Genomic DNA, 56,258 nt, shown 5'->3' with positions numbered 1-56,258 from the left:
TAAACTGTCTCCTTTATACTTGGTATGGATTGCCAGTTGTAAGCCACGGGTGGGAAAACTTTCCTGTTGTTTCTATCAATGGTCTAGGGATTCTTCTCGAGTTCTCCTTTGTAGTCATATACTTTTGGTTCGCTTCAGCTAGAGGAAAGGCAAGTTTTGCATGTATACTTGATATGCTAACGTTACCACAAAAACATGAGAAAAATAATTCTAATTCCTATGCACTGAATGTATGCATGAACAGAACACACTGTTTAATTCATTCATCATGCATTCTCTTTTTTTCTTGGAAAGCTGCAGAGATTTCCATGTTGCTTAAAATACTGCACACACGCATGCATATATTTAAGTGAGGAGAATATTGAAGTATGAATACCATCTGGTTACTGCAGATGAAGGTAGCCGTGACAGTGACACCTGTTATATTAGTCTCCTGCACCACCTTGATCGTCTCATCTTTTGCTTTCCATGATCACCGTCACCGAAAGCTGTTTGTTGGGAGTGTGGGTCTAGTGGCCTCTGTAGCAATGTATGGTTCACCACTGGTGGTTGTGGTGAGTCATTGCTTCTCATAATTTATTAATTTTCAAGAAAATGTTCTCTAGAGAAACCTGACGGCAACAGAAGACATGGAGATTTTTTTTCGTTTCACATCCATGCAAGATGTCACATATATTCATGCCACTTCATTTTAAGTTCATATTTTCTGTTAAATTTTTGTTCTTGGGCACAAGAATCTACTGTCACTCTCAGTATCCCTGAATCTTGTTATTGCAGAAGCAAGTCATACTTACAAAGAGCGTGGAATTCATGCCGTTCTACCTATCTTTTTTCTCTTTCCTTGCTAGTTCACTTTGGATGGCTTATGGACTACTGGGCCATGATCTATTTCTTGCGGTCTGTATCATCATTGAGCTTTAGTTCTATTTTAAAAATATATATCCTGTTAAAATATCAGACACTTAGATTTTCTGACCTGCATTTCTAAACTTCGGCAGGCCCCGAATCTGGTTGGTTGTCCTTTAGGCATTCTTCAGCTCATTCTCTACTGCAAGTACAGGAAACGAGGAATTATGGAAGAACCAAACAAATGGGATTTGGAAAATAATGATGAGAAATCCAAACATTTGCAGCTTGCAACTAATGAAAGTACGTAATGATGTAAAAGATTGAAGAAATCAATTTAGATCATATTAGGTCCCATTCTACTGTTGTCACAAACGATGGGTGTCCAAAAATCTTAATCCAAAACCGTTGATGCATCAATGCATGTATCTATAGTTCATGCTTGTTAAAGTCAAGAAATAACAGTGTTTGTAGGCTCAATTCACTGCACTATGTATTGTGAAAAGGATATAATATTATATAGAGAATCAAGTCAAATAGTTTGTATACTATACAAATATATTATCTAGCGATTGCACTATAGATACACTCTGTCTCTAGATCTTCGGTCTTATCCTCGACTTGCTTGGGTTTATCTTTTACACGCCCCCTCAAGCTAAACTGTGGATCCACCACACAGGCAAGCTCTGCCATTTGAGTTAGGCAAATTGCCTAAGGTTCATGGAAGGTCCAAAAATAAAATAATTTAAATATAATTTTTTAAAAAGAAAAGAAATACCTGATTAAAAAAAAATTAATTCACTCAATGAGAGAATATTAAAAGTATTAAATAGATATTATGTTCTTATTAGATTTAAAAGTATCCCACATAATAATTATTTCAAGCACTCTCATTTTAAGACTACACTTCTCTTTTGTTATTAGTAATTTAATATATAATGTAAAAATTATAAATAGTAAAATCTAATTTTTGAGTGTTCATAAAATTTTTTGTATAATCCACCTTTTCCCAAATGTATAGGTTTTTTATAGAACTTTATTAACAATAATGATTATAATTACTTTTATAGCTTGTTTGGATACTAAAAATATCACAAAATATATGTAAATAGTAGTTAAATAGTTTAAGTTAAGATATTTTATTGGGTTTTATGAAATGAGAGAAAAGAAAAATTGAATTTGAAAATAGTTGAAAATACCTTAGGAGAGTTATGTTCCCTAACGGGCCTTAAGAGTCTAAAGCATATATTGTAAAACTAGATTTGATCAAATTCTTTCTAAATCAAAAATTTTCTAATAAAGTTAGTTATCAATTGAAAATATGGTATAAAATCTTAATCAGTAATTTTACTTTGCAAAATTATAGGTGTAATTTATAAATAAAAATGTAATATAAAAATAAAAATAAATTTATTTAATTTAATTTTTTATTTTTATTTTTAAAAGCCTCATTCAAAATTTGAGCCTTAGGTCTCGAAACATATTAAGCCGGTCCTGCCACCACATGAAGCTTCTCCTGCAAAGAAATAAATCGAGTTGAGAGTCGAGTGGTTTTATAAGTATGTCAGTGAGCTGATCCTTACTTGATAGAAAACGGACAGTTAGACTTCCTTGTGATACTCATTCCCTTACAAAATGAAAATCCAATTTCACATGCTTTGTGCGAGTATGGAAGACTGGATTAGTTGTGAAATAAGTAGCCCTACATTATCACACCAAAGAACTGGGTGGTGAAGTAGAAATATGCCAAGATCCTTCAGTAGTGATTGTATCCAAATTAACTATGTTGTGGCATCAGCGCTGGCTCAATACTCTATCATTGTATTCAATTGGGCAATAGTGGATTGCTTTTTCAAACTTCATGAGATGAGACTATTACCGTAAAATATATCATAGCCACTTGTTGATCGTCTATCCTTAGAAGAGATAGCCCAAACGGTGTTTGAGTATGCAACCAAAGTACAAGATGGACTTACTTTTAGTAGCAAGCCGAGAGTAATGGAGGACTTCAGATACCTTAAAATTCGTTTTATGGTAGTCCAGTGGTGCTTGGTTGGATGATGCATGAATTGATATACCTTGTTGACAGCAAAGCTTATATCTGGTCTTGTTAAGGTACTATAAATCTCCCATTGTGCTGCGATACAGGTGCTCATCTTCAACTTGATCCTCATCATGTAGAGAAAGATAGTAAGCAGTTGACATGGGTGAAGAAACAAGCTTGGTGTCGAGCATGTTTGTTAACTTGAGAAGGTTGAGGACGCTGTTGTGTAAGAAAAAGACTAGATGGAAGGAAGCTAGCTTCAATACCCAAAAAAATAGTGTAATTGGCCCATGTCTTTAATTGCAAAGTCCAAGCTAAGAGATGTAATCAGAGAGGTAAGAACATGATTATTAGAGTTGGTGATCACTATGTCAACAACATATACAAGGAAATAAATTGTGGCCAAGGTATCCTTGTATACACATAAAGATGTGTCAGCTTTGGACAAACCAACCAGTAAATAAGAAATTACTTTTTAGTCTTCAAGAGATTTGCCAATGGCAGCAAGGGTAACTGAAATGTTTTGACCTTTTGATAATAATCTAAGATCAATAAATCACCTTTCTTTAATGTAAAGAGTTGAAACCGAATGCGGGTAATTCATGCATGAGACACCGAAGAAAACATGTCAAGGGCTATTCAAACAGCTCGAGAAAAATTGAGGCCAACTACCTAGGTTAGAACCCCTTCAGAAAGAAAGGAAACTAGGAGACTAAGAAGAACCTGATCTTGGTGATACCACTGAGTAAACACTGGATAAGGAGCACCATCAATAAACTGAAAGGGAGGTAATACACTCCCATCGACATAGCCGAAAAGTTGTTGTCATGTAAATATGGACAAAGTTGGGTCTTCCAAAGTAAGTAATTATCTTTGGTGAGTTTAACGTTGCATTTGGGTAATGAGGTGATCTCAAATATTTTGTAAATAGTAGTGAAAAAGTAATAATAAAATATTAAATAGTGGTGAATAATTTGTAAAAAGTAATAAAAAGTATGTGAAAAGTAATGATAAAATAATGAATAGTAGTAGAGTATTATCAGAATACTCTAGTACTAAAACTAGCCCTAATGCTACGTTTGGGTAGTGAGATGATCTCAAATGATTTGTGAATAATAATGAAAAATGAGTGAAAAAGTAATAATAAAATATTGAATAGTAATAAAAAGTTGTGAAAAGTAATAATAAAATATTAAATAGTAATGGAGCATCTCGCTACCCAAACCCCCCGACCGCCCGACCGGGGGCGGGGCCAGGGGGGCAGTAAGAAGAAGAAGACAAAATAAGGAATGATTGAGAGGCCGTAGGATCAAACGTGGGCCACTAGGCTCTTGGTACATGATAAAGTCAAGAAATAACAGTGTTTGTAGGCTCAATTCACTTCGCTACGTATTGTGCAGAGGATATATTATTATTTAGAGAATCCAGTTACAAAGTTTGTATACCATACAAATACATGATCTTAGGTTTATCTTTTACAATGCTTACGTACCAGAAGTACATTTGCATATGTATATTGTCTTTTAGGCAATATTTTGTGCCATTCCAAGAGGTTTGTTTGTGACAGTAAAGGCAGCTAAAGCTATAAAAAGGAATCTTTGTTGAAATGCAAATCTTAAGAGAATGAAGCAGGCTAATTGAGCAATGCCATTTCGAATTTCGTGTAATGGCTTGAAATCCCATGATGATGAGCTGCCCAAAACAGCATCTCATCACAAGGGAAAAAATGAGAGGAAGAAAAAGAAACAGCATCTTGCACTGATGTCAATCATTCCACCCTCTTAAGAAAAGTAAAATTTTCAATTAAGTGCAAGATATAAACTAATGAAATTACATAAATTCTTGAAATTTAGCTATGCATGCAACAAAGAGACTATTAATTTATTCCTTCTTTTGAAAAAATGTTACTCATTTGAAAATAAGGCACTAGTAAAATTCATGCCCATTTTATGTCTAAATACACTTCTCGTTACCAACTCATTTATATTCATGGTCATCTTTGCTTTAGTACTGCATAGTTCGTTATCCTTGATAAGAGGCATCACTACCTCTAGTAACTCCTGAAAAAAGAAAACGATATGGCAACTTAAGAGTTGATGCGTGCTCCTGCATACGCATCGACTCGGTAACCTAAGCTCAACTCCAATTTATTGCCTAGCAGCATCACTATCTATATAAAGACCATCCTTTGTCAACAAAGTGAGCATCACTTTAATGATCCATCAGGATAGTTATATGAGCTCTTTAAAGATAACTTCCTTTTGGAATTTCACTATTCATAGATGGAAGGGAGAAGAGTGGCAAGGAGCCATTTTCCCCTGTTTGAGGGAGGGGGTAGATTTAAAAGAGTCAACAGATAAAAACACACTTATCTTCATTTTCAATATTTCAAAGAATGTATGCCAAATAGCAGTGCCAATTGGATAAACAAACTTCGAAGAAAGGGTTGCACTGTATTCTAGGGGGACAAACGGATTTTTGCTTGCCAAAAGTACAACCAACAGCTAGTTTTTCATCATCATTAGCATCATTATTAGGTACGAGAAGAATAAAAAGAAATGCTTTTTGGCTTCACATAGAATAAATTATGAAAAAGAATATATCCTTCTAACCCATTCAGCATCAACCAATGTCAATTAGTTGTAATAATCCAATATGCCTGATGATTGATTCACAGCCATTCAATTGAAATTACAAACATATCAAAGAGGGTCAATTTGAAATATTCTGGTTGTCACCATGTTGTATGGGTCAGCGTTCAAGAGCCTATTACATGAGCTGAACCCATTCATGAACAGTTGAAAGCATCAATTCTAACACAATCATAAACGGTTGACCAAGGGAAAAAGAACATGGTCACATTTGCAAACTCAAACCAGGACCCTTTTAAACAAATTAAAGCTTATGCCTACCCAAGTCATAAATGTGGAGATTTGCTACTGGGGCTTAATACTAAAAGCCCAATAGCCTGAGCAAATTATCGCAGATGTGCATCTACCAAGATTATAGAACCAAAGAGATAATAAACATATACAAATGGAGGAAAATATACCTTAGCCTAATAGTTTCAGATAAATAATTTCTCAAAATTCCAATTGATTTGTTAGCAATCCAAAATTTATAATCAAGTCATGAGCCAAAAGGGATGGAGAAAAACAGAATAGATGCCAGACAGAATAACAGAAGCGGATATTGGCTTAGGATACAAACTGAACATCCTCTCAGCCACTCTCCCACTCACATTCATGTCTATCCAGAGCCCACAGGCACTAAGAAAAGCTCCCCAGAGTCTAGACAACCCCATCTGCTTCAATAGGCATCTCTTATACAAACTCCTCAGCTTATAATAGATGGCCTGAATGACAAAGAAGATCTACCATACATGTGTAGTGCTCTAAATTTGGGGTTATAATATTTTTGCACTAAGCAAAAAATTCTCATCCCTTAATCGACTAGACCAGTTCAACCACATACACAATCCCCACAAAGGTATCTCCATTACTAACAACTCTTTGCTTTAACGCATCCTCCAAGATCAATAAGACTGCTATGGAACTAATTCCATTATGTGCATCGGGGTGTTGAAAGCCATCCAAGTGGCCTGCTGCACATGCATCGTTTGGTACTTTGGTTTATTAGGCACCGTTTGGTGCTTTTGTTTTATTAGGCACACACAAAATCTACGTAATTGATGCAGCAAATTACTGCACCGAAAGTGGGTTGCTCTCCTATAAATAGGAGAGCTTAATTGTGCAAAGGGTGTAGGGGGAGAAAGAAAAACAGAGAGAAAGAGGGATGTGGGAGAGAGATAGAAATTTATAGAGTTTTTGTAAATCTCGTACAAATTCTATAAAAGAGGCTCCAGTGGACGTAGACAATTTGCTGAACCACTTAAATATCATCTTGTGTGAATTTTTGGACAGGCTGAAGTGCGCAACAATTAGTATTAGAGCTCTGGTTCGAGCTGTCTAAAAATTCAAGTTGGTCAAAATTAATTTTTGACAACTCCAGGGTGTTCCTCGCGTCGAGATGAATCCGTTGCCGCAAACGGAATTGAAAACAGAGGTCAGAAGAGCCCACACGCGCCATGAGAAGATCGACGCGTGCATCTACTGCAACTCATGCGCCCTTACGTGCATCCGAAGTTGAAGACGACTGAACCTCACGCGCCCAGAAGGAGGAAGGCGCGTGTAATACACACTCTCACGCGCCTTGAAGGTTCTCTACGCGTGTCCTTCATGCGCCAGACACGCACCCACGCACCCAACAGCAGTAGCGCGTGTAACACACGCGCCACAGACGCCACTGCCGCGCGTGCATCTCACGAGCTAGACGAACAGGATAGTTTGTTTTTTCAGATTCTTGTCAGGCTTGATTTAAGCCATTTGGAGTCCGATTTCAACAATCAAATGGTGCTTTCCAACTATTTGGATCATTCTAGACTCATCCGTATGGTTAGAATTTTGAAATTTTGTGTCTAAATTTCTAAATTCAAATGGAAAGATTTGGAAGAGATAGGAGCTCTGAAAATGCCAGTAGCTCTAGGCGTCGGTCCATAGTGTCAAATGCCAAGTTTGAAGTTGAGAAATTCAATGGAACAAGCAAATTCGGTATGTGGCAGTGTGAAGTCATGGACGTTTTAATTCAATAAGAGTTGGATATTGCGTTGGAAGGAAAGCCAGATGATATGACTGATCAGGATTGGAAGAAACTTAATACTTAAGCTTGTAGTTCAATCCGATTATGCCTTACCAAAGAACAGAAGTATTTTGTCATGAGAGAGACAAATGCTAGGGTACTTTGGCAGAAATTGGAGGATAAGTTCATGAAAAAGATCATTGAGAGCCGTTTGCACTTGAAGAAGAAGCTCTTCAGATTCCAATTTTGTGAAGATATTTCAATGTCTGAACATCTGAATAATTATAACCAAATTCTTGTTGATTTGTTAAAATTGGATGTTAAAATTGAAGATGAAGATAAAACTTTACTTTTGTTAAATTCCTTACCTAATACATATGAGTATTTAATTACTACTCTATTATATGGGAAGGAAAAAATTAGTTTTGAAGATATATCTAATTCTTTAATTAGCAATGAGTACCGTAACAAAGATAAGCAGGTACAACAAGATACATCAAGTGAAACTCTAACAGCAAGATGGAGACCACAGTCAAGGTATCCCAGAAAGAAGAACGGTTTTCAATCGAAAACCCGGGCCACATCACGTGGTTCATCAGTCTGCAGAAAGCTCGCCAAAGACGAGTATTCATTTTGTCGCAACAAAGGACACTGGAAGAAGGATTGTCCCAAGTTGAAGGGACAACAGCAGAATCAACCCACCACAGCCAATATCGTGGACAAAAATGATGATTCAGATTTTTCCTTGATAAGTTCATCATTCATTTGTCATTTCGATGAATGGATTATGAATTCTGGATGTACCTATCACATGTGTTCCAATCGGGACTGGTTTACTAACTTCACAAAGATTGAGGGTGGAGCAGTACTTATGGGAAATGACAGTGCCTTTAAGACTCAGGGAATAGGTAGCATTCGATTAAAGCTACATGATGGCAGCGTCAAGACTCTGACAGAAGTTTGGTACGTTCCGGACTTGCGGAAGAATCTCATCTCACTGGGATCTCTGTATTCAAAGAGATTCAGAATCACTATTGAAGACGAAACTCTCAAAGTACTAATAGGAGTTCAGGTGGCAATATGGCTTGAAGCGAGGAAACTTGTACTTCTTCCAAGGAAGTACTATTGATGGAAGAGCTTCCACATGCAGCGAGAAGCTAGATGAGACTGATGCCGACACTACCAGTCTTTGACATATGCGTATGAGATACGCTGGAGAAAAAGTTTTGCAAACACTGGTGAAGCAAGGCTTACTCAAAGGTGCCAAGATTGGTAAACTGTCTTTCTGTGAGCACTGTGTATTGGAGAAGCAGAGCCGGATCAAGTTTGGAACTGTTGTACACAATACACAGGGAATATTTGACTATGTACACTTCAATGTTTGGGGACCTACCCAAAATACATCTTTGGGAGGTAAGTATTGGTTTGTAACTATTGTTGATGATTATTCTCGTCGTGTGTGGGTGTATACGATGAAGAATAAAGATGAAATGCTGAAAATCTTTCTTGATTGGAAGAAAATGGTTGAGACTCAGATCGGCAGGAAGATTAAGCTCAGATATGATAATGGATGTGAGTACACTTCAGACCACTTCATAGAAGTATGCCGGAGAGAGGGAATTGTCAGACACTTCACGGTACGAGGTACACCGTAGCAGAACAGTATGGCAGAACGAATGAATCGTACTTTATTAGAGAAAGTGCGATGTATGTTGTTGAATGCTAGATTCAGTAAGAAATTTTGGGCTGAAGCTGTGACATATGTCTGCCACCTCATCAACCGACTACTCGCAGCTGCCAATGATGGAAAGACACCCACTGAAATATGGAGAGGTACACATGCTATTGATTATGACTCTTTACACGTTTTCGGATGTCCTACTTACTATCATGCTAAAGAAAGTAAGCTTGATCCTAGAGCCAAGAAAGTAAAATTCTTGGGCTTTAGTACCGGTGTAAAAGGGTATAGATTCTGGTGCATAGAGTCCAAAAAGGTGATCATCAGTAGAGATATAACATTCAACGAATCTAAGATGCTTAAGTCACATAAGCATAAAGATTCCAGTGAAGGCAGCAGTGATGGCGAAACATCACATGATTCGCAGAGTGTGAAGTTTATTATTTCAAAGAAGTTGGGAAAGCATGGACAAGATGAGGTTGATAATCCAGTCACAGTACCTCTATGTCAACCCGAATCAATAGCAACCAACAGACCGAGACGAGAGAAACGTGTACCGACACGTTTTGCAGACTATGTGACATATGCATTACTAGCTGAAGGAGGTGAGATCCCAACCACTTACAGAGAAACCATATAGTCCAGTGAACAAGTTGAATGGACAAAGGCGATGAATGAAGAGATGCAGTCTCTTCACCAGAACCAGACTTGGGAGCTTGTGCCGCTTCCAAAAGGAGAGAAGACAATTGGCTGTAAGTGGATCTTCAATCAGAAAGATGATCAAGCTGCTAAAAATGGAGTGCGATACAAAGTTAGGTTGGTAGCCAAGGGCTACGCTCAGACAGAGGGAATTGACTATAGTGAAGTATTCTCTCCTGTTGTGAAGCATTCATCCATTCAGATATTGCTAGCTTTGATTGTACAATATGATCTTGAGTTAGCACAACTTGATGTAAAGACAGTTTTCTTACATGGTGATCTGGAAGAGGAGATTTATTTGTCTCAACCAGAAGGGTTCAAAGAAGCTGGCAAAGAAAATTGGGTATGCAGTCTGAAGAAGTCTCTCTATGGTTTGAAGCAGTCGCCTCGGCAATGGTATAAGCGGTTTGATCGCTTTATGATGGATCTGAAATACACTCGTTGCCAATATGATCACTGTGTGTATTTCAAAAAACTTACAAATGGATCTTTCATTTATTTGCTTTTATATGTAGATGATACGTTAATTGCATGTAAAAGCAAGGGGGAGATAGATCGAATAAAAATTCAGTTAAGTCATGAGTTTGAAATGAAAGATCTAGGAGAAGCACGAAAAATACTGGGGATGGAGATCAGCAGAGATAGGGTGAAAGGTACAGTTCACCTTACTCAGAAGCAGTATCTGAAGAGAATACTGCAACGCTTCAACATCGACTCGAAGACGAAACCAGTGAGTACTCCTATGGCCCCATATTTCAAACTCAGTGCATTGCAGTCTCCTAAAACTGATGAAGAGCGGGACTACATGAGAAATGTCTCATATGCAAGTGTTGTTGGAAGCTTAATGTATGCCATGGTGTGTACACGACCTGATATCTTCCAGGCCGTTAGCTTAGTTAGTCGCTATATGTATAATCCTGGAAAGACTCATTGGCATGCGGGTAAGTGGATTCTACGGTATATTTTAGGGACCGTAGATGTTGGTTTGAAGTTCGAGAAGAGTGAAGATAGTCTAGTAACTGGATATGTTGACTCAGACTATGCAGGTGATCTTGACAAACGCCGATCAACAACTGGATATATGTTCACTATGGCTGGAGGACCAGTTAGTTGGCGATCAACTTTGCAGTCAACAATTGCACTATCATCCACTGAGATTGAATACATGGCTGTAACAGAAGCCGTGAAAGAAGCCATTTGGTTACAGGGATTGGTAACAGATTTGGGCCTTAAGCAACAAGAGGTTACCGTTTACTATGACAGTCAAAGTGCAATTCATTTAGCCAAGAATCAAGTGTATCACTCTCGAACAAAACACATAGATATCCGATTTCACTTTGTACGTGAAATATTAGAAGAATGTGACATTAAATTTCAGAAGATTGGCACTGAAGATAATCCAGCAGATATGTTGACGAAAGTTGTCACAGGAATCAAGTTCCAACACTGTTTAGACTTGATCAGTATTGTACACTGCTGAGCACCCTCGGGTGCATTGGAGCGTATTCGATAGCAGAAGTCTCTCATGTCAAAGAAAGATGCGCATTCATTTGAAAAATGAATCAATTTGCAAGTAGCCTAATATGGCACACTTGGGTGGAGGGGGTGATTGTTGAAAGCCACCCAAGTGCCCTGCTGCACATGCACCGTTTGGTGCTTTGGTTTATTAGGCACCGTTTGGTGCTTTTGTTTTATTAGGCACACACAAAACTCACGTAATTGATACAGTAAATTGCTGCACCGAAAGTGGGTTGCTCTCCTATAAATAGGAGAGCTTAATTGTGCAGAGGGTGTAGGGGGAGAAAGAAAAATAGAGAGAAAGAGGGACGTGAGAGAGATATAGAAATTTATAGAGTTTTTATAAATCTCGTACAAATTCTATAAAAGAGGCTCCAGTAGATATAAGTAATTTACTGAACCACTTAAATATCATTTTATGTGAATTTTTAGACAGTCGAAAGCACAACACAAGGATACTACTAATTAAATGATTTTTTGGGCACCAGGGCATGCTCCCACATTTGAAATGGGCAAGCAGTATTTTGCTGTAGTTGAAGAGATCCAAGAAATCATGACTGGCATTAATTAAGAGCAGAGAATGTCAATCTAGTACGTTAAATTGATAATATGTGCGTTGTCACAATCAATTCAATCTAGTTATGTCATAGTTGAAGCTGGAGCATTAATTTGTTAGCATATGATCAATACAAATGAATTAGATCTGAGCAGTTTATATCCAGCCAAAAAATCATTAACACATGTCGATCATGTTAGAAAAATAATCACTTGCCCAAAACAAAAGCTAGCACTAATTTTTCTTTCTGTTCCTGAAATGAAAACTACCAAAAAACTGCTCGAGATCGTGTTTTCAATGGACCTTAAAGAGATCGGTACACGTTTTCACTAATATTCGTTATGGGCACACAGTTGTGATCACAGCTAGCTGCATATATATACAGTAATCGACTCTCGGTGAGATTGAAAATAAATAAATTAATATGCCCTTTATAAAGAAAATAAACAGTCTTTTTTTTCAATGCCATGCTATCTACTTTTTTATTGTTTTAAATTTACAATTAATCCTATTTGAGTAAATAGAAAATTCCAAATCAATTAGAGCTTAATTCATGCAGTTTCTTTAAGTTCAGTCTTGGACGGCCACGCGTCCTAGTTCTGCGTTCAAACTCTGCGTAGACAAACTCCATGCATGAGGCCACGTATCCTAACCTAACCACTATTCTCACTCACTCTCTCTCTCTCCATCTGAAAATTCAGATCATCAATGCGATGTGCTCCTCTGACTGTCAAAGCCAAGAACAAGGAAGATCAACGAGAAAAACTTTATATAGATTGACAGTGCAAGTCTAGATTGAAATTCTGCCTCAAAATCTTTGTTCTTTTTCTTCTTATCCAAAAACTACATATATATATATATAATATATATACACACATATACACATGGTGAAGCTAGCATCTGCAAGAGAAAGCCGAATGTACGGGCCCCGGCTGGCCCGAAACCGGACGGAGTATATAAACGCGGGGCTATACCTGTTTGCCACCATTGTCCTTCTTGGCGGGTTTGCTGCCCAGTTCTCTAGCGAGCCCCAGTCTGGTCTTGTCCTTTTGCTCATAGCTTTAGCGTTTATGATAATGGTTAATGTGCATGATCTTTTGGCGCATCTTGCTGGGTTCGATTACCGCTTGCAATTGATGGGGTTCGATCTCCAGCTTGCGTTCGTGGAGTTTGTGGTCCCAGTGGTTCAGGCGCTAGGATCTGTTCTCTTCTTCTTGGGGATTCTTTTTCTTTTTATCCAGGTACGTACACATGCGTGGTGTTTAATGCATAAATTGAATTTTTTTCCTTGGCTATGGTGAGATTATGAAGTTGAAAATGAAACCATCCATGTATATGTTGATTTTCACATACATGATTTGATCTTCATTTGTTATTGTAATCCTGGCTTAAGTATATGGATTTGTAACTTTGAAAGGTCGACTAGGAATGGGCTTCGATTTTCTCTAGCTTTGGCTATCTAGACGAATGTCGTCCATATAGGAGCGGTTGGTTAATATATATATATATATATATATATTTGAACTTTTTGTACCCACAAATTGCAGGAAGAGAGAGGATATGGCCACCTGAAGTTGGAAAAGCATGGTCTGATCGAACATGCTCATTGCTGGCCCTGTCTTATGGGTGCTTGGATCGATCCACAACTCATGTCAAATCTATGAGAGAGCTGGTGGGCATGTCCAAATGTTGCAGCACACTGTCCAAATTCCATTTTTGATGGGGAGTGTGCTATTCTTGGTGGGTGCAATTCTCAACTGCCGTGAGCAAGCTGGATTAGCCCATCATGGACTAGATCTACTAGTAAGTTGCGCGCCCCTAATCCAATCTTTTGTTTTTTGCCAAGTACTAAGTATATACGTATGTGAATTGCTTCAATCCAAACTGTCCACGGCCCATTAAATTGAGTTTTGCTACTTACAAACATGCAGGTGTACTACCGCTTGTTGTTCAACTAACCATTACAGTAATAGATCAAAAGTTAAAACACCAATAACTTGTCATCATCATTGTGATCAGACCATTTAAATAGAGTGTTGGGTGTGTGAAAAACAGACTTGGTTAGATTTTTCCTTTAAATCTTGTCCCCATAATCACACGACCAGTACATTAGTTTTACCAGTGCAGAGAAACTTTTCAAATGGTTCAAAGTATACGTCTCTCTATGTTTGCAGGGTAGGACTTGGATCTGGCTAGGCATATTTGGCAGCCTTCTGTTCTTTCTTGGGGGCTTAGCAAATGTAGTTAAGGTGTTCAAGATGCAGCAGATTGATGGAGTAAGGCTGGAGAAACTGCGGGGAGGGGCACAAGAACGGCTGATGCAAGTAAGGGAAGGTCAGGTCCCCCTCATACTAGAAGAGCAGCGAAGAAGGCGAGAACCCGAGGAAATAAAAGTGGCATCCGGGCCGACAACTTCATCTAAGGATGTCCTCGTTAGCCGTAGTTAAGATCACGTTGTCTTCTGTAACAACCAGCAGCTTATATAGCTCCTTGGTTCTTAATTTTGATTCATCTTACCTTTGCAGATTTCCTTGACTTGATCAGCCTTAATGTTAAGTAGTATTGACGTTAGAATACTTTCATTTTCTTTTAGTACCAATTAACGAAATAAACTGGATGTTTTGTTTGTTTTACATTTGTCTTTCTCTAACCTTTGTTTGGTGATTTGTCTCGTACTGCATATATTCTTCCAGGAAAATATTAGTGGAGTCCTTCAAAATTACGGTTCAAACTTATAGTTTAATTATTTTAATTAATTATTTATTTGTTTTTTTTAACTTATTAATGGTTAAGGAGTTGTATATATATATATATATTTTTTTAATGATGGATGTTAATAAAAGGATAAAAAGAAAAAAAAAAAGCCAAAAAAAAAAAATTAAATACATGACTAGCCGGTAAATAAGTAAATTTTGCAATTAAAGTCCACTACATAAGATTTATAAATGAGTTTTGTTACATACAAGCAAAGTCGCATACTAATCTGCGTATTAATACTGATTCCTTCATACTTAAAATTTAAATTAATACTATTTTCAATAAAATTTACTTTTTAATCAATCATATTAAATTGATACACAGATTATTGTATAATTGTATTTGTAACTAAATTTTTCCTTTATAAATATATACCAATTGTATGAAGGGGTTAATAGTAAATCTGTAAATATACACAAATATACATTAAAAAGTAATTTAAAAAAAAAAAAAGATGAAGGGTGAATAATAGATCTGTAAATATCTAATAATATTGTTTATAATAAGTTAAATATTTACATATGAATAATCCAAAAAATGTACTTATTTTGTAAATATATGTTTGCATTTAGACATGCATACGCCAATGCTTTTATCAAATGCCAGGTTGAACTTTTGGGTGTTAAAAAAGAAAGAAGAAGAAATACTATTAATAAGTAATTCATAATGGACATGGTATCATGGGGATAGGGCTTGGAAAGCCCATCAAAAGGAGACGACGTGGCAAGTAAATCCTGGACCATTTAGGGCTTCTAACAAAATTTATCGGCGAAAGGGCGATAATAATTATATATATATATTAAAAGAGATAAAAATCTGCCTTTATTCGACCTCTCATCAGGCTCTGTTTCCTTCTCTCTGAAGCCCTACAAAAACATATCTCAGAATAACAAGAAAATCGAAGCTCTACGTCCCCTACTAGCTCCCCTAATTCTTTAGGTACTTCAATCTTTGCCTTTCTTTTTCCGCGTTATCGTTTGTGTGCGTGTGTATGACAAATCCTCTCATTTTTCGCTCCTCTATTTGATTCTAGAATTTTCCCTGATCTCTATTTGCGTCTGCGTACACGTATACATACATGTGATTTAGACAAACATTTCCCTGGAAAATCAAGCGGCCTTAGAGAAATTTGGAAAATTTTTTGGCTTTAACCTAATTTTTATCTAGATTTGAATTTGGTAGGGGTGTGTAAATAAATAAGTTAATCATCACAGTGATACTGCAAATCGATCATGTGTTTTTTTTTTTAAAGAATTCTTAGATGAGACGTGTGTCATGCTGGTTTATTTTGTCTCGTTTTGTTTATTTTTGTAAATTAGGTGGATTGATTTTATTTCCCACTTTTGATACTGCAAATCGATCATGTGTGTGTGTGTGTGTTTTTTTTTTTTTATTTATTTATTTTTTTTTTATAGAATCCTTTCTATTTTTTTGTTTTATTGGCACCATGTACCGGTCCATTTGATGTTTGGTTTGTTTTCTGCATAATGTATCATTGTCGCTACTATGTTTGTTTGCGGTGGCTCTGTTTGGGTTATTTGCTTTGACCTTGAAACATATATCTTTTTGCCTTTTGCTTTAGAAAAAAATTAGCTCTATAAATGATTTTTTTTTTTTAATACATTCTGGAAAATTGATTTGAGGAGTTTTCTGACCATGAAGGGTCCGGTTTTGAACATTCTGTGAAGTTTTTTCCTCGCTCCTTGTCTGAATTCTTGTTTAAACTGAAAGATAAAAGTTCCAATAAAATGTTTATGATTCTAAAAACGCATTATTGTTACAAGTTAGGTTGGTTTGAAGGAGATGCAGTGTGCATGCGGCTGTAATACATGATACATGCATGCCAGGGGAGTGAAATCATACTAATGTTTTTTTATTATATAAGTAAGAGTAATGAAATCATACTGATGTTGTGGCCGGACTGGAGAAAGACATTGAGGCTCTGATGCCTAGTTTTGGCTATTAAGTATATGCTTCTGTGCCTGGGAACCTGACAATGAAATGGGTTTGTTTGTAGCGGTGATAAGGGGAGCACATTTTTGTTGTCTTCTATAATAGGGTGGGTTATTGTTCAAATGGCATCTGTATCCAGTCAACCGCAGTTTCGTTACACTCAACCTCCATCCAAGGTGCTTCATCTGCGAAACTTACCATGGGAGTGCACGGAGGAAGAGCTGATTGAACTTGGAAAGCCATTTGGTAAAGTTGTGAACACAAAGTGCAATGTTGGAGCAAATCGAAATCAGGCTTTTATTGAATTTGTGAGTGCCTGTATATCTTAGCTCTATTTAATCTTTTTTCCTTCTTTTCATTTAATGCGACTCAACGTTTGTTTTATATGTATTGGTTTCTTCAGGCTGATTTAAATCAAGCTATTGCTATGATATCGTATTATGCTTCATCCTCGGAGCCAGCTCAAGTGCGTGGCAAAACTGTCTACCTACAGTACTCAAATAGGCAAGAAATTGTGAACAACAAAACTACTGCTGATGTTGCTGGTAACGTACTGTTGGTAACAATAGAGGGTGAGGATGCACGCCTTGTCAGCATTGATGTTTTACATTTGGTAAGTAACTTGCACGCTTTACTATACAGTTAAAGAGGTAAACTGCTACCCTAAGGATGTGTCAACTGATACTGTAATAGGTTGTGGTTTGACATGTTTTGGAAAGCTTTTCTTTGACATATATGTAAATGGATCAGCAGGCCCATGTCAAGGCAATATCTTCGATGGCAGCTTAGTGCATCGTGAGAAAGAGCGCATGTGTGTTTGTCTCCTTTCTCCTTTCCTTAACAATGCCTCTTCTTCCCTACTCTTCCTCCTCAACTTCCTATACCTACCATTCTTATAGTTTAGGCCTTTATCATTTCTTCTCTCTTGTGCATCCCTCTTCCTCTTTTTTCTGCATGCTCTATGCCGCCATTTTTGCATGTAGCATAGCTACATCCAGAATGTGGAATTCGTGTTATTCAATTATTTAATCTATGTGATTATATCCCTATCATAGTTGTCATTGTTCCTGATAATTGAGGTGTGTGCAGAAAAGTGCATGAAAACTTTTTGATGTTGATCTTTATTCTCTTCGAGGATATAAAATTTCATGGGAAAAGATTATTGTTCTGCCCTCCTTATTGCGTAGCTAGTATTTTTTGTGGATTATGTGAGTGGCTATAACCTTGGACGCTTAGTTTGTAGCTGAAGAAGTTATTAATTTCACAAAAACCTGGATGCCAATTGACATGCCCAGCAGCAGCATACTGTTGGCATTTTTCATGTCGAATGCTAAAGGATAAAGATATTATTGGTTGGGCATCTTTCTTTTCCTTTATTCTTCTACCCCTCACATGCACTGTATTTAACTGAAGTTTAAACTTTTAGATTTCTCTTAGCATTTCTTTGTAAGAATGTGGATGTTCAGTCTTACGTTTTTCAATTGTTTTTTTGTCCTAGCAATCCTTTGTTGTAATTTTATATACATGAAATGCAGGCTTCTACTTTTAATGGCATGTGTAATGTATAAATTCTGCCAGTGGTCTGTGTTTGCTTAATTTCAAGGAATCTTGAATTTATATGTGCTTTCCATTTTCTGCAATTAACTTGGGAAGGAATTACAGATAGCTTTTGGCTCTTGAGTTCCTAGGATTTTTGTTTTGTGCTTCTCTCTGAAAGATATTTAGTAATGCAGGTTTTTTCAGCTTTTGGATTTGTGCATAAGATTACTACCTTTGAGAAGACAGCAGGATTTCAGGTCTCTCTCTCTTTTTCCCCGTCGCTTGATTCTTCCAGCTGTTGAACACAAGCTCATTTTTTTTTTCAAGTATACGCCCAGTGTACTTGGGATTTGCCAATTATTTTGAATAAAACTACTTGATTACCAATAAAAAAAAAAAAGAATACAAGCTCATTTTGAAATATTTTTCTTCAGGCCCTGGTACAATTTTCAGATACAGAAACTGCCTCTTCTGCAAAGAATGCCCTAGATGGAAGAAGCATTCCTAGGTGACAACTGTATTATATGTTTGAGATTGTATTTAGTCCAACTTCTGTGGACCATATGGCTGTTATGTGGTGCACATGCATTGAGACTTATCCCCACTGGACGTTAGACTTTAGAGTACCCGTGATATATCAGACTTTGGGTAGACGGTGGACTTTTAAACTTCTCTTACCCTACTTTTTTTTTTCTTTTTGATTTTATTTATTTATTTGTTTTTTTGATAAATAAAAAAGGGGGAGCAAAATTGAACAGAAAAATGAGTCACCGGCATACTGTGTTGTGCCAACAGGACCTTGATCCTAGCACATTCATGTGTTCCACAGACAGAGCTATGCACTTTATACCCATTTTCTGTTATCAACTGTTCCTGCATTGTGATTTACTGACATTTTTTTGTCCTTGGCTTCAGGTATCTTCTTCCAGAGCACGTGGGACCATGTACCCTTAGGATCACATATTCTGCGCACACAGATTTGAGTGTGAAATTCCAGAGCCACCGAAGCAGGTATTCCTGAGCATTGAGTATCCGGTTTTTGTATTTCTAATTGTTTTGAGCATAAGATGTATCTTTCCATTTTTGGTTGTAGACAAGTAATGAATGCACTTCTTACTGCTTACCCCTTTTTCATCCTTCATTTTTTGGTCCAGCCCCTTTTATCACTATTTTTCTTGCTTTATTATGACTACATTTTCTGTTGATTCAGGGACTACACTAATCCTTACCTTCCTGTTGCTCCGTCAGCAATAGATGGAAATGGCCAGGTATAGCTTTGGGAATGGACACTCAATGGAATTATGTAGACTTCTAGAAGGCTGTGTTTAGACAATTCAACTGACATTTTTTGTTGTGGGCATCAAGGTGTTAGACTATTGACTTTTCGCATAAGGGGCCTTCAAATGGTGGATGGCATCACACATACAATCATATAATGCAATGAAATTGTTTCAATAGCCTAGTTTACTACTGTGCCAAACATTGTCAAGCATGTCACCACCCATTTGGTTACATAGTTTAGATGAGATAAGATGAGATATTTTGAATAGTAATAAATAAAATATTGTTATAATAAAAATTTTTAATATTAGTTTTGTATTGGGATTTGAAAATTTTGAATTGTTTATTATATTTTGTATGAGAATTTGAAAAAGTTGTAATGATTAGATGAGATGAGATTGTTTAGTTTTTGGTAACCAATCCGTAGTTTAGTAGACTGCAAGTTTTGTCCCTTAGAGATGCTTAAATGTTGTGTGTTTTGCATGGTGTGATTTAATGGAATTATTTCTCTTCATTGCAGTTAACTGTTGGTTTGGATGGGAAAAAGCTAGAACCAGAGAGTAATGTTCTTCTTGCGTCTATTGAAAACATGCAGTATGCTGTCACTTTGGATGTTTTACACATGGTACTTATTATATACATCACAAGTGTTAAATTTCTCGGTTGACTCTGCTATTGTCATACTTTTCTTTCAATTAAGGATTGGCATACTCTTTGTTTTTGGTGTGAGTCATACTCAATTCTGATATTTCACATGTTTGCTTTCATGGATAGGTGTTCTCTGCTTTTGGGCCTGTCCAAAAGATTGCCATGTTTGATAAGAATGGGGGTGTACAGGCTTTGATCCAATACCCGGGTAAGCTTTAAACCTGATTGTTTATTTTTGGTCAAAATTTTTTACTTACAAAGTGAGGGAGAGAGAAAAGTGGAGAAAAGTAAATTATGAAGAAATGCACTCTATTAACCAAGTATTAGGCTGCTAACCTAAGCTCTTACATAATTGTTCAAAGTGAATGTGAAAATGTTATTTTCTGTAGCCGGATTGCTTAAAAATCAATTGCTAATCATTTAACCAAGTGGTGACGTGTGTGTGCGCGCTTTACCCTAATTTATTGAGTCTGTTTATTTGTATTGAAGAGCATTTCCAGTAGGCAACCAGTTATGCTCTTACAAAAATGCCTAACTTATGTGAGCAAATCAACTTCAAAAAATGACGGAATAATTGCTTGAGGAAGTGGGATACCCATTTGTCCACCCAACACATAAGCCTTTTAGTTGATTAGTTTAATATACATTTGGTGTTAGACACGCTTGCACTAATTTTATGTTACTGTAGCAGCAGTCTTCTTATGTGTTGTCATTACTTTTGTATTGGCTTTGCCTACATTTCTAGTGAGGGAATGTTGCAGCCTTTTGTTATGTAATACAAGGATGTATAATCAGTGCCATGGTTGCAGATGTTCAGACTGCTGTTGTTGCCAAGGAAGCCTTGGAAGGACACTGCATCTATGATGGAGGATTTTGCAAACTTCACATCTCGTATTCACGCCATACCGATCTCAGCATTAAGGTAATTAAACTATATCCTTTCAGAAGAACTTTTTCATATGTTTTACGGTAGTCACAGTAATTAGAATGAAATCTAATCCTCGGTAAGGAGAAAGCACGGAAACTTGTTTTATGAGTACTTATACTTATTTGCTGCCTCTGTTGATTACTGTCTTTTGTCGTATCCTCTTACTTGGTTTTTAACAAAACCGGCATCCTTATTTCTGGCTTTGTTGTGGGGATGCGATTTAGGAAACAGAATTGAGCTCCATAGATGTTTTATTTTTCATTTTTTGCCATTTCATCCCGTTGGTTTTGAACCAATCTTACAAAGTTTGTGCTTCAAAGAAATGTTTTCATATTAGATTTTTAGTTTCCATTGTTGGCTTCAATTAGGATCTGAAATTTAGTTTTTCCTTCTCCATCTCTTGCCTCAGTTAGTATTCTCTGTATATATAACCTTTAAGGTAGCTTTTGGTACAACAGAAATGTAGTTCTGGGAAACTCTACTGTGAAACTTCCATTTGTTGCTCTTTTTTTCCTTTGGGTACTCATATCTGCTGTTTGAACACAGTAACATACTTGACTGTTTTAGGGAAGAAGAATCTGTGACTCCTAGCAGTCAACGGGGTTGCCCATGGATTGAAAATGCTTTCAAGACCCCTAGTAATTTACTTTCATTTTCTATTTTGTTGATTATGGCATACTCGTAACCATTATGCATGGATTGAGCCTTGTTGGTAGTGGTAAAAAGGTGGGATTGGGTAGGGTTTGAGGTGTTTGCTTTACCAAGCTGGGAGGGGGGAGGGAGAAGAAGAATGTTATGAGCAATCATGGAATACTTCGTTTGAGACGTTTCACTGATTTAAACTTGCAGCAAGTGACACGTTTGTAGCTTGGTGTGTTGATTTCAGGTCAACAATGATCGGAGCAGAGACTATACAATTCCCAACAACCCTGTGGTGAACTCCCAACCCTCAATTCTGGGGCAACAGCCGGTTTCAGGAATGGGTCCTACTGTTCAATACAATGGGGCCACATTTACTCCAACGCCAGAGCAGCCTGCGATGCCTCAGCCTTCAGCTGGGTGGGGTCCTGGTGTACCACCAATGCATCAGTCCATGCCGATGCAGATGCATAGTAATCCTTACATGCCACCTGGGACAATGCTGCCTCAAGTTGCCCCAGGAATGATGCAGTCATCGATCCAGAGTGGCATGCCACAGCCATCAATGTTGCCGCCCCCTTATGGATCTGGCCAGATGCGATAGTGCCCTTCCCGGAAGGGTCTGTCTTAATTGCTTCATTTTCTGCTTTTTGGTTTTCTTTTCCTGCCCCTTTCTTTGGTTGTAATTCTCTCTCAAATTACACACTAAAAATCGTTTCTTTTGTGTGTTATATCCAAACGTTTTAGCCGCTCTTGTTTCGTATGTCATCATTCACAATTATGCGTTGGACTGCTGCTATGCTCTGCAGTACACCCAATTGTCTCGCATTTGCGTTGCAGTAGCATTCGAAATTTGGTGGTTAGGAATGGGGGTTGAAAGATTTTATATCTCTATCCCAAGTGATCGGCTGGAATGAGGGTTCGAAGATTTGATCTCACCATCCCCAGTGATCGGATGAGTCATGTGTGCGCCACGTCATGTTGTGTGTTCCTCTCTGGTGCTCCAGTTTGCGATGTCCAAAGAATAGGTACTGTTTGGTCAAAAAAATTTCATCTCAAATATAAAATTTTTATCTTATCATTACAATTTTTTCAAATTTTCATATAAAATATAATAAATAATTTAATATTTTTTCTACTTTTTCAAATTTTAAAATAATAATAATATTAAAATATAATATTTTAATATTTAATCTTAAAATTTAAAATTTTCATCTGAAAAATTTAAGTAGTCGAGCAGAACTAGAAAACTCGTGCAGAAAATGACTGAATTCCATTTTTGGGGCAGGCCAGCTACGGACGGTTTCTTTGCAATAGTGAATATATAAATATGATGTAATTATTTAAAAAAAATAAATAAATACGGAATTTATGTGAAAAAAAAAAATTTAATAGTAGATTTCATTCTAAGTGATTGTATAGCATTACTTATGAATAAAATCAATTGCATAGCAAAATGACACTATAACCATGCTCTCGAAAAGTGGTGGGAAAGTTTTTATCTACACTTTTATCCAATAATATTGTCATAATCACACATGATCACTGCAGCAACGTCATTGACAATACAACCGGTTAATCTCCATCTTAGTTTTGGGATAATGTATTAATTGGAACTCCTTGTAATCAAGATAAAATTTAAGAACTTCTCATTCATCATCCACCCATCCCATAAATGTGAAGGGCTGCAATGTACCCCCACTTAAGTTTATGACCCTCGTGTATAGTTATTTCTTTTTTATTAGTATCGGATGTGAATATAGTGTCCTGATTAATCCAGAAGTAAACAGTCTTTCGGTAAAGAATTTTTCTCAAAGTGCATTTTAAATAATTCAAAAAAAAAAAAAAAAGAACTCCAATCCTATAGGATAGAAGAATGATGACACTCGTATAAAGTGAGGCTCGTACTTACTTAAATCGTTAGGTAATTTTGGACCACTTCCGAAATTAGGAGAGAGCCTCTATCCACGTTTAAATATTTATATATATTAGGATCATTTCCTAATTTTGGGCCTCCATGTTTTCAAATTTTGTACTGGATTATAAGCCTTTTCCTTTCAAGATAAAACTTTGATGGACCCTGCTAGGTCCACCGAGAAACCCCATCCAAGGTTTTTACGACAGCGTGAAATTTTTCTTTTTCTTACTTTTATTTTTTAAATATTTAAAAAATCACAAATTTATTAACAAAACATTTAAAAAATAAAAAATCAATAGATGGGAATATCATTTCCCAACTTTGATTCGCTTGGGAAAAAAATACAAGAAACATCGCAAAAAGACGTAAATAGCTGTGCAAGCAGTCAGTCTCACGAGTCACGACCAGAGCCGGCGCCAATTTCAATCCCAAAGATAAGGCTCTCTCTTCCTGACCCAAAATTCTCTGTGGCTCTCAATCCGTCTCTCCTTCTCTCTCCCCAGCTCGGCGAGGGGGAGTGCAGCTGAAACTGAGAGATTCTGAGAAACTCCATCAACAATGACCACTACTCTGCAAGCGTTTCTTCTCTATAAACCCTCGCTGTTCATCGCTCCTTCGAAGCGTTTTCATCTTACTCGCTATGTTTCTTCTTCTTCTTGTCTCTCGTTCAATCCGCTTTCTCTCTCTACGTTCACTTCCTCAACTTTCCGTTTATCCCCATTTCGTACCCGGACTCGGACGGTTCCTTGTACATTACGCTCCGAAAGTGCGGGTTTCGATTCCGAAAGATTGAATTTTTCGGATACGGATTGGGTTGATGATTCTAAAGATTTGAATTTCAAGGATTTTGATGGCCGGAGCTCGAGTTTCAATGGGATTAGCTCGGTTTCCGATTTTGGAAATTCAAAAATTGACGAATTTGGCGGTGGGAATCCGGAAATTGAGTTGAAGAGTGAATTTGGAGAGGTGGGTTTGGAGAATGGTGGAGTGGGTAGTGAGGGTAATAGTGAGAAAGTGGAGCAAAGTGAGGGAAAGGAGCAGAATTTTACTGACAGAGAGGGAAAGGGTGGGAATTTGAGTGATGCTGAGATCAAGAGTCGTATACCGTTTGTGGTGTTCTTGATGGGGATATGGGTGAGAGTGAGAAAAGGGTTCGAGAAGTTTCTGGAGAGGGATTGGTTGAGTTGGTGGCCGTTTTGGCGGCAGGAGAAGCGGTTGGACAGGTTGATTGCGGAGGCAGATGCAAACCCGAAGGACGTGGTGAAGCAAAATGTTCTACTGGCTGAGCTTAATAAGCATAGGTTAGATGATTCAGTTTTGCGTTCTTTTAATTCGTTATCTTCTGCTTGGTAGGGGAAAATAATGGTAATGGAAATGAAATTGTGGTCTATGAAGATTATGTTTTTTCAGAATGTAAAAATTTATTCTAGTATGGCATATGGTTGTTTTAGTCTGTTGGGCAAAATTATAGCAGGGGGATTCACAATATTAATTTTTTACTCTTAAAGACTTTCAATGTTCTTCTTGATTGCGAAATGAAAATGGAGGAAAAGAGAAGAATATAAAGACTCTTTACACCTTTAATGCACACCTGATTGAATTCTCTTATGTTGTCACAACACACTATACATATTTTCTTTTCTTTTAAAGTTATTAACCAAAATTTGTTCGAAACTTTTTTCCTTCTCACTTTGCAGTCCAGAGTCTGTCATCAAGCGTTTTGAGCAAAGGGATCATGCTGTAGACAGTAGAGGAGTTGCAGAATATCTTCGAGCTCTTGTGGTCACGAATGCTATATCAGAATATCTTCCAGACGAGGAGACTGGGAAGCCTTCTAGTCTTCCTACATTGGTAATCAAGCATTGCGATTACGCATGGACTAATGCTCCAATTGTCATGTTTTGGACCTTTTAGTATTTAGTTGTTCCTAGATGGTTTGCCTTTTGTTGTTTGTATATTCTGTTATACTTTTCAAAGTTTTATGTCTTTAGGATGACTTGAAATTAACCCATTCCATGCAATACATTATATAAAAAAAAAATGCATTTTAACCAATATGGAAATTCGTGTTCGTGTTTGTGTAGATAATGGATTGCAAATGTTCCTAGCAAAGAAACATGTGTATCTCGTGTACTCTAATATAACCTAGAAGTTAGAAGAATGGTATCTCAGGAGTTTTGCCATTCTCAAATTGTCCAAATCTTACTATAGAATTAGAAAGATCGATGCTTCTTTACAAATTCACCCCTATCACTCACTGGTGATTACTTGCTCGTCTTATCAAGGTGCCATGTTCAGCCTGAGTGATTAGATATGGTATAGGTGGTATGATAGGCCTTTCATGTCACATATAGCCACAAAGTGTGCTATTGATAATAAAGAAAATGAAAAGTCTAGAAATGGTTCCATGTAGAACCATGGAATGGATGCTAGCCTATCATGACGGGAAACTTGTCTCTTTTATATCATTTCTTGAATGGATATATTTAGTTGACACCCTTTAGTTAATAAAACCTGCCTTTATTTTTTTTAAAACAGACCATATATTTTATATATTTTTATTTAGTTCATATAGTCCATGTAGCATTCATTCTTCTACTATATGTCACTTTACATGAATATTTTAAGTGCGAAAGTCACTGCCAGGCTGATCCTCCACGTTTCCAGTTTCCTTTTTTTCCCCCAAAGTTTGATATGAGCATGGGTGTAGCAATTTCAGTACATATTCATGTATCATGATATTTGAGCACTACTTCTATTTCTCTGTTTTTCTTAAGGATTTTCAGTTTCTCTTGCTCTTTAGGCCATTTCTATGAGTCGTAGTTCTAGATTAATTTGCTCATTACTTTTGTATCTGTGTTTGAGATACCTTGTCATGTATCTGAGGCTACTCATGTTCATCCGTGTTTGACTACATAGATGGATATCCTCATTCACCACTCTTAACCATGGTATTGCATAATTGAAGCATTCTCTTAGTACGAACAATAAGAAGCAAATCAACAGCTGCAGTCCTTCCAAGTTATTCAGCTCTGAATCATTTCTGGGCTGATGTGTGTGTGCGCGTGTGTGTGTGATCCTCCCATATTGCCTCATCTTGCTTCCTTTTATCTTGTATTCATCTTAAGTTAAGATGTCTTACTCATTTGATGATTAATTTTATACATGTAGTTGCAAGAGCTCAAGCAGCGGGCATCGGGTAACACAGACGAGGCTTTTTCGAACCCTGGCATATCGGAGAAGCAGCCATTGCATGTTGTAATGGTAAGTTTTTAAAGAGGGTTGTGTCAATATAGGTTGAAGGATGTGTTTAAAATTTTCTTCTTTTGGTGTAAAGTTTGATTATATGGTGCAAGATTTAAATTTTTTTTCCACTTTCTACATGGATACTCATTTTTTCTTGTGCTTTTTTTAATGTAACTTATAAGAGATGGTTCTTCTGTTAGGTTGAGCCTAAAGTTTCAAACAAATCACGTTTTGCCCAAGAGCTTATCTCAACCATCTTGTTCACTGTAGCTGTTGGATTAGTATGGTATGATCTCTCTCTCTCTCTCTCTCTCTCTCTCTCTCTCTCTCTCTCTCTCTGTGCACACACACGCACATACTCCTAGTAGTTAGTGCTTGCCTGTATCCTGTATCCTGAAGTTGTACCCCCTGCAAACATGATTTATATTTTCAGGTTAATGGGTGCTGCTGCACTTCAAAAGTACATAGGGAGCTTGGGTGGGATAGGAACATCGGGTGTTGGCTCAAGTTCTTCCTATGCCCCAAAAGAGTTAAATAGAGATGTTACGCCCGAGAAGGTAGATGTTTGGTGTTCTCTACTCTTCATATTTGCAACCTTTTAAGACATAGCTACAGTTCCTTGAAAATGGTTAAAACTTTAGTTATTATTCACTTGAACGATTTTAGGATAGTTGGACAAGTCTTCTTTAGCAACTTAGATAGGCTTTATCTCTAGTATAACTTCTTGTTTTACTTGGGCTATGCCTATTCCTATTAATAATATCGTTTACCTATAAATAAAAAAAATAAAAAAAAAAAAAAAAAAAAAAGGATAGTTGGACAAGTACCAACAATTTTGTCTGAAATTTTTAACTGAAACTGGTACACAAACAAAGGGAGACTTTCCGGCTTGTGCCTAGTTTTTATTTCCATTTTTATCTAAAAGGTAAGGTAAGGACGTGCTATTACCTAGCCACTTTTGGTAATAACTTTGTTAAAATCTTTTTCTTGGTTTCTTAATTGTTTTTATGGGAGTAAATTTCTAGAAATTTGAGTGTTTAAAATCTGTTACATGCATTACACTTGTGTGGAAGAGCACCTTCTTAATCATCCTGACTAATTTGTTGTCTTGCAGAATGTTAAAACATTTAAGGATGTCAAAGGTTGTGATGATGCGAAGCAGGAGCTTGAGGAAGTGGTGGAATATCTTAAAAACCCCTCAAAATTTACTCGACTTGGTGGAAAGTTACCAAAGGTTTGATCAAGATAGTTTTATTTGGATCACAATTATTCTTTGGAATTCCTTATTTGCAAATATTCCGGTTTAGGTTCTTCTCACCTTGTATGCAGTGTAACATATTGATTCTATGTTGCTTGTTGATCATGCAGTGCACTAGTTAGCTATAACTTATTGCTTTGTTAGTTAAGCATGAAATGTGCATGTGCTAGAGTTTGGCATGCTTGTGTGATCAAGAGATTTCAACCTTCTTCGTTAGTTTTGTAGTCTGTCAGTTTGGTTGGTCCCATATTGAAGGGTATTTCTGTCTTTCTGATTTCACCTGTTTGGAACCTTTTTTTCTTTTTTGGGTTACTATACTTGATGGTTTTTATATTATAGAGCCTAACACATACTTATTTGCAGGGAATTCTTTTGACAGGAGCACCTGGAACTGGAAAAACTTTGCTTGCCAAGGTAAGGTGCTTATTTGCATAATTCTACATATGGTTTTTTATTTTTTCATGGAGCTTTTTCCCACCCATATATGGAATTAAATGCCTGTTGGCAAGCATGTTATTAATATATTTGACATTGTTGGTTTTGATGTGAGATTTTATGCACATGGAGTTCATTGGAAGACACTTATTTCATCTAACTTATCATTGAAAAAAATAAAGTGATATTATGGAACTTCAAATGGAAGCAAACAGTATTACAAATGCATTATTTTAAATTACCAGAAATTGGTGGACATATGTCTGCCTTCCACTCATATTCAAACAAGAAGTAAGTGTCTATACCTGTAGAAATTTGTTTCAGAACATATATCTGCCTTCCTAGTTGATACAAAGGAAGGATAATGGATCCTGCTTTATAATGCTATACATGCCGAGTTTCTTCATCTTTCCATGCATATGTTTCCAAGTAGGAATGATTACTGATCTTAGTTTGCAATGATGAGTTCTCAGTCATTTATGTTGAATTTGTTTGTGTCTGGTTTTGCATGAAATCTTCCATTTGTGTAATGCGTTCAATCCAATCTAGTTATATTTTGTAAATTTTCCTGATATATTTTTTTTTCTTCTCTCTGGGACCTTAAAGGCTATTGCTGGTGAAGCTGGGGTACCATTTTTCTATAGAGCAGGATCTGAATTTGAGGAAATGTAAGCCAATTTTACTGTACATAAATTTGCTAACTTATAATATATGACACAGCTTGCATATTTTCTTCCTCTTTTTAAATTATGATACCGGTTTTTAACTTATTAATAAAATCTCTTATTACCTATCAAAAATAAAAATTATGATACCGGTTTTTACTGAAAAAACTAATGATTATGGTATTCTTGTCAAGATAAGTCGAAAAAGATGAATGAATAGCCGAATAGTTGGCCTTGTGATTTCTTTCTATTATATAAGCTGTACAAGGAATTCTATACATGGAAAGAGCTACGTAAATGCTACTGTTATTCCTATACAATCTGTCAAATATTAAGCTAATTACACGGAAGAGTAAATCAAGGAAATAAGTATGAAACAAATATGGAAACAAATATGGACAGCAAAGCTGTCCATTGACAGCCCCCCTCAAATTGATGCGGGTTGATCAACAAGCATCAATTTGCTACTTAGGAAGCAGTGTCGATGACGAGTAAGAGCCTTGGTGAAGATATCAGCAATTTGTAGTTCAGTGGAAATGTGGGGAAGAGTGATAACACGAGCGTCGAAGGCTTCACGAATAGAGTGACAGTCAACTTCAATATGCTTGGTGCGCTCATGATAGACAGGATTGGCCGTGATCTGAATAGCACTTGTATTATCAGCATGTAAAGGAGTAGGATCAGGCTCAGAGAAGTCTAACTCAGCAAGCAATCCTCGAAGCCAAATAATCTCGGAACAAGCAAGAGACATCGCTCGATACTCAGATTCTGTAGAGGACTTAGAAACTCGGTCTTGCTTCTTACTCTTCCAGGAGATCAATGCATCACTTAAGAACACACACCAACCAGTGATGGAGCGACGTGTATCAGCACAACCAGCCCAATCAGCATCGCTATAAGCAACAAGACGGGGAGAATTTCCTGCAGGAAAGAATAAGCCACGGGCAGAAGTGCCCTGAACGTAGCGTATGATCCGACGAACAGCAGCCAAATGGAGATGACGAGGAGTCTGAAGAAACTGACTAACTTGCTGTACAGCAAAAGAAATATCTGGTCTAGTGATAGTGAGATAGACAAGGCTACCCACCAATTTCCGATATAAACTAGGATCAACAAGTAGGTCACCCTCCTCTTTGCGAAGCTTGATATTTAACTCCATAGGAGTATCGACAGAGGTAGCTTCCTGCAATCCAGCTGTAGCTACCAAATCACTAGCATACTTGTGTTGATTGAGGGAAATACCCGAGGAACTACGATGCACCTCAAGACCCAAAAAATATGTGAGAGACCCAAGATCTTTCATATGAAAGGATTCTGAGAGATGAGTCTTAAGCTGGACAAGTAAAGCAGAATCAGAACCAGTGATCACAATATCATCAACATAAACCAAGAGGACAACAATACCCATGTCTGATTTCCGAAGAAATAATGAAGTGTCATACTTGCTCTGCTTGAAGGAGAATTCTAGTAAAGTGGTTCGAAATTTATCAAACCAGGCCCGCGGAGCTTGTTTAAGACCATAAAGAGAGCGACAAAGTTTACATACATTGGAGGTCGGAGAGGGAAACAATCCCGGAGGTGGCTTCATATAAATACACTCTTTAAGATCCCCGTGAAGAAAAGCATTCTTAACATCCATCTGATGTAGCGGCCAATCATTGGAAGCAGCAAGGGCTAGAATCGTACGAACAGTAGTCATCTTAGCCACAGGAGCAAAGGTCTCCTCATAATTGACACCATATTCCTGATTATTCCCAAGAGCAACAAGTCGAGCTTTATAACGATCCAAACTCCCATCAGAGCGAACCTTGACGGAGTAAACCCATTTGCAACCCAGGGGAACTATAGTGGAAGGACAAGGCTCAATGTCCCAGGTGTGATTGGCCTCTAGAGCGGCAATTTCTTCCTGCATAGCTTGTCGCCAACAGTCATGCTTAACAGCATGTGAGTAGCATGTAGGAATATCAAAATTGGACAATGCAGCAGTCAGAGCTGAAACAGAATTGCCAGAAGAAAAACCATACCTATCCGGGGGTACAGACACTCGAGAAGAGCGACGTACCAAAGGCTCTGGAGGTGCAGCAACTGACTGATGCCGGTGTATGTTAGGATTAGATATTGGGTTAGCCACCGGAAGAGACTGTGAGCAGGAGCGTCTCGTATACACCATACCTAGTTTAAAGCGAGAACTGACATGATGAAGATCTGAGAGCTGCTGCTCAAAGGAGGGAAGGACCACAGTAGAAGAAGAGGGCACAGATGACATAGGAAAGAAATGTTGATTTTCAAAGAAAATAACATTTCGAGAAATGCGTGTACGATGTAAAGTAGGATCATAACAAACAAATCCCTTTTGACACACATTATATCCCAAAAAAGCACACCGAACAGATTGAGCAGATAGTTTATGTCGCTCATGAGGAGGTAAATGAACAAAACATACACAACCAAAGATACGAAGATTATCATAACTAGGTTGCTGAGCAAACAAGCGGAAATAGGGAGACTCCATTTGTAATACTTGGGAAGGTAAACGATTAATCAAATGAGTAGCAGTTTTTAGAGCCTCAACCCAGAACATGGATGGAACAGAAGATTCTAACAAAAGAGTACGTACCACATCAAGAAGGTGACGATTTTTGCGTTCAGCTACTCCATTTTGTTGGGGAGTAGCGGGACATGAACGTTGGTGAATAATACCTTTAGAAGCCAAAAAAGCCTGAAACTCAGTAGACAAATATTCACCACCAGAATCTGTACGTAAAGTCTTAATAGTCGCAGAAAATTGATTGTCAACATATGCTAAAAAATCAGTGAAAGTACGAAAAACCTCAGATTTAGAACGAAGAAAATAGACCCAAGTGAATCTGCTATAATCATCAATGAAAGTCACATAGTATTTGAATTTGTCATGTGAACTAACCGGGGAAGGTCCCCAAACATCACTATGAATAAGCTCAAAGCAGCTAGAAGCTCTACTGGCATGCAAAGGAAATGGAAGAATTTTGCTTTTACCAAGCTTACAAGAATCACACTGAAGAGATAAAGAAGACCATTTTTTATTATCAAGAAAACCAGAGTGCAATACATGAGATAGGATCTGAGTATTGGGATGGCCTAAACGACGATGTCACACCATACTTAGATCAGGAATATTATTACAAGCAAAAGACTTAATAGAAGAAACTGAAGAAAATGACGGAATAGGTAAAAATAGTGGAAACAAGCGCCCCACTTTAGGTCCCTTTGCGATCGGCTCCCCCGTTACCTGGTCCTGCACAACACAACCATCACCAGAAAAATTAACAGCACAATTGTTATCAACTAATTGACCAACAGAAATAAGATTCGTGGAAAGTTGAGGAGCAAGAAACACATTAGTAAAGGTAGATGAGGCATCTCCGACAGCAGCTATGGGTAGAGAACTGCCATTGGCAGTCTGAATAGCAGAGTGACCAGCATAGGGCCGAACATGACACAGAGATGTGGAAGTATTCGTCATGTGATTAGAAGCCCCTGAGTCTACATACCAAAGTGTAGTAGAATTGTTACCTTGAAAGCCCATCGCAGATAATGCGGAAATAAGCATCTGTTGCACCATTTCAGGGGTGCAGTAAGTGGCGGCAGGGGATGCAAGATCAGAAGAAGCACCTGAAGGAGAGTCGTGTGATACAGAAGTTGCTGCAGGAGGAACAGTAACAGAAGTCTGAAAAGCGTGGGCCTGACGATTCTGAGGACGGATACGGCATTCTTTGATAATATGACCCTTTTTCTTGCAATAAGAACAATACTTTTTAGGACAATTGGCAGCAATATGCCCAAATTCCTTGCAGCAGAAACACTGCAGATTTTTAGAAGTCATAGAGGATCCTCGTCCTTGGGCAGCATAAGCCACAGTGGGCGTCCCGGAACTGCCATGAGATTGGTCCAGAACAACTTGAGTCCTAAGACGTTGTTCTTCGCGAAGTAACTCACCAAAACAAACATCAAGAGAGGGAACAGGAGATCTATTCAGTAGAGAGGAGCGAACAGATTCATATTCCGGGCGTAGTTTCATAAGAAACTGATCACGCCGGCTAGTCTCATGAAGCTTCTGAATAGTCGAAAGAGCGGCAACAGGAACATCCGCTATAACCAAATCGGTATATTCATGCCAAAGAGTCAAAAAGGCCGAATAGTAGTCTTGGATGGAAAGACTACCATGTTGAAACATGGCAATCGCATGTTCCAACTGAAAGCGACGAGCATCATTATCTTGATGATAGACCATCTTCAAGTAATTCCGCATGGATTGAGCGGAGCGATGCGCCCGCAAGTTGGTAACAATATGTGGCTCCACCGAACCAAGAAGCCAAGACATAATCCGAGCGTCAAGAACAGCCCATGAAGGAATAGTCTTGGGTTTGTCAGAAGTGGATGGGTCGTCAACATCGGTTCCGTCAATATGACCCCAAAGGTCTTTTCCCTTTAGAAAAAGTTCAAACTGAAAAGCCCAAGTAGAGTAATTTTTGCCAGTAAACTTGACACACACAGGTGCAGAGTCCATTGCAAAAAAAATGGAACCCGAGATAGCAGAAAATAGTCTAAAAAAAATGGAGAGAGACCAATAGAAGGACCTGCTGTTGACAAATAATAGAAGCCCAAAAAATATCCAGAACAAAAAAAATGTGCCGAAAACACCCACTCCAGGCAAAAAGGAACGACACCCAAAAAAAAATACGGAGAGACCGAGAGAAATACCCAGACCTTAAACAGAAGCTGCCGAAAAAGACCACTCCAGGAGAGGAACGGGTCGATAGATGGAGAAGTGGCCGAGAAGACTCAAACTGAAACAGAGACTGCCGAAAAACACTACCCCAGAAACAGAATGCCGAGAAGCTGCCGAGAATGCTCAAACTGAAACAGAGGCTGCCGAGAAACACTACCCCAGAAACAGAATGCCGAAAAACACAAGGCTGTGATGTCAGATGTGAAAAAACAGAAACAGAAAAATGCCGAGATGTGCTGCCGAGACTCAGAAGACGCCGAGACACAGAACCGAAAGGAAAAAGACCAGAAAAATTCACGCGGGCAACAACAAACCGAGAGAAAAAAAAATTTTCAACCGGCTCTTGATACCATGTCAAGATAAGTCGAAAAAGATGAATGAATAGCCGAATAGTTGGCCTTGTGATTTCTTTCTATTATATAAGCTGTACAAGGAATTCTATACATGGAAAGAGCTACGTAAATGCTACTGTTATTCCTATACAATCTGTCAAATATTAAGCTAATTACACGGAAGAGTAAATCAAGGAAATAAGTATGAAACAAATATGGAAACAAATATGGACAGCAAAGCTGTCCATTGACAATTCTTTCCAGTTTTTCCTTTTTTAAGCATATGAAAATTAGTGCTTTCTCCTTTGATGGTTGATTTATGCGGCTCTATGTATTACCATTCATGTTTTATTTTGAATGATCCATTTTCCAGTTAGTCCCATCATCGTTCTACCAGTTAAATCATACACGTAATAGTGTTTGTCAATACACTAGCTGCTAATGCTGTTGCACCGGTTTACAGACCTTCTTGTGATTACCACTAAACTCCTTTGGCCGTTAAATTGTCCCTTTAAATTTTCTTTTGGCATTGAAAAGATGGTATTGGGAACAGAAAATTGGTATCAATATGAGGGATGTGTTGGGAGTACTAATATACCTGTTCTGAAAAGTTGTGATCTCATATGATAACTTGTGATCTTAGGGATGGGTTCTGGTGGTTATTTAGACTGAAATAATAATGCTCAATTTAAAGACTGTTCATCTTCTGGCCCAGTCTGCATATCTGGATGCATGTGGATGGTTATCTGCCCACATATTAACCTAACAGATAACCGGATCCACTATACACCCATACACCATGGTTGCTCCAATCTTGGAATTACTCAAGTAATGTTTGTTGGGGTGCTAATTTCATGTTACTCTGTATGGCAGGTTTGTTGGTGTCGGTGCTCGGCGTGTGAGATCCTTATTCCAAGCTGCAAAGAAAAAGGTTTGGTTCTTGAGGCATTCTTTGGGACACTGGTGTGTGTGTGTGTGTGTGTGTGTATGAATGGATATAGAAGTAATTTTACATTTCAAAGGTGGTCAATGACCCTGTGACATGAAAATCTGGAGAAAAACGGGAGACATCATTCTGAGACTTTTGCAAATAATGGTGGGACATAAAGTACAAAGAACTAAAATTACAACTACAAACTGAAACCAAAAGGGAGTAAAGCTCTTTGTGCATTATATAAGGCGCACATATTCATTCTAGTTTATAGTCGTCAAATATCATTTAGTACTACGTTTAAAAGTTGTTAATATACATGTGTGTGTGCTGCTTTCATATGTGTTTCTGACATATCATTTGCGTTGTTGCATATTTCATAGGCTCCTTGTATAATTTTCATCGATGAAATAGATGCTGTTGGGTCCACAAGAAAACAATGGGAAGGCCATACAAAGAAAACATTGCATCAACTGCTTGTCGAAATGGATGGCTTTGAACAGAATGAGGTACATCTAGACATGTTACAATATTGATTAGTTGCTTCCGGTGTTTCTGAAGATGCATGACATTTTTCTGTAGGGCATAATATTAATGGCTGCAACAAACTTGCCTGATATTCTTGATCCAGCTTTAACAAGGCCTGGTAGATTTGATAGGCATGTAAGTTCTTTCCTCTATATGTAATATTTTTATATAATCTTTTAGAGTTTTGAAATTTGGGCCATTTTCTTGGCAATTGATGCTGGCTAAGGACTCTTTGGGTTGGTTCATCACTTCTCAGTCCATGGCTCCATTGAGTAGTGTCTGCTTTAGATATATCTGAATTTTACTGTCGGTTTATTTTGACATTAAAAGACAAAAGCTAACAAATATCCACCTGTTTAGATTGTTGTTCCAAATCCAGATGTACGAGGTCGTCAAGAAATATTGGAGCTCTATCTACAGGATAAACCATTGGCTGACAATGTAGATGTACAAGCAATTGCTCGAGGTACACCAGGATTTAATGGGGCTGGTGAGTTTCCCATCTCTCTCTAAATGAAAATTGATTTCCTTCAATCAAGCTGATTTTTCGTTTTTTCTTCATCTTTTAGTAACCCATGTGTCCTGCCAACTTAACCTTTTTTTCTTTTCTTTTCTTTTCTTCTCCATTTCTTTTCTTCTTTCTCAGATCTTGCAAACTTGGTTAATATTGCTGCCATTAAAGCTGCTGTTGAAGGTGCAGAAAAGTTAACCGCTTCTCAGCTGGAATTTGCAAAAGACAGGATCATGATGGGTACGGAGCGGAAAACAATGTTCATATCTGAAGAGTCAAAGAAGGTATGCATATCTTCTTATAAGGCAATCCAGGGTATAGTTTGAGGCATTGGCTTATCTGATTTTATACCCATTGAATCATGTGTTCAATGTTTTGGGTTGAGTCTGTATTAATTAGAGCCTGAGCGTATCACTGGATTTTGCGATCTCTATATTTCTATATAAACTCTAATTAAATGGATCAGAATGCTTGCGTGCTAACAATTTAACAACATGAGACACGGGAATAGAAATGTCTTAAGAGCGTCTGCGGGACAATAAATTCTTACAGCTTCCTAGGAATTACTTAATCCCAAATGCACAGCTAATACTTCCTAACGTTACTTGCACTTCTTTCAGCTCACTGCATACCATGAGAGTGGCCATGCGATTGTTGCCTTCAATACAGAGGCTGCCCATCCAATACACAAGGCGACAATTATGCCACGCGGATCTGCTTTGGGAATGGTCACTCAGCTTCCTTCCAGCGATGAGACATCAGTTAGCAAGAAGCAGTTATTAGCTCGCCTTGATGTTTGTATGGGAGGAAGAGTTGCAGAAGAGCTCATCTTTGGTCAGGACTATGTCACAACGGGAGCGAGTAGTGATCTTCACACAGCTACAGAGCTAGCCCACTATATGGTATATTTCCATTTTTATGCCGTAAACAAAGCGCTTATCTTATGGGGGTTGTCTTTTTTAATTCCTGTAACCTATTTTTTGTGCTATGAAATCAGCATAAATCAAAGCATATTGTCTCGGACCTCTGTGTATGATTTAAACATGTCAACTTTCCATTTTGATTGCTTATTGCTGTTTGGAATTTTTGCCATGCAAGGTATCCAATTGTGGGATGAGTGATACAATTGGACCAGTTCACATCAAAGAGCGGCCAAGTTCGGAAATGCAATCGCGTATTGATGCTGAAGTATGTTTTTTGGAATCTGGGGTTCTTTTGGCCTAATAACGGATATTCACATGTATAGATTATTTAAATCTGTGTCATTGGTTGTGCAGGTGGTGAGACTTCTAAGAGACGCATATGACCGTGTGAAAGCATTGCTAAAGAAGGTTTTTCCATTAGCTTTCATCTGTTTGTAGTTTTTTTTTTTTTTTTGAAAATGAGAAATATGCAATCCAAGGTTATGGGCACTCCACTTTTGGATTATTTTTTATCATAGCTTTAGGTCTACCTTGCGGATTATGAAAACCAAGAACCGGTCATATATGTGAATGGTAGGATTAGATTCTTTAGTACGGCCTCTGTAGTTGGCATAGATTGGAAGGAATCCAGGTTCCTGAGTACAACCTCTATCGTAGCATAGCTTGGCTTGTCTTTGGCATTTATCTTATTGGTGCTTGAAATATTGGCAACCTTGATACTCCATTAGTTATGATGGACATTCATGGTTGGACTCGGAGAATTGGAGGACTGGCTAACTCTTGTTTGTCTGACTTATTCAGCATGAGAAGGCATTACACGCGCTGGCAAATGCACTTTTAGAGTATGAGACACTTAGTGCCGAAGAAATAAAGCGCATTCTTCTGCCTTACCGTGAAGGACGGCTACCTGAGCAACAAGAAGAACCACAAGAAGAAGGGGACCTTGTATTGGTTTAGAATTTGGCTCCTTTTCTTGTCGGAAATCTGGTCAACTGTAGGGGAGGCTCTGTACAGTATATTTAAAGCAACACAGATGTGATTATTTATTCTACTGGCAACCCCCCTTTCCTCCTTCCATTACAAGATGTGCTAATGGAAGTCCATTCATACATGCCCCAGAGCGTCTCCAAAGAAGAGTTCTGGCGTCATCGCTAACAGACAACCAAGATGATGGATATCATGCACAACTAGTTGGAGAAATCCTGTATTGTTTGAACTTTAAATCCCTTTGTGGGTGGAATTTTCGAGGAAAATACATATTTGAGAATATAGGAGCTTTTTATTGTAATTCTAAAGAGTTCTGCTCGGCATGGTGCCTGTTCTTTCCATTCAGACTTCTACCCTTTTTGTATATCGCCATTAGCTGATATTGCTGAATCTTTAAAAATCTAGCATCAACCAATTCTTTCAGGCTGTGTTCGGATTTGGATCTGGTCTAAATTTAGATTTTAATTTTGAAGATCAAAATCTGAATCTTCCTCCAGAAATTCAGCCATGCAAATATACCTTTCGTTTCTTGCTTCATCTGCAGTGAATCCTGGGCGACAACTGATACAGAAAGTATGACGTTTTTTTTTTCAACCCAGGAGGTAATGGACCTTCATACACAACCAATTAAAGTGCATTCCGGGGATGCCAAGTCAAGAAGTAGATTAATGAACCCATTTGAAATAGTAACACATTCGGCCATTCAAACTGGTCAAAGTTTCACCAGACCATTACTTTTTTTCTTTTGATAAACACCAGACCATTACTTGTTCATCGCCATCCGATAAGTTACCCTCATTGAAGATGACACATTGTTCTTGTACATTTTTTTTTTTTTCTCTCTTTAAATGTTGACGTTCTAGATGAGCAAGAATCGGTGAGCAAGAATCGGGTATCACTCTCTTCAAGGTCTAAGGTTCAACACTTCATAAATGCAAACAATTCTTTAAGACCACACCCCTAATAAAAGCCAACAATTTAAGCAGTTTCATGTATAGAAACTTCCGAGAGTGCAATGCATAGAATCAGAGTTTACTTTGCAAGAATGGATCCGAAGGACCCTGCCCTGGAGAGAGGTTCCTCAACATTAAAAAATTAAAAAATAATAATAATAAAAACATAGAAAATATGAGCGAGAATGACTACTACTCTTAAGTGGTAGCAGTGGCGGCCGATTTCAGCTACATCAAATAATGGCAGAACACAAGATTTGCATAACAATCTTGTGAGCAGCAAATACATGCAGCAGCATCTGTTCCCTTGGGATTCTCCTACCAGAATTCCAGGTGGATTATGGTGATTCCGAAATCTACCTGCCAAGAGAATTCCAAGGATCCTGATACTGCCCACAAACAAATTTCCTGCGGATTTTACCATTTCAAGAACAAAAGCCTCACTCCCCCATCCACCTTTATCTTACCATATGAAGGATATGGGCATTAGATACAGATAACTATGGTTACTAATAAAAGAGCAACTACGAGACTCTTACCTTAAATCACGGTCGCTTTTCGCCAGAACTCCATTCAATGCAAAACAGAAACTACGACTACTACAGCATAAAACAAAATATACAAGCATCACCTCTTTCCAGGACGTATGTACAACCATAAAAGCATACCAGCACTGGACTCAACCTTGGAAACGAGAGAAGTCGAGCCTAGAATACCTTTTCCCCCCAATTTTTCTTTTCTTTCTGAGTTTTTACATTCACGAACAGTTATAGAAACCCTTGAAAGAGCTCTGGTTCTTGACCTAATAATGAAGGGAAATCCAGAATACAATTCTGAAAGCAATGTTGATGATGTAGTGAACAAGAGGAGAGTATGCATGTATGTATCAAAGATGGAAGTAGTAACTATTGCCTGTCTGTCTCCAAAGCCCCCGAGAGAGGAAAGCCTCAGAAGCTTCATCCATGGTAGTCTGAGCCTCCACCACGTCCCCAACCCCAACTTTCAGATCCGATCAATGGGTTCAGTTCGATCCTGCACTGCAAGACGCTCTGAGACATCAGCAAGTGATTTGAGATTGCACTTGATCAAGGCCTGAACAAAGTAACAAGTCTCATCATTTGTGTTCCCTTCAGGTACATCCACTACAAACGACTCAATCACCAGAGTTCCTGGTCTTCCATCAATAATCTCAGGATGGAGGGAAATGATTGAAGAGTAGTTCTGAAAGAACCAACAAAACAAACAGATACAGGTCGGGCTCCTTTAGGCTTATTGCACAAAAACAAAAGAACTCAAATATCAAGCCAGAAATGTGAGTTGGATCTAACTCATCTAAATAAGATACTGGGTCATGAAAGCACTATGAAAATTCCCCAAACTTGCCCATGGAGCTGATATCATCATCAGCATAATGTTTGTAACAAATGGGCCCATATTAGGTCTGGAACTCTCTTCTTTTTGGCAAGGAAACTCTCCTTGATTGGGAACAAAACCAATAGACACAATACAATCGCTGTATAAAAGACATGGGTAAGCTAAATGTTGGACAGATTACCACAACAAGAAGACCCACAATGCTGTAAAACAGACATGATGGTGATCAGAATATCCAGACCTTACAAAAATAGATAGTAGTCCATGGAGACAAATATCATCTCTTCTTATTAGGAGAAAAGGTGAATAAAGAGTTAAAATAAAAAAATAAAATAAAGAGATTCCATACCCTAAGTCTGTGATCCCCTCCAATTATCTTCATACTGAGTACATGCTCATCATCATCAAGAAGTTCCAATCTTTCTGTACTTGTAGTTGCCGGAAGTCCAGACTTAACATCCACTTCTCTCAAGCTCCCAATCTCAAGGTTCCCCTTCAAAACGCACCTGCTGACAAATGGCTTGTATTTCTGTGGTTGATCGAATCTCCTCACCAAAGACCAAACCTGAGGAAATGCGCAATCATCAGAAGTCAAGTTCTATAATTATCCATAAACAAAACTCATATATTCATCAGCAAAAAGCATCAACAACAACATCCCTTTGTTGCATACTCATCTTTAACTGTCAAGGGTGGGTGAATTTATTAATTTCATGAAGGAAACCTATCAAACACAACTTAACCCAGTACACGTTTTGGGGGAAGTAGAAGATATTTTAAGACTCTAAAACAGTGAGTTATGCAAATTTATTAACGTTAAATGCAGAAACTAAGTAAGCCAAATAGTTGTAATTATAGGCTAAAAAGATTTGATATATACTTTTTCTCTAATATTTGAAAACTTCAAGACTACATTAGTTAATTGTTTTCATGTAGATATATTTCCTCAGCGACCAAACAGAACCATTAGCCGAACCTACCAAACATACCATTGCAGCCAATCAAAATCGAAGTTACAGAACCCTAAATCCAAGAAATTACGAAGAAACCAATGACTGGCAGAGGTAAGAAGGGGAGAAGAATTCAAACTATGAAATTTGGATTTTCCAAAAGCTTAACTTCATGATATTCAAGAAAACCAGAAAACTTGAATTAAATCAAAGTACCTATTTTAATTACTTTTGGAATAAGCAACGCTAAAAAGAAAACAAAAAAAATATCGACACTTTCCATAAAGACTTCTCAGTCTCTGAAGTCTGAGAAACTCTACATAAGTTCGCAATCTCTCAGAAACAGGAAATCTGACCTCAATTTCTCTGCAATTAAACATACTCAGCTGGAGAAAGTAAAAAAATTGGCTTTTGACAAAAAAAAAAAAAAAAAAAAAAAAGACAAATGATCGGTGAACATCAAAAGAACCATCAAATTCAGAATTAAATATCAAGAAGCACAAACGAGAAATATCACAGATCAAGATCGACCGCTATCCAATATTTGGCCAAATAACAGAAAATTTACAAAGAAACACCAGAAATCACATGTTTAAACACAGATACTAATCCCGCAATTTTCTCACAAAACTGAACCTGATATGAATCCATCGACCTAAATAGACAAACAGACATACATCTATCCATGCATCTAATATAGCACATACATACATGCATATAGACATCTAGAGAGAGAGGAAGAGATTACGAGGTGAACAGGGGCTTTGATGCGCTTGACGAGCTCGGAGCTACACTGATTTTCACCGGGCTCGTGGCGATGGTACCTCCGAATGTACTCGCTCTCCACATCGCTGAGTCCTCCATTTCCAATCCCGTCACCCTTTCCATTCATCTTGATTGATTCACACAGAATATGCAAACCAAACCAAACCAAACCAAACACGGTCTCGGCTTTTCTCACTTAGAAAGCGCCATAACTAAAGATTGATTCTTTTGAACGTAGAAAGGAGCTCCGATCGCCAACGGACGCGGCCCTCCGATAGAAGCTCCTGAGAGAAATATCTAAGAAAGAAGAAGAAGAGTGTGAATGAGAATCACTCCCCCCATTGCAGACCTACCTCAAGGCTCATTATTATTATCTGAAATATAAAAATAATATAATTAATATTTTTTGTTTTATTTTCTTTTTAGAGAAAGTTAGAAATACCTGTTTTCCTAAAATAGAACTTGGTATGTCTCAGAATTACGATCATGCCACCATTTTGTCTGTTTCTTACAAGCTCACAGTCACAGTTTATTTATTTTTTAAAAGTTGTGTATGGAAAATTATTCAACCAATTTTGAGTCCGACCAACGGTTATGAGCATCCCACTTGTCAAGCAAATGGGCATGTCGTACCAGTTTTGCTAAAGTCACTGCTACGCTTTCGTATACACACTTCTCGAATCTTCCCGTCCTCTTTCGGACTTTCTTTCCTTATTGTTTTATTTTTATACCTATTTTATTAATCACTCGCGGGAGTTCCACGCGGTCCATTCAAAACACGTACTTCCACGCTCATCCAGTTAAAATAACAGCATTGTTAATAGATTATATATATATATAAAAGGTATTTTTAATAAATATAAAATAAATTTTAATTTTATTTATATAAATTTTTATATTAAAATAGGTATTTTTTATTATATAATAATAAAATAATATTAGATAAATTTTTTTTATTATTCTACTTATTATATGTTAATTAATAATTATATTCTAATTAAATTATATAGATGTTTGTAGATGTAAATTGAAAGAAGAGAAAGTGTTATAAAAATTATAATAAAATAAACATTTGATATATGTATGGTATCTATCACATTTGTTTTTAGTTTTAGATTTACTGTAACTAAAAGTTATGTATCAAAGTTTTTAATAATCTAATGTTGATAGTCTTTTATGTCCTACTAGGAATTTGAAGATATTTTTTGATGTTTAGCTATTCCATTAACAATGCACTTAGAGGGTAAAAATGATATAGAAAGAATAGTTGCATTAGTGAGTTCGTAAGTATCGGATAATCATTTTAGAAAAATTAAATAAACATGAAATTTATATAAAATTAAATTAAATTTTTAATAATGAATCTTATTTTTTTTTTAAAGTAAGATTACTCTATAACTATTTTTAGAGTATCAAATACTTATATACTCTATAATTAAATGTAGCATTACTCATAATATTGAAATTCAGGTTATTAATCACTATCATATCAATAAAATAAGATAACAATAAGTTATCATTACTACTAACATTACTCAACTATTCATCAATATCAAAATGCATATATCATTAAAGGAAGAGTAAAACCTCTGTTTAACCAAAATTATCTTGGAATAAACGCATTCTTGGTTGCGTGGCCTTGGTTAAAATGATGTTAAAAATCCATACACTTTAATAAATAGATTTAAAAAAAAAAAAAAAAACTATACACTTTGTGCTCTTAAATTAGAAATAATTTTTCACTTCACATCTCGACCTATTAAAAATAGAGCAATGTAGCACGGGACGGGCCTTATAAGAACAAAAAAGTTTTCATTTTTTTAAGCAATCTTGTTGGACAGGAAAGTCTTTTTTCAAACACAAAAACATTCCTTCTAAATCAAACCTTTCGAAAAAGAACTGCCATCTCCTCAAGCTGATTCTTATTTAATCTTCCCATAAGTTTTTCCCAAAGGTGTAGGAAATTATGTTCTGTGCTTCTCCATTTCTAAACCAAACTTTGAGAATCAGACCAAACATCATTTGCAGTTGTACACTCCTAAAGAGCATGCATAACTATCTCAATTTCTGCACCACAGAGAGGACATCTTTGGTCAGCAGCTATTTTCCTTCTATAAAGGTTCATTTTAGTGGGTAACAGATCATTTCCAGCCCTCCATATAAAGAACTTGACTACCCTTGGCACTTCCAACTCCCATATACTCTTCCATCTCTTATCTTCCTTCTCTTCCTCTGAACTTCCCCCTTTACTGTTTCTAATTCTTTCTAATTACAGATAATATGCACTGTTAACTATAAAAACACCCTTCTTCGATGGACCCCATATGATTTTGTCTTGTACTTGGCCTCTGCTTAAAGGGATGCTTAACATCTGTTCTGCCTCCTCCTCTAAAAAAATGGACCGAATCTTTGCTTCATCCCATTCCCTTTTGTGTTTGACAATCAGCTCTTCCACCCTTGATTCACCCTGCAAACCTGATACTGGTGATTGAACAGCATATGATGTTGGAGTGGAGAGCCACTTATCACCCCAAATCTTTATCTTACTTCCATCCCCTACTTTCTACCTTAAGACTATGTATGTCTTTTATTGGTATAACCTAGAGGGGGCAATCGTGAATTCTAATATCAATTGAGTTCTCTCTGTATAAAAATAAAATAAAGAGGTAGAGCTATAGAATTGGTAAATTTAAAGGAAAATATTAAAAGTATTTAAAGAAAAACTTACAAAAAAATTTACTTCTTCATATGCCAATTATTAATAGGTTAAAAATTATAAAATTTAAATTTAAATTTTAAAAAGATTAATAAAATAAATCTTGTAAACAAAAATATAAGTATAACTATAAATATATATAGCATTGCTTAAATTTAAATTCCATAGGGCACAGATGATGCGTACGTGTTGTAAAAAATAAAATAAAATAAAATTCTGGAGACAAGAGGAATATAAGTCTTTAATATATTATCAAGAAATTGCAAGCGACACGTCGCAAAAATTAATTAATTTGTGAATACAAAAACATAATTAATTTTAAAAGGCAAAATGAGTGGAGAATGCAATACACTCAGCGTGAAGGGGCGTGAGAGTAGGGCGCTTTTCTATAAAGATAACACGAAGTACCGTGCGTTGAAGGTCAGTTGCACGGGATAGAGTAGAACTTGGTTGGTCCTAAAATTAAAGAAATGGTCAACTCTTATTGGGGGAGTTTTTCGTCCACTCGGACCATGAAAGTAACAACTCCTTTCATTTTCATTTGAAGATTATCCTTTCTTTCTTTTTTTTTTTTTTATAATAAAAAAACACTAATAATTTAAATCAAAGCATTCTTGGAAAAAAAATATATATCATGCTCTATATAATAACTAAGAATAAATTACAACTGCTTCATAATATTATTATATCATAATACCATATTATATAATATTATACATGATCATAGGAGTAAGAGTATGTGTGATAATCACTAAAGTAATAGTCGAGTTGGTACAAATTGATATTTTATAGTTTTGATGTCAGCAGTTCGAGTTAAGACATAAGTTAAAACTACATGTAGTAATATAACCTGACCTTTAGGCCATGGGATGAGTTTTAAATTAGTTGGATACTTTGGAGGTGTTGAGGTGAAGGGCTTGCCCTTGAGGCAATAGTTATAGCTCAAGTTAGACATTCTGTAGCGGGAAGGAACTTCTATTGTCATGCCCAGGGAGGGATGCTACACTTGTTTCCCCTGCCTCCTCTTTTGCTAAGAAAAAAAAAGAGAATGTGTGATCGTTTACATGCTTAATTGGCTTATAACAATAAATATAAATCTTTACATTAGTGATATACATACATATATATATATATATATATGTGTGTGTATGTGTGCGCGCGCGCACGCGCATGAATATATGTTTTTATGCATGTTTAACAATTGAAAAAGAAAATATACTATTATAGACATAAATAAACCTTATAAAATAACGTGACATTGTATCAATTTAAGTTTTTTTCTTCATTTTTCCTCGCTTCCCCCCACACCCCAGTCCCCCTTCCCCCATCACAAACCCGCATGCATGTCCTAAAAAAAATAGCCTATGCTGTTCGTCAAAACCAACCCTAACAAACTGCCAACGCCATTGTTGTTCCTATCCCTCATCGTCAAGTACAAATCTCTCTCTCTCTCTCGAACTCTTTCACAAAAAAGATGATGAAAAACTCTAATTTCAATCCTTGCCTCCTATTTCAATGATGAACTTTGATTTTGATCATGGCAGCATTTTGGTTATGTGCGGTTTTCTTGTGATGTTGGGGTTGAAGAGAGCATTTTTAGTTGGCCAGTGATTCAAATTGAATGAGATTAGGGCTCGTGACATGGCCAACCGTAGAGATGTACTTGGGGAGAGGATCAGCATAGGGATTGGGGTTTGAGAACTGGCACATCACCGATTGGGGTTGGGAATGCGGACAAACTCTAGCAGTGGCTTTGTTGGAAATAGAGGAGACGTGGGGCTATAGAAATTGGGAGGGGGGAGATTGGAAATTTATTTTTTACTGATGTAGCATAGTATCACGTATGAATCCCTTTATATTTTTAATAATTTTTTTTTTTTTAAGTTATTGTCAACGTACAGTTATAAATAATATAGAATATAGTAATGGAGAATTCTTAAATACATCGATCTTATTGAACTTTACTTCCTATGTAGGGAGGATCTTTTATGAATTTGGACCGAGGTTAACTATAATGTAACGTATGAGACCGGCTATTAAGGTTTTGTTTGATTATATAAATGAGATGAGAAATTTGTTAATAGTATTGAGATAATTTTTAAATAGTAATAAAATAGTTTGAATTATGAAATTTTGGAAAACCAAAAAGAAACTGTTGAATAAAAAAAATCATAAAATTAAAAGAAGATTAAAAATCTAATTTCTATTTTAGAATTTGAAAATGTTGAACTTTTTTATGTGTTTTGTTTGAAAGTTTGGAAAGTTGAAAATTTTAAAAATTTGAAATTAAAAAATATTCATATTAAAATGACGTTTGGATGTTGAGATGAGATTAAATAGTTTAAAATATTTGCCAAATCAAACCAGACCTAAGAGAAGTAAAATGGCTTAATTTGTTGATGACTTTCTTTTATTAATTTAATTTTATTAAAATTGAAAAATTAAAACAAATATGAAAAAAGAATGACGGGAGAGAATAGAAAGAAGAGTTTTGCTACATACAAGCACAGTCACGCACTAATCTGTGTACCAATACTGATTTATTCATATTTAAAATTTAAATTAACATTATTTTCAATAAAATCTATTTTTTGACCAATCACATCACATTGATGCACAAATTAGTGCATAATTGTGCTTGTAACTATATTTTTCCTAGAAAGAAATGTTGGCAGAAATGACATCATGCATTTGAGCACGGATGAGGATATTTTCTGTAGTACTCCTCCTAACTTACTAGGTTTTCTGCATTAATTAACATACATAACCAACCTAGCTAATTATGGAGATATCAACGTCGACATCCTCTAATTCGAGCAGTTTTATGCCCAATTTCGTCATGCACGTTAAAGTAAACTAGAATAGAGAAATAAAAGGTAGTGCACACAACGTATTTGATAAAACCCATCAACTAGAATTCATCAAATGAGAACATAAACCGAAAGGTATTTCAGAATTTACAACCATATTTTTCTACCTTAGCTCTGAGTACTACTCAATATTTATAGAATATCAAAACATTCTCTAGAATATGTTGAAGTAATCCTATTGGTCAGAATTGATGCTTGCATTCCGTTGGAAATTTGTTCTAGAAGATTCTGGTGAGGTGTTATCCTCTGAAACAGGTGCACAGGCTCTAATATCCCCTCGCAATTCAAGTGGCACAGGGAGAATAGTGAGGCTTGAATGTAAGAGAGCAAAGCATGCTGAAGAGAGTGGCTTAGTAAGAATATCTACAATCTGTTCTTTACTTGGAACAAAAGAGACAGTGAGAGTTTTGTTAGCAACACAGTCCTATACAAAATGATAATCGAGATCCACATACTTAGTTATTGAGTGTAGGACGGGATTAATCGAAAGATAAGTCGCACCAATATTATCACATAACAAGTTTGGGGCATCAAAGATAACAATCCCTAATTCTTTTAACAAAGATTGTATCCACAAAAGTTCACGAACAGTGTTGGCAATTAATTTATATTTAGTTTCAGTGGAGGATCGGGCTATAGTTGGTTGTTTCTTAGAACTCCATGACAGAAAATGAGACCCAAAATAAATACAAATACCACCTGTCGACTTCCGATCATCTAAACAACCAGCCCAATCAACATTTAAGAAAGCAGTAAGTTTTAAGGTAGAAGTAGATGAGAAAAGAGGCCAAAGGAGGTGGTGATAACCCAATATGCGTTTGACAGTTTGCCAATGAGAATTACGAGGAGAGTGCATGTACTAACAGACTTTATTAACAGTAAATAAAATGTCAGGATGAGTAAAGGACAGGTATTAGAGACTACTAACAACACTTAAGTAAAGTTGAGAATCTTCAAAAGAGGATCCGTCAAGGGCATAAAGTTTAGACGAGGATGACATTGGTATGGACACTGGTTTTTGATAAAATCCATGTTAAAGTAAACTAAAATAGAGAAATAAAAGGTAGTGCACATAACGTATATGATAAAATCTAATAACTAGAATTCATCAAATGAGAATGTACACAGAAAGGTATTTCAGACTTTAAAACCATATTTTTCTGCCTTAGCTCTAAGTACTATTCAGTATTTATAGAATATCAAAACATTCTCTAGAATATGCTAAAGTAATCCTATTGGTCAGAATTGATGCTTGCATTCCATTAAGAATTTGTTCTAGAAGATTCTAGTAAGGTGCTATCCTCTGAAGTAAGTGCACATGCTCTAATAATGCATGACCTTAATATATTTATTTCTTTTTCACCTTACATTTATCACAATGTAAATTGATTATTATTATTATTATTATTTATCTCAAATATATACGTAAAATTCGATCATCATGATCATGTCGAGTACTATATATATATATATATATATATATGTATATATATATAAATATATATATATAAATGATTCTTAATTCGAAAAAGATGATGAAAGCATATTTTGGCATCCATGGAATGTACGTAGTCCCAATATTATTTGGTTCGAGACACTTGTCCGGTTAATAAACTCCCAATTAATCTAGTCCTAGTACTGTTGCTGCATGCATGCATATCGGAATCTATCATCTCTTCCATTTACGAAAGTACTTAAGTCACTCAATTTTGAGTTTTGTTATATATAAGTAAAGTCATATACTAATCTGCATATTAATAGTGATTCTTTCATATTTAAAATTTAAATTAGCACTATTTTCAATAAAATCTATTTTTTGACCAATCACATTAGATTGATGCACATATTAGTACATAATTGTGCTTGCAATTATATTTTTCCTCCAGTTCCTAACTATCTAACTAGCTAACTCATGTTTTATTTCCAGTTGTTTTTTTTTTAAGAGTAATGTTACATACAGTCATAAAGTATGCAAACACTGGACAATCGCTTTGAAAAAGAGTGAGGTCCACGATTAAAAAGTTAATTTTTTCTTCATGTAGGTCTCGTATTAATTTACTTTTTTCAAAGAGATTGCACGTCACTTACACAACCACGACTGTAAATATCATTTCTCTTTTTGAAAACATCGCATACTATTTAAAAAAAAAAAAAGATGAATATGAAATTTATATTAAAACAATAATAATTTTTTAAGGATAAATTTTAATCTATTTAAAAGAAACATGCAACATTGCACAATCAATAACTGTGTTACTGCTTAGAGGATTAGTATTGGACTAGCAGCTCTTTAACGAAATTTTGACTAAGAAATTTATTTGTTTTAAATTTAACTAACCATTTTTCAACAACACCAAATAACAAACTCTCTAAATCTATCATTATTTTATTAAAATATTAATTTTTACATTTTCATTTATCTTAATTCTTATGGTAATTGAAATATTTATCCGTTATTTAAAAAGCACACATTAATTTTTATAGCATTCATATTATTCCAAAATATATAATTTTTTAACAGTCTCTTTTTACTACTCTCAATACTATACATACTCTGTGTTAGAGAACCTTGAAGAAGAGTTGTATGCCAGTTGCGATTCTTAACACAAAAACAGTCAAAGAAAAATTCAAAAAACACATTATTATCAATGCAAAATTGGCAGACAGATATGAGATTTTTCTAAAAGATGGAACACAAATTTTTGTTGTAAATGAAAGTGGAGTGAGGAGTAGAGAAAGATGCTGAACCAGTATGGAAAATTGGCACAGTTGAACCATCACCAACTCGAAGTTGTTCATCACCATTGTAATCTGCAACATGCATATTCAACTTAGCCAAATCACTGGTAATATGATTTGTAGCCGCAGTATCTAGATACCAAGATGCATCAGTTAGGTAGTTGGAGGAGAATATGCATGTTGAACTAATAGAAACAAGTAATAGCAGAATGAACATGCCGATTACAAACCTGGCAAATCACACGAGTGTCAATAGGTGGGGAGAACTTATTACCAATTTTACCTGAGAATGAGCCTCGAGCTCATTGGGAATTATAGCGACCACCACCACCACGGGTTCTAAAAGTGTTTCGACCCTCACGAGAAACTTGACCATGGGAAGCATATGAAGGTTTAGCTGAGAAGTGAGCTGAGACATTAGAGTGAAAAATATTTGAGTTAGAGTGATGAAACATTCAGGCTTCATGAGCAAGCAAATGGCCGAGTAGTTCATTTGGAGAAATTGGTTCAAGACGAGTGGTCACCGAAGAAACAAGTGCATCATACTCAATGCCAATACCAGCAAGAAGATATGGCACAAATTCAATAGGTGGAAGGGGATGGCCTACTGCTGCCATGGTATTAGCGAGTGTTTTAGCTCGATGGAAGTAGGTTGAAATGGAATCAGTCCCTTTCTTAAGGGAAGCAAGTTGAAGCTATGTTTAGATTAGACAAGCTTGGGAAACGGAAGCGTAAGTGGATTCTAAGAAGAGCCACATAGCTTGAGCTGTGACACAACTTAGGCCATAATTGGTTTGGAAAGGGAAGAGATTAGTATCTACATCACAAATTGGTCTTGTTGAAGCCATAAGTCATAGGCAGGGTTCAGGGTAGAGTCTTCAAGCTCTAGTTTGGGAGTAGGATAGGTACCGTCAATGTACTTGTAGAGACGCTGACCACAAATCTAAGGAACCAATTGGAAATTTCATCGTAGATAATTTTCTAGGATAAGTTTGACAGAGATAGTATAATAGAAGTTTGGATGAGGGAGGGATGGAGAAGAATGATCAAAAGAAGTAGCCATGGATGCTAGTCCTTTATGGCTCTGATATCATGTTAGAGAAACATAATTTGATATTTGTCATTACATATTAAGAACTATTACAAAGGGCTCTTTTATAGATATGAGCCAATGGATTGTACAATATTGCATAAATTAGAATATTATAAACTAAGGCACAGGCTTGTTACAAGGGGTGAGCAGCACTGCATGCTGCCATTCAGTTATGTAACAATACGAGAGTATTGAGACTGTGATGCTTGTGAGCTGGAAGTACGTGGAGAGACGATACTAACCTTGACACTCTGACTTCAAGCATATGTGTGGCCTTCCCAAACTGTTAATGACATCTAAATAAACATCTGTTTGTTGTATTAGAAGAACAACTGAAGTTTTATTTTGAAAAGTCAAAAAAGAAGTAAATGTTTACTCATGTTTGTGTTATCTTCCCTTTCTTATATTGCGCGCACTCCACACCACCAAGTTTGGATATACCAAATTGCCGGTAGTAATATACTATTTCTGTAGCCCATTATCAATAAAAAGGCAAATATAGATGAATATTTACTCGCAGCCTTACATTCACTGAATAAGAAACTTCGTGCGCTGCCTCCTACAAGCAGAAAGATTATTTTAAGGCCAAAAACATAATTTGGCCTGCAAGTTGGGTCGGTTAGATTAACCAGCTAAGAAGATGTTGGACAAATTTCTTATAGGTTTAACCAAAATTTAAACAAATCAACCAAAATTTAGCCATGTATGACTAATTCACTACTGATGCTCGTACTCTTATCTTCATATGCCAATGTCGTAGTCTGTAATATTATACTCATGTCAGAAAGGCGCAGCAAATTTTAGACAGAAAATCCAGACCCCTTATATAAATATATATATATATATATATATATATGAGGAATGAGCATCCACGTACGTATCATTTGAGTTCAGACGCGGCGCCTGTCAGGTTCTAAATTCCATGGGCTAGCTTCTACGTACTGTTGCAGTCGCAGGAATTCGGAGCACAAACTTCAAGCTGGTTCGTACAATATTATACATAATTTATAGCTTCCACTTTAAGTAATTAGGACGTACAATACGATGCCTCGTAAAATCATTTTTGTATTATATATATTACTTTGTTGTCAAACTTCCTGGGGAAACCTTTTAGTGAGTATTAACATAAAATATTATATATATATATATATATATATATATATATCCGGTTGGTTGGTTTAACAGTTTAAATTAAAATAGATTCAAATCATAGCCAAATTGATCGACATTAATTTTAGAAGATTTTTATTGCCGCTGATCAGTTTCTTGTCGGTTTCGACCTGTTTCATCTTCCAACAACCAATTTGATTCAATTACGACCAGTTTGGCTGGTTTTTGTACACCCCAATAGAGATTTTCTATATTGTAAAGGGTAACATTTTCTTTCCCAAATCTTCTTCCCTCCATTTGTTTTCATTCTCTTCCATCTATATTATTCTCCATATTATATCCTAGCCATCAAATTAGAGTGTCAACACTCATTTTCTCAATGCCATGTGATTTTCTCAAAAAATTTGACATTCTTAATTTCTATGATCTCTTTCTCCCGTAATCTCATTTTCTCATTCATAACTCTCTCTTAATTAAAGGTTTTATGATACGATTGGCGAACGGTTGAGCTACCTCACATCTCTAGAGTTGCAAAGTATGAGGCTTTTACATTGCCCTAAAAAGCAGAAGGGGAGCCGTAATTCGTATGCAGCTTATACAGAGTAAAAAACCTGTTCCTCCTTAGGGGAGGACAAATGCAGGAAAGGAGGTGAAGCATGTTTAAGGGACGCGCATGTGTGAGACACAAAAAGTTGAGTAAATGACATTCTTCCCAATTTCGTTATGAGAAAGACGCTTCCTTATTCACAAAGTGTATGACTAACTATCTTTCTCACCTGTTCTGCCATTCAGTATAAATGGAGTAAGATAGGACTGTATACCGATGGGTTCAACGTTGGTTTCGGTGTCAAATCGAGACCCCTTCGATGTCTACCATGACAGCTCAGACTTGGTCAAAATTGATCAATTGGGAAAAGAAAATCGATCATATTAGTCTCGACGTGCGTCAGTGCAGTTTTTGATCTGGCGTCAGTATCTTCTGTGAAGGAGGAGAGGAGCAGTGTCGTCTACTATGAGAAAGTAGAAGTTTGTTGCAGATGAGGAAACGATGTACTAAGGAAGAAGAAGACTCACATGAGGAAGAAGAAGAAGAGGGAGGTTTATTAATCCATTTTGAAACAGCAACATTTCATTTTTTTTTTTTAACTTCCAGGGGAAAAATGACGCAATTTCATTTCAATAAGTGAAACAGCACTGTCATGTATACATATATTTTAATATATATATATATATATATATATATATGGGGTTGGCCGGTTCAACGATCAAGGGTTCAAGTCGACGCTGAACCAGCAGATATTAGTTTTCATCATTTCCTGTTACCCGCTGACCAACTCGATCTAGCCGGTTCCTTGCTCCAGCGGCAGTTCTACTCGGTTCCCAGTTGGTTTATGCGGTTCTCGTAGAGTAAGGGACGCCCTTAGTTTTATGGATGGATTTGTGTTTGGTGGAGAAATTTAGAAATTGATATATATGGTCTGGTGGATTGGTTTTGTTAATTACATGTTTGGGGATTCATGAATCTTGGTATTTGTATGGTAATTGAGGCCAATCGAAGGTGTTTGATGCTGGAGACTGGTGGAAGTAGTAATACCCCTAGTTAATTGGTTCAAGCTGTGATAAATTAACCTCAAATCGAGTCAATCAATCAACTATATAAATATAAACATATATATATATATATATATATTCACCAAGTTTGGATAAACGCATGCAGTCTCTTCCATTTGCCGATTATGTTAGTAAGTACTTTGTTTTCGTTTTCTACTCTTTCATACACGTATGTATATAGATAATAGACTAGTGAAAACCTTAAGTTACATTACATGCATCCATCTTACTAGTAATGCTAGCTAGGTACAAGCAGTGGCGGAACCAATATTTTTTTTAGGAGGGCCAACTTTTCTATCCTGCGGCACATTTATATAAAATAAAAAAGAGATTAAAAATAATTCAGAAAACATAACTATATATAAAACTATATTTCAATAATTTTCAACATACGTGTAAAAATAAAATTCTAAAAACACAACTCAATATACATTTTAGATTTATAATAATAATATTTCAAGGAATAATATTCATCCATTATTACTTTTGTAATAAAAAATTTAGAATTTATTTTTTTCATAAACTCTATTAAGTGATCTTTTAGAAGGCAATCTTACATTCTAGTGTATAATCTAGTTTATTAAATTTTATGTAAAATCTAGATATTTTTGTATTACGTTAAACATATAATAATAAAATTGAGACTTTAAATAAAATTTTTCTTACTCAATAAAATCTAGAGAATAAAACATTTCAACTATTTTTCATATAGATCATTCACCTTAAATAATTTTTTTTTTCACTTTGGATTCCATAATAAGAAGCCTAATATTGTATAACAAAAAATTTTGGGATCCATATTAATAAATTTATTATTTCTTCTAAACTTAGTTTAAATTAATCTTAGTGAGGTCACATCTTTGAAAATAGATAATATATAGAAATTATAGAAAATTTTAAGACTATATGAAAAATTGGAGAGAAGCATTTATAGATATATTGAAATTTTAGAAAGTATATAGGGATTATAACTTTTTTAGGGGAGGCATTCTCTATATTTATATAATTATAAATGAAATGTAGGACGGATTTTGAAATTTCCGTCTGTGTGTGTTTTTTTTTTTTTTTTTTGGGGGGGGGGGGGCATGATGGCGGGTACAAGTCCCAAATATTAGGGGTGGGCATTATATATATATTTATATATACACAAAAACATAAATATATTTTTATCTATATAAATATAAATACATATTTATATTTTACAAATTGTATATATATAATTATGTATATTATAATTTGTTAGACTTGTTTACAAAATATGCACTAAAAAATTTAAAAACTATTACACTACAACTTACATAAAATATACACTAACAAATTTAAAAACTAGATAATTTTTAAATTATAATCATATTTACAAATTTAAATTTATAATTTGAATATAAATATATATTTTTAATCACTTTTAAATCTAGAAATAATTTTTAAATCTAGTGGAATATAATCTACATTTTAAGTGGACAGGATGAGAATCTGCCCCACACCTCGCCTAGTAGGGCAGGATACCCAACTCTGAGATGCGGGGGAGGGGAGCGGATGTGAAAACCCCACCCCGCCCTCGTGCTGGGCGGGGTGCGGGGAGGGGATTACCCCGCACTGTGGTAAGGGTAACACCCCATCAAATATACAAGTTTTGTACAAACCCTTTATAAAAAGTGGGTCTCACTAATAAAAAATAATTTCTTTATAATTTTTCAAGATGAGATTTACTTTTTTTTTTATAAAAGACGTATACGTGACTTGTATGTTTAGAACTTATACAAATCATTTCTCAAAGAAACTAGATGTTATTACCCATTTATATAAGGAAAGTGAAAAAGTTAACCTAATATCCTTGCATGCAACCATTAA

The 56,258-nt window shown here is 36.3% G+C and overlaps 4 protein-coding genes across 4 annotated transcripts in view; 3 read left to right on the top strand and 1 right to left on the bottom strand.

The window, feature by feature from the left end:
* LOC122311201 (bidirectional sugar transporter SWEET3) overlaps nucleotides 1-1,335 on the top strand; it is a 1,915-nt gene extending 580 nt beyond the window's left edge. The window contains exons 3-6 of the mRNA XM_043125642.1: nucleotides 1-149; nucleotides 393-554; nucleotides 778-897; nucleotides 999-1,335. The exon at nucleotides 1-149 is cut by the window's left edge and continues 74 nt beyond it. Coding sequence (XP_042981576.1) covers nucleotides 1-149; nucleotides 393-554; nucleotides 778-897; nucleotides 999-1,157 — 590 coding nt within the window. The 3' untranslated portion in view covers nucleotides 1,158-1,335. The remainder of the gene's footprint in view (nucleotides 150-392; nucleotides 555-777; nucleotides 898-998) is intronic.
* An 11,345-nt stretch (nucleotides 1,336-12,680) lies between these two features.
* LOC122309987 (polypyrimidine tract-binding protein homolog 2) lies at nucleotides 12,681-22,487 on the top strand. Its single transcript, XM_043123842.1, is given in 14 exon segments — nucleotides 12,681-13,220; nucleotides 13,527-13,574; nucleotides 13,576-13,782; nucleotides 14,154-14,411; nucleotides 16,704-16,997; nucleotides 17,093-17,302; nucleotides 18,423-18,485; nucleotides 18,663-18,736; nucleotides 19,144-19,239; nucleotides 19,439-19,496; nucleotides 20,030-20,134; nucleotides 20,284-20,365; nucleotides 20,967-21,079; nucleotides 21,972-22,487. Coding segments are annotated over 14 exon segments (2,322 nt in total). The 5' UTR covers nucleotides 12,681-12,863; the 3' UTR covers nucleotides 22,329-22,487.
* A 1,518-nt stretch (nucleotides 22,488-24,005) lies between these two features.
* LOC122311176 (ATP-dependent zinc metalloprotease FTSH 11, chloroplastic/mitochondrial) lies at nucleotides 24,006-38,649 on the top strand. The gene is made up of 17 exons (XM_043125613.1): nucleotides 24,006-24,943; nucleotides 25,340-25,493; nucleotides 26,814-26,906; nucleotides 27,089-27,174; nucleotides 27,322-27,445; nucleotides 28,003-28,122; nucleotides 28,510-28,560; nucleotides 29,188-29,249; nucleotides 35,220-35,277; nucleotides 35,661-35,786; nucleotides 35,860-35,940; nucleotides 36,166-36,295; nucleotides 36,452-36,600; nucleotides 36,937-37,218; nucleotides 37,415-37,504; nucleotides 37,594-37,647; nucleotides 38,041-38,649. The coding sequence occupies exons 1-17, from the start codon at nucleotides 24,201-24,203 to the stop codon at nucleotides 38,194-38,196; spliced, it is 2,559 nt and encodes an 852-aa protein (XP_042981547.1). The 5' UTR covers nucleotides 24,006-24,200; the 3' UTR covers nucleotides 38,197-38,649.
* A 1,065-nt stretch (nucleotides 38,650-39,714) lies between these two features.
* On the bottom strand, nucleotides 39,715-42,643 carry LOC122311177 (abscisic acid receptor PYL8). The gene is made up of 3 exons (XM_043125614.1): nucleotides 42,252-42,643; nucleotides 40,903-41,118; nucleotides 39,715-40,400 (listed from the first exon to the last, which is right to left on the bottom strand). Exons 1-3 carry the CDS (start codon nucleotides 42,393-42,395, stop codon nucleotides 40,182-40,184), a joined length of 579 nt encoding a protein of 192 aa, XP_042981548.1. The 5' UTR covers nucleotides 42,396-42,643; the 3' UTR covers nucleotides 39,715-40,181.
* Between the last annotated feature and the right edge of the window lie 13,615 nt (nucleotides 42,644-56,258).

The sequence above is a fragment of the Carya illinoinensis genome, chromosome 5 (assembly GCF_018687715.1).
Source record: "Carya illinoinensis cultivar Pawnee chromosome 5, C.illinoinensisPawnee_v1, whole genome shotgun sequence".
NCBI lineage: Eukaryota > Viridiplantae > Streptophyta > Magnoliopsida > Fagales > Juglandaceae > Carya > Carya illinoinensis.
Note: the sequence above shows the minus strand (reverse complement) of the source record. Positions and strands in the feature narration are given on the sequence as shown.

Bases quoted from the DNA above. Each gene is read 5' to 3' on its own strand.
- LOC122311176 (XM_043125613.1), top strand. From the start codon at position 24,201: ATGACCACTACTCTGCAAGCGTTTCTTCTCTATAAACCCTCGCTGTTC. The intron at 35,787-35,859 runs GTACATCTAGAC...ATTTTTCTGTAG, and splicing joins ATGGCTTTGAACAGAATGAG to GGCATAATATTAATGGCTGC. The intron at 35,941-36,165 runs GTAAGTTCTTTC...CCACCTGTTTAG, and splicing joins CTGGTAGATTTGATAGGCAT to ATTGTTGTTCCAAATCCAGA.
- LOC122311177 (XM_043125614.1), bottom strand. From the start codon at position 42,395: ATGAATGGAAAGGGTGACGGGATTGGAAATGGAGGACTCAGCGATGTG. The intron at 41,119-42,251 runs GTAATCTCTTCC...GCATTTCCTCAG, and splicing joins TCAAAGCCCCTGTTCACCTC to GTTTGGTCTTTGGTGAGGAG. The intron at 40,401-40,902 runs GTATGGAATCTC...TGGTTCTTTCAG, and splicing joins GAGGGGATCACAGACTTAGG to AACTACTCTTCAATCATTTC.